At 42.6% G+C, this 72089-nt stretch overlaps 2 protein-coding genes across 2 annotated transcripts; both read left to right on the plus strand.

The window, feature by feature from the left end:
• The first annotated feature begins 14578 nt into the window (after nt 1-14578).
• LOC146867427 (uncharacterized) lies at nt 14579-16733 on the plus strand. Its single transcript, XM_085605735.1, has 2 exons — nt 14579-15324; nt 16152-16733. Exons 1-2 carry the CDS (start codon nt 14674-14676, stop codon nt 16614-16616), a joined length of 1116 nt encoding a protein of 371 aa, XP_085461861.1. The 5' UTR covers nt 14579-14673; the 3' UTR covers nt 16617-16733.
• A 2458-nt stretch (nt 16734-19191) lies between these two features.
• On the plus strand, nt 19192-24570 carry LOC146867428 (uncharacterized). Its single transcript, XM_085621584.1, has 3 exons — nt 19192-19996; nt 22687-22824; nt 23099-24570. Exons 1-3 carry the CDS (start codon nt 19192-19194, stop codon nt 24568-24570), a joined length of 2415 nt encoding a protein of 804 aa, XP_085477710.1.
• The last annotated feature ends 47519 nt before the right edge of the window (nt 24571-72089 follow it).

A 72089-nucleotide genomic window follows, 5' to 3' on the forward strand; every position in this document is an offset into this window, starting at 1 on the left:
GCATCAATCCTCAGCAACGCGTGAAGGTGGCCAAAAGAGTGGGGGGAGCCCTCCCTAAACTAACAGTTTTTATAGTGAAAAATACAATAGAAACACACATAAAGTTGGCTGAATAAACTGTATCACTGAACAGAACGAGAAGGAAGAAATGTAACATTGCTACATCTGTAAATCTCCGCTCAGGAAAAGTCACAAGACGTGAACTACGGAACAGGAACCAAGAAAATAAAACATGTAACACATTTAATCCGGTTTCTCCTCGGCCATCGAGCCACAATTCAGAGTTTCCCTCTAAGGCTCCTTTGTCTTTCGAGATGGTCAAGGATACTTTCACTTTTCTTGGAGAACACCCAAAGCTGCTGCCGTCCTCATGGAAAATTTCATAGAAGGACCATGGTCAGTTGTCTTCGACCTTTTTCCAGCAGGGGTCTCTCTCGTCACGTCTTTCACATATTCACTCGAGGCCAGGCTCTCAAAATTAGCCATCATGGATTAGGCCTCCATAGGCCACAATAGACCATCTCAATTAAAAGAAATAAAACAACGTTACTACAGCATAATGATTAAACAGTGTTAACCCCACTAATACCCTTATGTGTACGCATTTATCTAGCTTTGCGACATAAAAAGCATTAATTCAGACAGCGTTTTGTGCTCAAAATAAATAGCACACAGCAACGTTTAAACATGAAAACTTGCACGTTATTGTAAATACAAGAACAGCACAAATAAGCTAACCCTCATGTAACTTTCTCTTGTGTTAGGACAAACAGGTTGATCAGTAAAACACACTTGCACAAGACAAATAATTAATTGTTAAATATTAATAAATTAATAAAACGCATAGACATGCCAGAGCTTCAAAAGCCCCAGAATTTTCTAAAAGAAAACTCTGCTCCAGCAATCCCCCCTTTGGTGATTTTATCACCAAATAAACCCAAAAAAAAAATTAGTGAAAATTTAGTCCCATTTTAGGAAATCAGAAATGTCTCTTCCCTTTAGACAACATTAAACACCAGTCACTCTTTCATCATCTCTCTTTGTCTCTAAATAAACACTCTCCCTCAATTCTTCTAGTTCAATCTCTTCTGGTTCTCTTTTTGAAATTTTCGAATTCTTATTTTTCTTTTCATTTTTCAATTTCTCTTTCCCTCTCCTGTTTTTACAACACACACACACCAATCTTAGTATCAGTAAAGCAACAATTATACAAGACAAGGGAAACAATATTCTACCTATAATAGTACTACCTATTTTTGCAATAAAATCCTTAACAGCTATCATTTTATTAGCTAGTTTAGTCCATAAACTCCCAGTCTCAAGTGGTACTAATTCTTCATGCAAATCAGTAATATTTTTGATATAGACCTTCAGGTCTTTACTTTCGTCAGGAATGTAAGTGCAACAATGTTGAACTTTCAAAATTCCACAAACTCCACCCTCCTTAGCCAAAAGAATATCAAGGGCAAGTCGATTTTGCATAGACATGGCACGTACGGCACTTAATTCCGTATTCACCAAAAGAAACCCTCCTGCGGTATTTGTCGATAAGCGATCAACCACTGTGGACAGTTTCCGAATTCCATAAGCATTTAAAGAAATTCCCACTGCTGGAATCAAAACCCCAAAAATATCACCCACAATTTCAGACCAAGTTTCTCTCTTACAACGTGTTAATAAGTTAATGTCTTCTACATCTTTTACTTTATCTGTATGAAAAATCTTAGGGAAAACCAGGCCCACATAACATGTGCCATACCAATGGTCAGGCAACTTGTAATAAGCCTTGTTCCCACAAACATAGTACACTCCTGGAAAAATTGTATCTTCTCCACCTCTGAAACCCCAACCTGTCGCAATGAAGTATGTATCATGGCACTCACTAGTTCCCACAAAATATGTATCATATTGGGATTTCCTTCTGGTAATGCATAGTTTACCCTTCTGCGGTGCATCTAGAGCCAAAGTTGGACTAGCCCCATTCCTCAACTCTTTTCCCATCTCAATGTCCCAAATTGTCTCACTCACTTCATATTTTCCCCCTTTTTCATGCATGTTCACTCTCCTTTCCTCAACCATATCCAGGAAAGCTTTCTCCTCTCCTTTCAAACTGCAAGTTAAATTATTCTTAAAAATGTAATCTAATGTTAGTCCTTTTTCTTCAATAAAAATCTCACCAAAAGTGTTAGCTTCTTTAGCTGGATTCAGCTCTTTGTTCATTGGCAAGTGCCCAAAAATACTATCTCTGTTAGACATCTTATAATCTATTTTCCCTAACAAATAAAAAACACTACTTAAAATACTACAAGAAATACCATATGTAGCTGGCAAATGGTGATAAGTAACACCCTCTGAGACGGATGCAGGTAACTGCATGCAGACATAGCAATCCCTCACTTCCATCGTCTTCACATATTCATATAACAGTTTAGAAAAAACATTACTAGAAAAATTATTAATTGACCTATCTTTGTGTATGTAACTACTACTTCTAATTGGAACTACTTTTTGTGAATTCTTCTCTACATTAGTCACATTTTCTATATTCATTCCAAATTCTACTCTAAAAGTAACTAATAAAATTAAAACACCCCATAGAAGCATTAATAATCCAGTACAACAGCAGCACATTCTGCACCACCTCTTAAAAAAGGCACATCTATTTCTATTTTCCTCTATGTTAGCCATTTTAGTTTAGCTTCTACTACTCCACTACTGTTTGAACTTCTTCAATTCTTCAACAATTCTTCAGCTTTCAGTTTATCCAAATGATTTCCTCGTTCACTTGATCCAAGTGAATTCTTCTTTCACTCAGTTTGGATACTTGTCATTCTTCACTTCAATTTCTTCAACATCAAACTGTATCAGATCTCCAACGTCGGAATCCTCAGTACTCGACTCTTCTCCAATGTCAGTCAAAAGTACTTTCAGAATTTCACCAGTATCTTCCTCAACCACTTTTCTCAAGACCACTTCCGGATTATCTCGAGTCACTGTTTCTTCTTTTCCTTCTTCAGACAGTGTCACATAAGACCATTCCGGTGATCTGTACTTTTGGTTGGGTCTTTTAACTCTTCTTATTTCTACTGGTTCTTTTGATTTCTTTGATTCTTTTTCTTCAGCTCTCGAAGTTTGGCTTGATACTTCATTCACTTGTTCAGCTTTTGATGAATTTGCTCTTATTACTCTGTATCTCACCCTTTTCACTCGGTTGTTAGGCCAACGATCTCCTTTCACAACCTTTTTCGGCCTTAATTCTTTAACACTCTTCTCTCCAATCGAAGTTCTCTTTCTCAGAACTCGACCTTCTGTTTGTTCATCTTCATCATCTGTTTCAAGTGCCTCTTGTTTCCGTTTCCCAGTAGCTTTTCTTTTCTCCACAGATTTTTTCACCACTGTTTGAGACTTCCCTATTTCTGTCCCTCCTCGGGTCTCCGACACGCAATCTTCTTGCTGTCTACTTGTCCCTTCACCTAGCTCCTCATCAATGTTCCCTACACCTCCTCGGGGGTCTTCCGCAATCTGTCCCTCTCTATCTTCTTCTGACCCTGTTTCTTCAAGAATAATCTCAAGTGGTTCTTCAATCTCCTCCTCTTCTGATTCAGGAGTAATCTCTGTGTGATTTCTCTTTTCTTTTCTTTTTTCTCCACTGCTACTCGAAACTTCAGGCTCTGTAACAGAATTTGATTTTCCCTCTGATACTCGCAGTGAATCTCTTGAAGCTCTCTCTGCTTCTTTTCTCACTGATTCCGTATCTTCAGGATCTTCACCATCACTGGAATCTGACTCTTCATAATACTCTTCACCAGTTCCCTCTCTCGGGCTTGGAACTCTCAGAGTATGACTTGCATGTACCCAGTGCTTCACTCCAGCACACTTTACTGCAGTCGTTGTAGTCAGAATAACTTGTCTTGGCCTTCCCCACCTTGGAATCAAGCAATTTCTTCTTCTGTGCACCTTAATCCTCACCCAGTCACCTGGACTCAGATCATGGGCTTGCTTCTTCTCAAGTGTGGTAGCTTCTTCTCCAATCTGGTGAAACACAGAATGAACTGCGTCAGCCAGGCCTTTACAGTTATCCAAAATCATGTCATCAGTTATTGACACCAACTTATTCACAGGCACGAATGCATGGCGCATAGCACGTCCCATGATTATTTCATGCGGGCTCAAACCAGTAGTTCTATCTGGAGTAGATCTCATTGTCATCAGGACAAGAGGTAACACATCTGGCCATTTCATGCCAGTGGCTAAACACATCTTTCCAATCCTATTCTTGATTGTGCCATTGATCTGCTCAACCACACCAGAAGCCTCTGGTCGGTATGCACAATGTAACTTCTGCTGTATTTTCAATGCTTCACAAATTAAAACAATGAGTTCATTTTGAAAGTGTCTACCTCTGTCAGACTCAACTGTAACTGGAAACCCGTACCTAGGAATCAATTCCCTCAACAGTAATTTTGCCACTGTTAATCCATCATTTCTTCTAGTCGGGTAAGCTTCCACCCACCTTGAAAACAAACAGACTACCACTAGAACATATCTCAGTCTGTTCACTTGGGGCATTTCAATGAAATCAATCTGCATTCTTGTAAAAGGACCTCCTTCTCTGCCAATTGTCCCTAGACTCACCACTGTCTTTTTCCCTGTGTTAAATTGCTGACAAATTAAACACCTTTGACAGATGCTCTCCGCAATAGTCCTAAACTTTGCATTGTACCAGGTTTGTTTAAAGGACCTTACCATCGCGTCCCTCCCCAGATGTCCCTGGCCATGATACATCCTTGCCATTGACGACAAAATTGAATTTGGCATTACTGGTCTGCCATCTCTGTAGACCCAAACATGGTCTGTTTCCCTTGGAGCACAACCTGCTTTAACCCAATCTTGTTTCTCTTCCTCTCCTGCCTCATCTTGTAACTGCTTTACTTCATCCCACGTTTCTAGGACATTAGTAAACATCACAGAAAGGAAAGACATTTCTTCCATCCTATCCCTGTTAATTGATTGGTTTGTTTTGGCGCAATACTGCGCCACATCGTTGGCATACCTGTTACCAACAGTGATAAAATCGTCCCCTGAACCATGTGCGGCACATTTTACAACCGCTAACTCCTTAGGCAGCTGTATCGCCTCAAGCAATTTTCCAATCAACTCAGCATTCTTTATCGGAGTTCCACCCGATGTCAAGAAACCTCTTTGTAGCCACAGTTGGCCAAAGTCATGCACCACTCCAAATCCATACTGACTATCAGTCAACACGGTTGTTCTCAAGTCTTTCCCAATTTTACAAGCTTTTGTCAATGCCACTAATTCAGCAACTTGCGCAGATTTCACTCCTTTCAATGGTGATGCTTCCATAACCTCTGAAACTTTGCACACTGCATATGCTGCACATAGCACTCCATTATCATTTCTCAGGCATGATCCATCCACAAACAACACATGGTCATTCTCAGGTAAGGGAAGATCCCTTATGTCTGGTCTCGGTTTTGTACAGTACTCAAGCACATCCAAACAATCATGATCATCTTCCATCTTTATACCCACATTTTCAATATCCGGCAAGAGTGTCGCTGGATTCACATTCACACATCTCTCAAGAGTCACATTTGATGCTCCCAGAATCACTTTTTCATACTTAGTCAGCCGACTATGTGACATATGCTGAGTTCTGCTTCTTGTCAAAAGAATTGCCACATTGTGAGGTACGAATACCCTTACAGGATACCCCATTATGATCCCCTCACTCTGTTCTAGGCTTCTGCATGTCGCAGCTACAGCTTTCAGACAACCTGGTAACCCCACGGCTACAGTGTCAAGTGTCGATGAGAAGTATGCAATAGGCCTTCTCAATTGCCCATGTTTCTGGATTAACACTGAAAGTGCACATCCATTTCTCTCACTGCAGTACAATTCAAATTCTTTTTCATAGTCAGGCATACCCAAAGCTGGGGCCTCACACATTTTAGTTTTGAGCTCTTCAAATGCTGCCAATTGTTCTGCATCCAGATCTAACGGATCTGTCATTTCGCTTTTTGTCAATTTAATCAATGGCTTTGCTATCAGGGAAAAATTAATTATCCACTGACGACAATATCCCACCATACCCAGGAACATTCTCACTTCTCTCTGGGTTTTCGGAGCTTTCATTTCTCTGATTATTCTGATCCTGTCAGTAGTCACTTTTCTCAGACCTTTTTCAATATTATGTCCAAGATAATGCACCTCTTTCTTGCAAAATTGCAATTTGGCTGGAGATACCTTTAACCCTCCATCTGCCAGATGATTCAGTAAAGCTATGGTATCCACTTCACAAGCTTCACGTGTCTTTGATGCCACAAGTAGGTCATCAATATATTGTACTAGCACTGAGCTCTCAGGCATGATCAAACTTTCCAACGATTTCTTCAATAACTGATTGAATATCGAAGGACTCTCCGTATACCCCTGTGGGATACGACACCATGCTAAAATACGCTGGCCAAACCTAAATGCAAAAATCGGCTGACTGTCATGATGCAATGGAATTGAAAAGAACGCATGACACAAATCAATCACTGTATACCACTCAGCATCATGTGGAATTTGATACAGAATCACTGATGGATTTGGCACAATGGGACAACATGCCACTACAATTTGATTAACTTTTCTCAGATCCTGCACAATCCTGAATTTGCCATTGGGCTTTTTCAGTCCCATTATCGGTGAATTACACGGACTACTCAATAGTTCTCTTAGGACTCCTTGCTGAATCATTTTCTCAATTATAGGAGTTATCCCTTCAATTATTTCTGGTGTCATTTTGTACTGAGGAATGTTAGGATATGTAATTCCCTCTTTCACTGCAATTTTCACTGGATCTACATTATTCATCAATCCCACATCCTCTCCTGTAAAATCCCAAACTGCTCTTTTCACTGTGTCCCTCAGCACTTGAGGCAAATCCTCCGGATTGAACACTGGAAATGCACCAATTAACTCATTTTCTCTATTTTCTAGAGTCATTCGGTAGAAAACATCATCATCTGGTGTCTCAAAAGCTATTCCATCTGGTGTACAAAAAATTGTGCAATTCATTTTACACAATAAGTCCCTACCTAACAGGTTCACTGGACTCGTGTCACAGACAATAAATCCGTGCATGTCTGAAAATTTCCCTATCTGTACTCTTACTGGTTCAGTAAGACGTGTTCTGATCTGTGTATTGGCTACACCAACTACTTGGATTGCTTCATCCGAGAGAGGAAGATTTTTAACATCTGTTGACCTGACAGTTGATCTTGTCGCACCTGTGTCTACCAAAAAAGTAACACTCTCCTCATTTATTTTCCCATCCACAAATGGTCCTGCCTGGTCTATTTCTAGAGTTGCACCAAGTATGCACTCTTCTTCCTCTCCTCGGCACCGTCAATAATCACCCTCAGACTCACTCCCTTCACTCTTTAACAAGTACTGTTGTACTTTGTTAGTACGTCTCGGTTTGTTTACCTGCTCATCATTGAAGAATCCTGAGTCCTGATTGTACTTTTGTACCCCTCTATTCTGCGGTAAGGGCGGTTTTGGCTCTTGACTCTGCTGTCTCACAACTTTCTGCTGTTGTTGCTGCTGGTTATTCCCATCATTCTGCACCTGTTGATTTAAGGATTTACCCTCATTATTCACTAATGGTGGATTAGGACATTCAGATCTCCAATGTCCCAGCTGGCCACAGTTGTGACAAGGGAACTTCTTTTTGGCCTCTTCAAGACTTCCCCTTCCTTTTCCTGCAAATCTCGGTCTATTTCCTCCATTATTTCCTGCATTATTTGCCTGTTCCACCAACTGTGCTTCCTGTCTTTCTGCAACTTTCACTTGTGCCCACATTGCTTTCTCTTTCAGCTTTCTTTGTTTTGCTTCAATTTCATCACTGAAATATTTTGCATGTCTCAGAATCTCATCTACTTTTTTACTCTGCCAATCCACTGTGTGTTCACGAATTCTCTCACCAATTTCAGGTCTAAGACCATATACAAATCTGTATATAAAGTGACTCAAATCTTTGTCACCTAGGTGTTCATCTCCACTGAATTGTTTAAAAGCCAGTATCAGCCTTTCGTAAAAAGCATGAACTGATTCTTTTGCTTCCTGTTGTGTTCGATCTATCTTAACCCAGTCTGTCTCTTTTGGAGGAACTTTACTCTTCAGGTATACCATCACCTGATCATACTTCCTCATCACTTCTGGATCTGGTGCCCCTGTTCTTGAATCTCTTGGATATTCCTCAGTAAGCCAACTCACAACTATTTTACACTCAGTCCACAAGTCTGCTGGAACAATTATATCAAACAGACTATTCAGGTCAACCCACAGCACTTTTGACAATTTCACAAACCTATCTACCTGCCTATACCACTCGACGGGCTTTTCTCTCAATCGAGGGAAATCATTCGTAAATGATAAAATATCCTGTCTGGTCCATGGAACATGTACATATCCTCCTCCAGGTATTTCTCTCATGGGATAATTCTCCACTGGTTTCTCCTTTTCTCTCACTGGAAATGCTGAATAAGTTGTTCTATCCTCAGATTCCTCTCTTTTCTTATACCACCTATCCTTCCACTTTTCTACATCACCCCATCTTCGCAATAATGCCACCATTTCTTTAATCTGTCCTGTTCTACCAGAAGTATTCAAATTTTCTATGTCCTTTTCTGTGAAGTCCATCCTGTACGTTTTCTGCAAAGCCTTTACTCTATCAATGTCAATTCCTTGCTCATTTGCTATTGCTCTTAGTCTATCATGTGTATTTCTTGCTCTCCATGTTATGCTCTTGCACATGAACATTAGCTCACCATCATGATGACTCTTCAGGATTTCTGTTGGAACTGTTCCTGTCACAAGTTCTTCTAATTCTATACGTAACTTAACCACATCAATAACTTGTGAATCCTTGTCCTTTTTCTGAAGAACCTTCATCCAATCATTCAAATCATCAACTGTTATTTCAGCAGTTTTTCTCACTGGAACCACTTTTTTCTGCGGTTCTAAAATCGGCATCCCTGAACAACTAGGTTCACTAACATCCAACAGTTCACTACATGTGTCATGTCTGGTTTGTCTCAGGTCACTTCTCCCTGTTCTTTTATCTGAATCTCCTGAAGGACCAACTGAATTTGTCGATTCATTTGCAATATATGGAATTACCAGTCCTTTTTCACCTGCTCTCTGTTTATCAAACACAGGCATAACTGGACCTATTGTTACAGGCACCGTAACAGCTTCCAGATTCTTCGTTAACTCCCTAATTTTCTCAGTCAGTTCTGTTGTCGTCTTTGCTAATTTTTTAGCATTTTCCTCACTACCTCGATTCTCTCTCTCCCTGAAAGAACTACTACCTCTTGATTCAGGTGTCATTTTTTCTTTCTCAACTGTATCTCTTATCGGAGAAACAACTGGTGTACTCTCATCTGGTTCTGTTCTATATGGAGGTGGTCTCTTGTAAATCATGTCATTTAAGACCTCATCCTCATACTCTCCATATCTTCTCATATCTGACTCAGAAACTCTTTCTGTCGAAGGAGCAGAAGCTTCAACTGTTCTCATTGGATATAATCACTCTGTCATACTAGCATCTCGCCATCTTTTCATTCGATCATGATGTGTTTCACGATCATGTCTCCTCCCAAACATGTACCTGTAATACCCTCCAGATCTTTGCTTTTCTCGGTCATGAACTTCCTCTTCCCATTCCACTAAAGCCTCGAACTGCGTAGGTCTCGGCTTCGGGTCTAAGCATAACATCTTTTCCCGTAAATTTCTCAACACGGCCAAATTAAATGAACCATGTTCTGGAAATGCTAGAACACCATCTTCTTTAGTATACCTAACCCAATTCTGCAACCATATACAGGTATGTAATCCATATTTCGCAGCCATGAAGGATGCAGGTGTTTTCGCTGGAGGTAACAACTCACCCTCTCTTGTTTTAACCTCTTTATCCTTGCTAAACCACTTTTTAACTTTTCCAAAAAAGGTTTTCTTCTTTTTCTCTTCTTGGTAATACATTTTAGCGCCTACTAAAACTCTCTACTCTCTCCGTATTATAAATATACAATACGAGTTTCTCAACTAATAGCAGCGCGACTCACACTAACGCACCAATCCTGGAGCGTCTACGTCACTAATCAGCTCTTCCAATCCCTGCGCGACTCACACTAACGCACCAATCCTAGCGCGAACCCTATTCTGATTCACTATCCAATCAGTGCGCGGACCTTCTGACGTCAACAGTCGCTGCAGTCTCTGTCTCCTGTCTCTGTCACTCGTCTACCCCTCCTTTACAAAAACTCTCAGTAGACTTCGTGTGTCAAAATTTCTACAAAATCTATTAGTTACAACATAAAAACATCTCCATTGTCTGCTTCGCTAACCACAGAATAGTAAAAGAGAGTCTATTTCTCAAGAATCAACAACTTTATACATCGCATAACTGTTTCCTCTAGGACTTATCCAAAGAGTCTTACAGTCAATAAATGTATATGCATTCACGCACATTCACACGAGAAAAATATAGTACATGCACACAGAATCCTGCTTCTCGAGAACAGCACAATCTGTCCCTGTACAGAATTATAACTCAACAACTAAGCAGCTTACCTCTGCCCAGTTCCTCAAACAAGCTCAGAGAATACCTATTACTCCTCCCGCGATAAGCTTTAACGGCAATCCTTACGGATCCCTGGGACTTAAGACCAGAGTTTCATAGATAACCTTCACTATCATACACACTCCTTATATACCAGAAATATCTAATAGTAACATACGACGATGTCACTGATTCCGAACCCAGACAATGTGAACGCGCAACTTCAATTGTCACACGTAATTCCTTACAATCCCGTCTTTCCCGAGAGCAGCATATACACCTTCCTCTGCCCTACTACGGAACTGCTTCCAGCTTCCAAATTCCAGAAGCACTACATATAACTCAACATTACGACTCCAACATATAGTATTAGTACATATACCAACAACATCAAAATAAATCAATAATCAATAAGCCAATATACAAGCAATCTTATCTTATCAGATCAAGACAACCATCTACAACCATCCTCTGCTACCAGAGAAATTGATAGAGATCAGGGTACCTAAAATAAACCCACTACCACGGATAGAGTAATTTCACAGTTACACGCACATACATTCATCATACGCTAGGGCCCATTTCACTAACATACGCTCAAATACTCTACCAGCATAAGACCTGTGGGAAGAAAACCCTGCATCTATATCTAGGACGATAGGACCTAATTATAGTGGTTATCCATAATCATACTCTATACAATCTATACAACAATAATCAAAATGTACTCAATAATTGACAAGAAAGAATATTCAACACCATGTTTAAAAGTTATATTGCTTTATCTAAAATTAGTCAAATAAATCAGAATAAATCATTTCTCATAGTTACCTATTCTAACTAAGTGTCAGAACGGGTCAGGACCAGTCTCTCGGTAAAGTCTGTCAAGACAGAGTCCTCAGCATCAATCCTCAGCAACGCGTGAAGGTGGCCAAAAGAGTGGGGGGAGCCCTCCGTAAACTAACAGTTTTTATAGTGAAAAATACAATAGAAACACACATAAAGTTGGCTGAATAAACTGTATCACTGAACAGAACGAGAAGGAAGAAATGTAACATTGCTACATCTGTAAATCTCCGCTCAGGAAAAGTCACAAGACGTGAACTACGGAACAGGAACCAAGAAAATAAAACATGTAACACATTTAATCCGGTTTCTCCTCGGCCATCGAGCCACAATTCAGAGTTTCCCTCTAAGGCTCCTTTGTCTTTCGAGATGGTCAAGGACACTTTCACTTTTCTTGGAGAACACCCAAAGCTGCTGCCGTCCTCATGGAAAATTTCATAGAAGGACCATGGTCAGTTGTCTTCGACCTTTTTCCAGCAGGGGTCTCTCTCGTCACGTCTTTCACATATTCACTCGAGGCCAGGCTCTCAAAATTAGCCATCATGGATTAGGCCTCCATAGGCCACAATAGACCATCTCAATTAAAAGAAATAAAACAACGTTACTACAGCATAATGATTAAACAGTGTTAACCCCACTAATACCCTTATGTGTACGCATTTATCTAGCTTTGCGACATAAAAAGCATTAATTCAGACAGCGTTTTGTGCTCAAAATAAATAGCACACAGCAACGTTTAAACATGAAAACTTGCACGTTATTGTAAATACAAGAACAGCACAAATAAGCTAACCCTCATGTAACTTTCTCTTGTGTTAGGACAAACAGGTTGATCAGTAAAACACACTTGCACAAGACAAATAATTAATTGTTAAATATTAATAAATTAATAAAACGCATAGACATGCCAGAGCTTCAAAAGCCCCAGAATTTTCTAAAAGAAAACTCTGCTCCAGCACCACCATTCTGGAAGAGGTGAAGAGACGCATAAGCCAGCCCAAACAACAAAGCTGTGTTATAGGAAGAACACTGCCAGCTGCCTGGAGGCTGTGACCTGAACTGTAAGGCTCCTTGAACAAGGAGGCATGCGGGATTGGGTCAATGTTACCGGATATGTTTTTTTTATTGTACAACAGGGCTAATGTTTCTCATTTTTTCAAGAAATTCATGACGTGAGGGTGCACTAATACTTTGCTTAAAAATGATCTTACTTTGCGTGTATTGGCTATGACGTTCTGAGTTCCTTTGGGGGCTGGCTAACATTTGGTGGTTGATGGGTAGGCATCTGGCTGGGCTCGGCTGGGCAGTGGCAGTCAGTCTTAGTAGATGTAGCCAATGATGTAACTGTGCAAGTTGCAGCCTTTTCATCAGGATGCGTGTGGTTTGAATCCAGACTGAACCACTTGACCAAATTGTGTGATCCATTGCAAATAACACTGTCTTATGTGTTAGTTCACATGCCGTACTTTGCGTGTATTGGCTATGACGTTCTGAGTTCTTTTGGGGGCTGGCTAACATTTGGTGGTTGATGGGTAGGCATCTGGCTGGGCTCGGCTGGACAGTGGCAGTCAGTCTTAGTAGATGTAGCCAATGATGTAACTGTGCAAGTTGCAGCCTTTTCATCAGAATGCGTGTGGTTTGAATCCAGACTGAACCACTTGACCAAATTGTGTGATCCATTGCAAATAACACTGTCTTATGTGTTAGTTCACATGCCGTACTTTGCGTGTATTGGCTATGATGTTCTGAGTTCTTTTGGGGGCTGGCTAACATGTGGTGGTTGATGGGTAGGCATCTGGCTGGGCTCGGCTGGACAGTGGCAGTCAGTCTTAGTAGATGTAGCCAATGATGTAACTGTGCAAGTTGCAGCCTTTTCATCAGAATGCGTGTGGTTTGAATCCAGACTGAACCACTTGACCAAATTGTGTGATCCATTGCAAATAACAGTGTCTTATGTGTTAATTCACATGCCGTATTATGAGTGCCTTCTGGAAATTCAAAATGTTTGGAAGAACATTCCCTAGAGTGAGCACATTACAGTCAAGCAGCAAGCATGTGCCAGCGACACATGAACATGTCCAAGAGGAAAGTTGCCAGCACATATTGAATTGTTTTCAGAAGATAGTCCTTTCATTCTTGTGACTTCTAAACTTTCTTTAGCATTTCATATACCACTAGAGCTTTCACAGAAGTTCAAAATAGCAGAATCATTTGTTCATCTTTTCCCTTCACATGAGTGTTAACCTAAAAGCCGTGGCTGTTTTGCAGTTATGTAAGTGCTGCTAAAGACTTCCATGAGTGAGGTTTCAGTTTGTGTGAGTTTTCAATGAAACTCTTATTCTTTATGTTTGTTTTGGAGATGAAGCTCCACATGTTTTTGCAGATTTGCGGGTTTTCTTTCTACTAGATGAAGGGATGTGCTGGACTAATATATAATTGTCTTTATTGCTCATTATGCATGCTCTCTTTTTGTCAGTACATACCAGTCTTCAGCTGAAGTCACCAATCCTCCATACTAGGTTCTATTTGCTGTATATGCGCTGCTCCCATATATCAAGTTAAAGATATCAACTTCATTTTTGGCTTCCACTTTCAAATCCCTTCACATATGTAAAATATTTGGAGTTTCTAAACTTTACCTTTTTAATGTAGATGTACTATATTAATTTACTATTATTATTGAATTTTCTAAACAGTCACAGATTATCTGAGCCTGTGGACCCCACATTATGAACTGCTGAATTATAGAACTTCTAATGTACGCACAACCTAGTAGTTTCTTGATCAGCATAGTGCGTATGATTATGAAACAACATGAGTAGTATAGGTTGTATACTACTCGTCACCATGTATTTTTTGACAGGTGGCCACGCCCCTTTGACCACGCCCCTTTGGTCCGTGTGTCTATATTGGACGCGTTCCAAGTCTGATTTTAATCGGGGTTTTAATCGGTCCTTATAACGTATTGATAAGATTATAGCATTTTATTGTTTTATAGGTCGTTATTTTGTGAATCATGGCTTATAAAATGATACGGCGATGAAATAAAAAAAATAAATAAAAAAAAAAGCGTATAAAACGATAAGTTAGGATTTGTGAATCAAGGCTTATAAAATGATACGGCGATGAAATCATAAAGCGTATAAAACGATAAGTTAGGAATTGTGAATCAAGGCTTATAAAATGATACTGCGATGAAATCAAAAACGTATGAATCGACCACGCATGCAGGAGGGTTGCTAAGAAGTGGGGGTAGTGTGAAATACGAGTCTACAAACATACCGCGGGGCGTGTCTAGTATGTTCACAGAGGATATAAGCCAGCATTCCGAGGACCGTGTGTTAAGAAACCCCCGCTTTTTGCCGACAAAGAAAAGCTCGAGCTTTAAGACAACTTTGAGAATGTCTTGCTCTAGCGTGGAAGCGGGACCCCTTGGAGAAACTATAACAGCGATGCTGAAGGAAGCGGCAAATGCTGCAGACGACGCTGCAGAACTCGACGATAGTGATAAGGAAAATTGCGCGCCAACAACGCCTGCGGGTACTACGTCGGAGATGTCGTCGGCGATGCTGAATAAAAAGCCCGAGACAGACGTCGAGGCATCGGCTATGCCGAATATAAAGCCCGAGACCGGAGCCTGCGAAGAGGCGGTTGGTGGCGTTGCTAAAATGGCGAGCAATACCTCCGATGCTACAGACGGCGGTGGAAGAGCGGAACCAAGTGAAGATGACGAGGGTATTGACCTGCAAGAGCCTGAACCCGAGGACTCCAGCGACTGTACAGAGATGGATTCCGGAGAAGAATCTGTAAACGAAACAGAAAAGTGCGAAGTTGGAAAACGAAAAGTAAGTACGAACCGCAATTTTTCGGCAAATCCTCTGGGGTGTTTAAGAGTGTGATGATGAGGCGTGTAGTTGTGAGGAAGGCTGAGGTCGAAAAACCCCTTTTTTCTTTTTATCAGCAAAAGAGAGGAGGAGGAGCCCCAGGCGACAAAACCGCTAGCACGACTATGGAAGTCACACAGCCATCGCTACGTTTTTCATGTCTCTGCTGCTCAAGATAGAAAAAACTTGCCGTAACGCATAAAAACTGCAGCTGTAAGCGCTTAGACGCAATTGTACAATTTTGTCGTGGTGAAAGTTGGAGCACGGATCGATATCGCGGACTTTTGACAGCGATAGCCGCGATCATAAAATTGTGCTTAAAGGCGGGGTGGTACGACGAATGCGAAGGTTGTAAAATTGACGACCCGAGTCAGTTGCATCACGACTGTCTCACGACGGGTGATGAATATGAAGACAGTTTGATACGGAAACTATGTTACAAGCTGGACCCCTATAAGATTATGGCGACGTTGGGGGCGGTCTATGGCTTGAAAGAAATGTCAGTACCCGAAGATTGTAGTAAGATGATTGCGAATGTTTTAAAGTATATTAAGAGAGTACAGTCCCCATCAGAGCATGTGAAAAGTATGTATGAAGCGGGTGATGAAGACATACGCTTGATAATGAAACAGCATTTGAGAAGGAAGAATTACCGTAGATATTTTAAGATCAAGTATCTTTACAGGAGTTTAAAACCGAGGAACATGACATTTCTTAATGTAGAGTAAATGAAAACATGATGATCTTCGCGATTGCTACTATTATGTATGTGTGTTTTTCCGTTGCAGGAAAGTGTGTTTCGACACATGGTTGAGATCGGCGTGCGACCGAGCGTTAGATGCCTGGAAGACGCTTTTTATTTTCTGATCAGAGCAAAGATGGCGTACCCCAAACCAGTGTTTCGCCCGACCGCGCTATGTCGTAACAAGCGATGTGAAATCATCGAAGAGCTTGAAAAAGAACTGGGTCAGAAACCTAGAGGCTTTTACGACGTTGAAAAGAGCAAAATCTTCTTGGGCGCTGACGACGTGCTCGAAGATTGCATCGACAATTATATCAGGCGGACATTTTGCACCCTAGGAACTACTCTGAATAAGAAACAGTTTTTCAATTTCATGAATACAATATCTGATTTGTTTTGTCGAGCCTTCTTGAAGGGGCGTGGGGAGGATGTAAGAAGACTGGTACCGTTCATAGCTAGCAAAATCCAAATATTGATTCTACGTCACGAGTTTTTGAGAGCATTGTGTTAAATATCTATGTTTTTATCGTTATTATCGTTTATAGCGCTGTACATTCCTATATTACCAGTTTAAATCATACACTGTTTAATTCGTGTGTTATTAAATAATCTACTATTGTAAAATAAACCGGCTTCTAGTTCTGATTATTTGATAAAGAAAAATAATAAAACAAAAGTGAATTAATAGAATAGGGGGGCGGGAGTAGGGGTTGCGGTATTTTAGTTCAAGAAGCGCTACGATGCAGAAGCTTTTCAAAAGAGTTTATTACAACCCCTCGAAAGTTGGTAGTTTTGGCGGTGTAGAAGCCTTGTACAAGGAGAGCAAAATCCACAACGACGGTGTTAAAAGAACACAGGTACGCGACTGGTTATCGGGCGAAGATGCCTACACGCTACATAAGGGGTCGAGAAAGCGCTTTCAAAGACGGCGTGTGATAGTCAGCGGCTTAAATCATCAATGGCAAGCGGACCTTCTAGACGTCCGTGAACATGCCGCGGTTAATGATGGTGTAAAATTTATATTAACGGTGATAGACGTACTGTCAAAGTATGCATTCGCCGTTGGCCTGAAGGAAAAATCGGGGAGCTCGGTCACAAAAGCCTTTGATTACATTTTCAGCAGCGGGAGAATTCCTAAAAAGTTACAAACAGATAGAGGAAAAGAGTTTGAAAACAAGACGCTAAAAGCTCTGCTGAACAAGTATGGTGTAAAACATTTTGTTACAAACAACGAAGTGAAGGCGGCGATTGTAGAAAGATTCAACAGAACTCTCAAGGCACGAATTTGGCGGTATTTTACAGCGTACAACACATTTCGTTATATAGATCGTTTACAAGATTTTATTGAAAGTTACAATCATAGCTATCATAGAACCATTAAGACGTCCCCTGTAGAAGTATCCCCGCAAAATGAGTTGAAAATTTGGAGAACTGTGTACGGGTCCGTGTTCACCAACAACCCTGTTTCAAAAAACACTCTCAAAAAAGGTGATCATGTTAGGGTATCTAGATGCAAGGGGGTATTTCAAAAGGGGTATGAGCAGACTTTTACAGATGAGATCTTTGTGATAGACAAGATTTCCAAGCATTCAGGCGTTACAGTTTTTAACTTAAAAGACTATGCTGGGGAGGAGGTCGAAGGGTGTTTTTACAAAGAAGAGCTGCAAAAAATAAAACAGGATCAAGATCGTGTGTACCGTATTGAGAACGTTTTGGCAAAGAAGGGGCACGGGGCACAAAGACAGTGCCTAGTTAAATGGCGGGGATGGCCTGATAAATTTAATAGTTGGGTCTCTGAGAGTGAATTAAAGGATATACAAAGTCTACAACAGCGGATATAGGCATTTAGGTACCGCGGAAGCGCCATGGAGGTCGGACCTTTTTATCTGACGCTCCCGAGTAACGCGTCTTTGGACACTTTCCCTAATAACAAAATTTCAAATTTTACGGTGAAACTAGCAAAACCTATTCATCTACAAGGAGATTGGGAGGTGGCCCTAACAGAAATTCAGTACCCGCACACGTGGGACACTTTTGAAACAGAGGATGTTAGATTTACGGTGGTACGCAAGAAGGAAAGCGCCCACGAACTTTCTTTCCCGCCGGGGCACTATGACAACATACGAGACATTGTAGAAGTAATGAATAAATCCATTGGTAACATATCGGAACTTGTTGACCTTAGATTAACGTATGAACCACGACTTCGAAAAGTGCAGTTGAGGAATGCTCAAGACTATGGTATTTTGGTGCGTGAAAAACTGGGGAGAGTGTTGGGGCTGACGCCTAACGTTCACCACTCTTCATCAGCGGGGAAAGCCTACACGGATGTACACGGCGGATTTTATATGATGTTTGTATACTGCGACGTGATAGAGCATCAGAGAGTGGGGGATAGCTACGTGCCTCTCCTCCGGTGCGTGGAAATCACAGGCAAGAATAATAGCATGATAAACATCATTTACACCAAAAGAGATTATGTACCGATCAGCAAAAAACATTTTCACACAATAACTTTGGAACTGAAGGACGATTTGAACACTAATATAAGATTTAAAGTGGGTAAAGTCATAGCGAAGCTTCATTTCAGGCCGCGACGTGGTGAAGTGTACTAGAATAATGATTTTACCTGAAAATTACGGCGACGCGTCGCTCTATAGGGATTACTATAGAGCACAAGCCGGCTCAGGCCTCCCGGGGTTCCACGGGGCACCTATTATGTACGGGGCGGGTGTTGGCGGTATATTCAGAAGCCTTTTCAGAAAAGCAGTACCGCTTTTAAGAAGAGGGTTCCAGTTGGTAAAACCGCACGTGAAAACCGCTGCAGCAAATATTGCCCGAGACGTCGCAGGGCACGTTTCGGGGGCGGTGATGAAAAAGTTTACCAAAACGGGTCAAGAAGGCTCAGGTTTAATCTATCTCGAAAGAGGAAGGAAGAGAAAAAGGGGTGTATCACTAAGGGGGCCGCCCGCGTTCCTTCAAAGCGTTGTGAAGCGCCGGCGACCGGCTCAAAAGAGTTCGCTTAAGACCCGGAGAAGACACGGAAAAAAACGAGTCTCTAAGGGCAACATATTTTAAATCGGACCATGGCCTCCGTCCCTTGCGGTTCCCAGGAATGCACAAAGTCAGAGTTGGACCTATTCCAAGTACCACCAACGCAAACCAGCATTGAAAGTTCTCTATATGTCGAAGTACCGCCACTTTCAGCCCTGTCAGACACAGCCCCCTTAGAGTTCTTCATAGCTCGGTCGGATGACTACCTGGACCTTTCAGCTACCCTGATTTATCTGTCGTGCAAAATTACTAACGCAGACGGATCCGATTTGGACGCCGCAGCCCGAGTGGCGTTTTCTCCATACCCCATAGCCTCACTTTTTAACCAACTGGATGTGAGCCTCGGCGACCGGCTCATCAGCCAGTCAAACAACACGTATCCATACAGGGCTTATCTCGAAACGGTACTTAATTATGGGGACCCCACTTTAAAACGCCAACTTTCTGCAGGTCTCTTCTACAGAGACACCGCTGGAGAGCACGAGGACACGACTTTAAACGGTGCTAACGCGGGATTTAAGAGCAGAGCTAGCTTTACAGCCCGAAGTCGTAAAGTGGAACTGATTGGGCAATTACACTGCGATTTATTTTTCCAAGACAAATTAATGCTTAACGGTCTAGATGTGAAGATTAAACTGATTCGAAATAAAGACACTTTTTGCTTAATGAGCGGCGACGCAGAAAATTACAAAGTGCATATCTTAGCGGCGTCACTATTTGTGAAACGTGTCAAAGTGAGCCCGGTGGTGCGTTTAGCTCACGCCGAGACTCTGTTAACCAGTAATGCCAAGTACCCCATCGAAAGAGTGGAGCTCAAAGTGTTCAGCATCCCAGCCGGTGCGCTACTATCGAATACTGAGAATATTTTTTTCGGATTTTTGCCAAGAACTGTAATAGTAGCGCTGGTCGATAACGCAGCATTTAGCGGTGAATATGGCAGAAACCCCTTTAATTTCAAGCATTATAATATATCTCACAGCAGCCTCTCCGTAGACGGCCAAGCTATACCGGCAAAACCATACACGCCGTCATTTGGAACTGGGGGTGTGGCTAGAGAATATTTGGGTGTGCTGCAAGTTGCTGGGAAGTACGCATCAGACCGACCCTTCTTTGTGGATCGTGTAGAGTATTCGAAAGGCTATTCTATGCTGGCTTTCGATCTATGCCCTGACAACGACGTGGGTGGCGGCCATTTTTCGATACAAAAATCAGGCAATGTACGTCTGGAGCTCCGTTTTAGCGCCGCTCTACCGTCTACTATAAACCTTCTGATTTACGCTGTCTTTCAGAATGTTATACAGATTAACCATAGGCGAGAGGTGCTAATCGACTATATGTGATGAATACGTGGCAACTGGAACGTTTTCTCGCCAAAGACGAGACGGCAAAACATTCATTTTTAGGTGTATTCGCAGCTGACACTCTACCAATGTATCTGGGTAATCGCCAGCGACCGCTTCATTTAATAGTCAATACAGACGGTAAAGATCAAAGGGGTCGACACTGGTTAGCAATATTTCTAACAGAAAAGGACTCTGAGTTTTTTGACTCCTATGGCGTGCCACCAAACAGTTATCTGTACCCCAATACCATATGGCAATTTTTAAAAAGAAACACTTCAGGCCTAATAACATTTCATGAAAACCAGATTCAGGATGATGTATCATTTACCTGCGGGGCACATTGTTTGTTTTATTTATTTCATAGATGCCGTGGTGTAGACTTTGAAAGCATTTTAAAAATGTATTCAGCTGATTTGAAGGCAAATGATGCTCTAGTAACAAGGTTTGTGTTGAGGCAATTACGCAGATTGAAAAGAGGCCGTGTAAATAACAGACCGATGCAAAATTGTATTTCATTCACTGATAATATACATGTTTACAGTGTTTATGATAACTAGCAGACATCCACAAGGTCTATTTTACGCTCTCATTGGACTTTTAAAATCATATTTGTACCGAACATTTTTACTCTGTGATATAAAATGTATCTAAATAAATTGCATGAAAAAAGCCCTTAACTTTACGTGTCGGTCTGACTTTTTTCAGCACCTAGATGCCACGTTAATGCACCGTGGTTTATATTCATCCTGAAATGCTTAGACAGGCTATTGTCCACATATGGTGCCTGGTGTGCTGTCGAGGTTTGCAAAAAATATGAATAAAAAAAGGGGGGCCTAACTTTACGTGTCGGTCTGACTTTTTTCAGCACCTAGCTGCCACGTTAATGCACCGCTGTTTATATTCATCCTGAAATGCTTAGACAGGCTATTGTCCGCATATGGTGCCTAGTGTGCTGTCGAGGTTTGCAAAAAATATGGATAAAATAAGGGGGGCCTAACTTTACGTGGCGGTCTGACTTTTTTCAGCACCTTGCTGCCACGTTAATGCACAGCTGTTTATATTCAACCTGAAATGCTTAGTGGATTATACCGTTTAATTCTCGACACACGAAGACATACGTGGTATTGTGAGTTGTGGCGGGAAACTGTCGGGTTTTGGGTATAAAAACGTGAGGTCTGCAAGAACATTCAGGCTGGAGCTCTCAGGAAAGCTACGACGCTCCAACCAACGGCGCTGGTGACACCTTCATTCTCCCACCACATCGGGCGCTTGAAAAGCTGAAGCCCCTGAAAGATTTCACCACCTGATGACTGAGCACCGTTTCCATTTATGAACATGTCTGAGGACCAAGAATTGTTGGTAAGAAGATTGTTTTATGTTTTTTATATAATCCTCTAGCTCTTTTTGAAGTTGCGCTTCTATTAGCGTCATCTCTCAAAGGTTAAATGCTTTTTTATCAGGGATGTAAGCTTTTTTTCCGGCTCAGACTGTCACACTAAGACGAATTAGACCGAAGTCCCGGGCAATGTTCTAACATGTGGTTCTAATTAAGTCTTTCGCTCCTCTGTCAAAAGGTTTTAAGCAATAGATAAAATTAGGTGAAACTCGGGGTGTTTTGAATTAACTGTAACTGCTAGTCAGGAACCGTGAAAGATGCATAAAAAACAAAAAGTGTGTGTGTGTGTGTGTGTGTGTTTGCGTTTTTTTTTTTTTTTGTTTTGCCGGACCCCGTCTGAAATGCTCTAGCATGTGGTTCTAATTCAGTTTTTCACGTCGTCGTCAAAAGACTTTTAGTACTGTTACAGCAGCTGGCATTTTAAGCAATAGGAAATATGACATGACTCTCGGTGTGTTTAGATTTTGCACATGCTCTTACCTCAAAGACTATCTGCTCATTGATCCGTGTTTTTAAGTCAAGGACTAGTCCGCCTCCTTGCTTTACAGATCATGATTTAATAACGCCCGAGGTCTTAAATAATGTCACTATATAGCCTGGGGCCAGCGAGCCGGGGTTGAGCTGCGGCTTGAAAAGCAGCTAATTTGACAACTAAGGTCTGGGTCTATTTCTGCGGTCGTGTGTGTGTGTGTGTGTGTGTGTGTGTGTGTGTGTGTGTACTTTTGTTTGCATGAGCTTGTAAATACGTATAGCGGTGCTTTCAAGTAATTTAATTTAAACCGATATAGGAAATGTGTTACAGCTGTTTGCATTTTTGTCTTCGCAGGAAGTGGCCGAGGCGGCAGACGCACTTTTATTCGACACTGCGCTTGAAGGCCCTAATCCTATCGCAGCCAGTCAAATTTGCGGCTTCAGCGCGCATGCTGGTAAGAATTAATTCTCTTTTCTACTGGTAGTATGTTCTACCATAGACCATGCTGATGTGCGCGTGCTTGTGCGTGTGTGTGTGTGTGTGTGTGTGTGTGTGTGTGTGTGTGTGTGCTTGTGTGTGTGTGTGTGTGTGTGTGTGTGTGTGTGTGTGTGTGTGTGTGTGTGTGCTTGCGCTGCCACTCTCAGTCTAGTTGTAGCACTGATGACTATTGAGGACTCTTCCGACTGTTCATTGCTTGAATTAAAATTGTGTTTTTTGCTCTTACTTAGATAAAACTGATGATGCAATCTCCATCCAACACGTGCAGCAATCAAATACACAACAACCGGTTGTACAAAGGAGTTCAAGGTTGCCGCCTGACGATCTGAAAAGCAAAGGTCAGAAGCGTAAAGAAGCGAGGCGGCGAGGGCCACCACAAACATTGCAGGGTGGTTTTGGGGGGAGTACTGTTGGGGGGCCTGCATTGCATGAGTTTCCACCGGTGTCTGTAAATGGTGGCGGTTTGAGAAAGAGACACTCTGGCTGTAAAGAAAAGGGTGATCAAAAGCGCAATAGGAAAGCGAATGCTAATGATAACAATTCTGCTACTCTACAGACCTTCCAGGTTTCGAATTCAAACACGCCTACCCCTGGTTGCGTTCTCCCCAGCCGAAATTCAGAACAGATTCTAGGTGTCACAACGCACCCTTGCAGCGATACTCCGGTATTAGTGCACCCCCCACCTACTCCTACCCCCAAGTCTCACTCTCAACCATCAAAGAACTTGCATGCGCAACCAGCAAACGCCATTATTCCCCCCGATGAACAAGAAATAATTTCGCTGCTTGACGATGATGACTGTTGGGGGGAAAACGCGAATGTACCCGTTCAACAAAACAGATCAAAAGCAGGGCCAGCTGTACACAGCGAATGCTCCAAGAACCCACGCTCACAAGGGGGGTGTCACACAGATGTTACAATAGGAGGAGGACCCGCCATCACCAGTCCCCCAGTAAGGTTCGCACCAGGTGCTATTCACCATAATTTAAAGACTGAAATTGCCCACAGTGCTGCAGCAAACGGGGCGTCCGCAGCGGCGCTACAAGCTCCTAGACATAACCCCACACCACCCCTAAACATTACCGCAGTAACATCAGCATGCCACGATATTTTACCTTTAATAACAAACCTTAGGGGAAGCACTCTTAACACAGCATCTATCTGCGAAGCTATTATTTTTGCTTTAAGTAATCGTGATACAGTAGCTCAGATACAAGCCATTGAACGCATCAAAGCTGGCATCGTACGTATACAGCAAAATTTAGAGAAATCACTTTCAGCTGCTTTAGTAACTGCTCAAAATCAGCTCGAGACCTCTGTCTCCTCGCGCGCCATAGATGATGTCCTAAGTGTCAAAAAACCACTTAACGTTGAGATAAAGACACCACTTGACCCCCGCAGTGGGGCTGCTGCTGCTGCTGTTAAAGCTTCACTTCCCAGCGACGCGGCTGTACTTCAGGCAATTTACGCCATTTTTCCCCTAATAAATACCCTAGAAGGATTAGGCTTGAACTCTGCACCCGTCAGTTCATCCGTTTTTAATGTTCTACGTGTACAGGAAGCTTCCGGACATATCGGCGGCATAACAGATGTCAAACTAGCAGTAGAGGACGTGATCCAAAATACTCAGACTTCGCTCGCATCTATTTTAGCAGATGCCCAAGCCAACCTTGATTCCTTGAGTCTCGACTCGGGAAACTGATAATGACCCCCAAAGAGCATAGGTCGCCGAGAAGGTCTGAAACTACAGTCGCCAAACGTAAAGAGAAATGGTTAGCCGCTAAAGTAGTCAGAAATCGGTTAGCCAAAAACCTAAAAAGAGCCAAAAACCATTTGAGAAATATACGCCGTAATATTCAAAGCAACAATGGGTATTTACCACCGAGCCCCACGCAGTTAGAGCAAACACCTCAGAGAACAGCCGTCGCTTGCGATAATTCTAGCATCAGTAACAACCCTGCGCCGGTGTTTTTAGAAAGCGTGCGACAATATCAAAGAGTTATCAAAAAATTTAGAGCTATAGAATTTTATGAAGAATTTCGTTTTGTCAATCTTCATCTCATAGATTCTATTAGACTGGCCCTAGAAGCGGTTATTAACTCTATCCAACTGCTGCTGGACCAAATGGCCCCAGACATAGGCCCCAACGATTATGTACAAATTCGCCTGAGCGGCGGTGGTCTGGCTAACTCTTTTTACACTCGCAGGCTACCGCATCACGACCTAGATGCCTCAGATTTCTTAAACAAAATTGTTGACATGATGAATAGCAATGCAGAGATTCTGGGGTCACAAAGTTTAACACTTGTTGTGACTGTGATAAAAAGTAGGGGCGGCGGTGCCAGACGGGCTCTAAATTCTGTATTGTTTACTAAGATCATTCAAAAGAAACGTCGATGGTTGATTGATTTGAACAACACAGCTGGAAATTTGTGCCTGGCGGGGTGTTTGGCAGGGTTATTGGCTCACGGTCAATCTACGGATAGAACGTTGACAGAGCAGGCACAGTTAATGCACGATGCCCTAAACATCCCCCCAGATACGGATGTCTCTTTGCAAGACATAGAAGCATTTGAAAATTACTTGGGTGTGACGATTAAAGTATTATATCACGAAGGCGGCTGGCGTTATTTCACCAGCGGTACCGCCAACAAATCTAAAATTCTGTTTGTTCTTTTACATGAAAGCCATTTTTACGGTGTGAAAGATATAAAAAAATTCCTCGGCGCTAGGTATTACTGCGAATATTGCCATTCGGCCTATACCCACAAATACAATCACTCGTGCGCAGACTTCTGCAAAGCGTGCGTTACGAACGATTGCCATGACATTGCCAACGATCTCCAAAGGTGTCCGCGGTGTCGACTGTTTTGTCGTTCTTCGGAGTGTTTAGAGCGTCATCGTGCTTTAGCCGTGGCGGGGGAGGTGAGCTGTCTCAGCAAAAAGTTGTGTGATTCGTGCGGTCTCTACGGCCCCGAAAGTCATGAATGCGAAGGCCTTGAATGCGGTGTCTGTAAAGCCCGGGTGTTTTCATTTGATTCACATCTCTGCTTTATGAGCAGACTCAAACCGCCGACCAAAACAAATGATTATATATTCTACGATATGGAGTGCCGTCAGGAAAATATCATTCACGAGCCAAATTATATTTTTGCCAGACATATTAATGGTGAGCCTACTTGGGAGTTTTCAGGTCCTACATGCGTCAATGATTTTATCAACACATTCATTACACCCCGATTTCAAAACTATAGTTTTCTCGCACATTTCTCTAAAGGATATGACTGTTATTTTGTAGTGAAAGCTCTAGTGCTTGAAAAGGTGGCAATGTCACTGATCACTCAGGGAGGAAAGCTCATGTGCGTTACAACCAAAGTACTCAATATCAGGTTTATAGACTCTATAAACTTTTTGCCCATGAAACTCAGTAAACTTCCACAGGCAATGGGTTTCCAAGAGTCTAAAGGGTATTTCCTGCATTACTTTAACACTTTGCAGAACCAAAAATACGTTGGTGCTATGCCCTCAGCAGAATTTTACGGTGTAAACTATATGTCACCCTCTGAGAAAACAGAATTTGTGTCCTGGTATGAATCGAACAAAGATCGGGAGTTTGATTTCCAGAAGGAGCTGTCTCATTACTGCCAACAAGATGTGAACATTTTAAGAGAGGCGTGTATCCGCTTTAGAGAAGGCGTCATTGCCATGTCTAGCAAGCAAATCTTGGTGAACCCGGGTCAGGCCAATGAGTATGCCTATGTTGACTTCATCGACCCCTTTCAGTACATCACTTTAGCTTCAGTCTGCTTGGCGATGTTCAGATTTTGTTTTTTAAAACCTTACACATTAGCGTTGCTACCTCGTGATAATTATCACAGACAGCAAAAGAGATTCTCAACACCCGCTATTCAATGGTTGATGTATTTGGAATACAGTGAAAAAATCACCATCCGTCACGCTTTGAGGGGCGGGGAGCTTAAAATTGGGTCCTATTTTTTAGATGGTTATGCCAATATTGACGGGGTCCCTACTGCCTTTGAATTTAATGGTTGCTTTTTTCACGGCTGTCCAATTTGTTACGCCGGAAACGATTTTAACAAGATGACCGGTTGTACATATGGTCAGTTGCTTAACCGCACAACTATTAAACAGGAGTTTTTAAAAAGACGCGGCTTCAACGTCAGAAGTATTTGGGAACACGCGTGGCGTGAGCAGTTAACATGTAATCTAGATCTGCAGACTTTTATCAAGGATCGTGACTTACCCGAGCCCTTGAAACCGCGTGATTCTCTCTACGGAGGACGAACCAACGCCGTTACTCTTTATCGAAAGGCCTCTGGTGATGAAAAGATTTTTTACTATGATTTTACCAGCTTATACCCCTTTGTTAACAAGACAAAAGTCTACCCTGTGGGACATCCTAAGATCCTTTATAAAGATTTTGGAGCCCCTCAAATGTATTTCGGTCTAATCAGATGTAGAATTCGTCCGCCTAGAGGACTTTTTTTCCCGGTGCTTCCTTACAGATTCGAGGGAAAACTATTATTTACCCTGTGCCGCTCCTGCACAGAAGCCAGACAGACCTTCCGGTGTGATCACTCTGATGACGAACGTGCTCTGACCGGCACCTGGTGCACTGTAGAAGTGAATGTAGCTCTGAAAAAAGGCTATGTGATAGATCGCATTTATGAGATATGGCATTTTGAAAATGTTTCTAGTGATCTGTTTACCGACTACATCAACTTGCACCTTAGAGACAAGCAAGAAGCTTCGGGTTACCCCCAGTGGTGTAGTGATAATGCCGAGAAACAGAAGTACCGGAGGGAATATTTTCAGAAAGAGGGTATTCGATTGCGCTCTAATAAAATCCATGTGAACCCCACTAAAAGACAGATTGCTAAACTGTTTCTCAACTCTCTATGGGGAAAACTGGGGCAGAGAGAAGACCGCTCAGAAACTACTCTAGTGACAGAGCCGGATGAATTTGATCAGTACTTTTTTACTTCCTACTGCGAGGTGTCATCTTGCGAGTTCATAGATGATGATACCGCTTGTGTGTGTTGGCGGTATACCAAAGAACATTACCCGCCTTCATGCAACGCTAACATATTTATTGCCAGTTTCACCACCGCTTATGCTAGATTGGAGTTGTACAAGCTCCTGGAGTTGCTTCAAGACCGCTGTCTTTACCACGACACAGACTCTGTGATTTTTGTGAGCAAAAAGGGCGATGTTAACCCTCCGGTGGGTGACTATCTGGGGGAACTCACTAGCGAAACACCTCCCGATGAACACATCACAGAGTTTGTTTCAGCCGGCCCCAAAACCTACGGTTACCGCTTATCAGGCGGTAAAATCTGCTTGAAGGTGAAGGGGATCACCCTCAATGTTCAGAACCGCGAAAAAGTAAATTTTCAAAACTTAAAAGAGCTGGTCACTCAATATGCCAAGCACGCCGAAAGAGGTGAATGTGTTCCAGAAGATGAAAGCTTAGTAGTGCAGCACCCCTGCATTGTGAGAATTAAAAAACGTTGGGATATTGAGACACGCCCGCTTCGCAAAACGTTGAGGGTTGTATATGATAAGCGCGTTCTTAAAGAGGACTATAAAACCCTGCCCTACGGCTTTTAAGAGTTATGCAGCCTCTGTGTAAACACGGGGCTAGCGAGAAAAAGGACTTTCCGCTTTTGGTGTGTATAGTTTATTAGAGGTTGTTTAAAGTATGGATATTAGATTGCAACATCCGTTCTCATGCATCCTCGCAGGTCCTTCCAATTCTGGTAAAAGTTACTTTGTAAAAAAACTTTTGGAAAATGCGCATCAAATGCTGACCCAGCCACCCACCAACGTAGTGTGGGCCTATTCCTGTTGGCAGCGGCTCTATCAAGAACTCGCGCTAAAGCTTCCACACCTCAAATTTGTCGAGGGGCTCCCCGCCGCCTTAAATGATGACATTTTATTTCCACCCTCTAGTGTTAATATGTTAATTGTAGATGATCTAATGGCCTCTGCTTGTGACAGCGGTGAAATTGAAAAAGCTTTTACTCAGTATGTTCACCATCGTAATCTTAGCATTTTATACATTGTGCAAAACGTCTTCTGCCAAGGTAAGAGCTCACGAACCATCGCTCTGAACACCAAGTACATGGTGCTTTTCAAAAACCCCCGAGACAAGCTTCAAATAACGACTCTAGCCAGACAGATGTACCCGGGTCGCTCTAGTTTCTTTCTAGAAGCCTTTGAGGACGCCACTCAGAGCCCCTATGGGTATCTTTTTGTAGATTTAAACGCCGGCACGCCGGAGGATTACAGATTAAGGACCGGGCTTTTCCCACCGGATCTTCCTGTTGCTTATACTCTAAAAAAGTCCTACCCGGCTATAAAAAGAAGATAAATAAAAAGCAGCGCTCCAGTTTAGAGCTCCAACACACTCATGACCATGTCCAGCCGGATAGCGCGCAATCTAGCTCTTTTAAGACTGTTGGTTTCATCATCCCCACAACAAAGGAAAGCTCTTCTATGCTCCGCGTCTGACGATTTAGTAGCAGCGATATCGGAGATAGCCCTAAATACCTTGAAGGGCAATGTCCCTTTGAGTCCTCAACAGATCCGAGTGCTTAAAAAGAAAAGTAATCTTGTTAAAAAACTGAGCAATAAGAGGATCTCTATTAAAACAAAAAAAAGTCTTGTCAAGCAGTCTGGGGGCTTCATAGGATCGCTGCTAGGCATTGCTATCCCGCTTCTCTCGGGCCTGCTGCGCCGCCGGTGATGGCTCACATTGAAAAAATGTATCTCGTTCCTAAACATCAGCTAGACAGAATGCGGAGTCCCCCAAGCGCCGATACCGACATTAGAAAATCAGCCACGGATCTGTTGGACGCTGAGATGCGCGAAATTCTTCATCGTAGTGATTTACCGGTGCACGAGAAAGCTAAGCTTTATACCGCTATCCTTCAAAAGTATCTGAACTTTGTCCATCATGGTAAAATGGAAAAAGAGGGCCTGACTTTATTCATGCCTGAAAGTCAAGAGCCACCCGTTTCACCGGTCAGAGAGCCAGAATCACACGCCTTTAATCTAGTTAATGAAATCCTTGACAACGTTAACCCCCGGCACAAAAAGAAAGCAGAATTACTTCTTAATAAAATTCATCAAAATAAAGACATCGCTTTCTGGAATGATAAGGGGGAACTTCTTTATAAAGGTAATGTTATACGTGGTTCAAACCTGCATGATTTGATCAGAGGCGCCACCCAAACACACTCTTTTGCAAATAATAAAGCGCCTGTCGGTTGGGATGCCTTCATGCAGAGCCTAGCAGAACTGAACATTCCGACATCGGTGCTAGGAAATGGTGGTCATCGTATCCACTTAGAAGATTTAAAGAACAACGCCGTTGCACCATTTGTTATCCCTTCTCCCCCCGCATCACCATTTTCACTGACCCCTCGAAGAGCACCGACGCTTGCCCTCCGTGATACCGCTGACAATGCTCACGAACCCGTAACAACACACGGCCAAGCACTCCCGCCAAAAAAAAGAAAACACTTCGCGAGATTGCCATGGTTGTCTGTTTAGCACCCGTGACTTATAATAGAGACCTATGCTTTTTACTGGGTAACTAAATATTTTTTTATGTAAATACCTCATCTGTATCACAACATATAGTTTTTGTATAATTTTATGCCCGGTGGCCATACTGCGTATTACTGGTTGATGTTAATACGCTATGGTTTCTTGATTTTTATGTACATCATTTTGTTTTCAGTGTTGATACTGTGATTTATATGCCAAGGTGCATAATGTATTTGCTAACTACGGCTACCTCATTATTCAACTATAAGCTTAAATATGTGAATTCTATATTTATATATGTATTATCGCTATCCGTGATTATTATAAGTTAACAACGATAAGCTGTGATTCCTCTTTTAAAAAATTTATGTAACTTCCGCATATTTGATGTCTGCTGTTGATACTGTGATTCATATGTCTTGGTTTATAATGTATTTGAGAACTACCGCTACCTCACTATTCAACTATAAGCTTGACTATGTGTTTTCTATACTTTACAAATGTTTTATAGCTATCTGTGATTATTACCGGGTACCAAAAATATGCTGTGATTCCTTTTTTTAATGTAACTTCCGCAGATTTTATGTGTGCTGTTGATACTGTGATTTATATGCAATGGTGCATATTATATTTGATAACTACCTCTACCTCATTATTCAACTATAAGCTTGATTTTCTTTTTTTTTCTATTGTCACTAAATGCTGTCAGTATATGTAATTCCATATAATGAAACTGTAATTACATAAAATGTGATTTTCTGTTATGTAAAAAATGGTTTCAATTAAATTGTAAATATTGACCCAAAATAAAACTTCTCCGAGCTTTCATTTTACATTTAATAAAAGCAATTTGTTCTAAAACGCGTTATTATTCTTTTCAATAATGTGATGATGGGAAATGTATAAAATATCATTTTAATTCGTAGCTGCACCCCATATATCCGATTACTGAGCCCCCATAAACACGCCTAAAGCAAGACATGCCCGGGCATGCCTGGTCGATTTATACGTACTGAGTCCCCCATAAACATGCCTAAAGCAAGACATGCCCGGGCATGCCTGGTTGTTTTACACGCTTTATGATTTCATCGCCGTATCATTTTATAAGCCTTGATTCACAAATCCTAACTTATCGTTTTATACGCTTTTTGATTTCATCGCCGTATCATTTTATAAGCCATGATTCACAAAATAACGACCTATAAAACAATAAAATGCTATAATCTTATCAATACGTTATAAGGACCGATTAAAACCCCGATTAAAATCAGACTTGGAACGCGTCCAATATAGACACACGGACCAAAGGGGCGTGGTCAAAGGGGCGTGGCCACCTGTCAAAAAATACATGGTGACGAGTAGTATACAACCTATACTACTAACATGTGCAACAGTTATTAACAGTAGAAATAAAATTTGAAAAAAGCTTGGTATATATCCTTCACTAAAACAAGTTCCCAAAATGGGATAGAAAGACGTGTTTCATTGTAATGCAGTATAGACACATTGAAGCACATTTTAAAACAATGATTTTCTACCAAAAACGTTTAAAATGGATTGTACACAAAATATTAAGAAAAAATGAAAGAGAAACAAAATTGCAAGTGAAATAGCAGGCTGAGTGGATGGCTGTAGAATCATGGTGTTGCTCAGTAGGCTTAGTGGCAGCTGCTGAGATGTTTGCTTAACTTGCAAATGACAGAAGCAACTCAATATTTCATACTAGTGTATCTCATCAAGAATATCCGAAAACGCCAGCAGCATTGCATTTTGCCATGCAGTATTCGTTTTGCTGAAGTGAACAGTGTTACATATTTTATTATAAGACTGGAGGTCCATGATGCATAATATTTCACTGCTAGATTTACACAGCAGATTCAAAGAAACACTACTTTTCCCACAATCCTGTGTTCTCAATTAGGAAACATTAACATAAAAAATACAACCAACACTATAAATAACTTAGCTCCAAACACACATCCTTTTTTCTTGAGGCTTGTGAATTAGGCTACTATTGAATCCATGTGCTTTGCATTTCTATTATTACTACTCTGTGCTTCAATTGCATGATTATTGTGGAGTTTACCTGTGTTCTGTAGTGCTTGGCTTTCATTTGGGTTTGGATACTTTGAATTTCTTTAGCAGAACACTGCCTTTCTTCCCCGTTGGAGTTTATATGGTCTGGATACTTTGTATCTGTGCAGGCAGTGTAAGGTTAGAAGGTCGCGTCTGCCTCAGAGTTGCTTGTTTGTATCCATTTGTTTCAAAGACAGCTGTAACTCAACTGTTAATCTGGTTCTTTAAACAGGAGCTCAGCTTTGTTGCACCTCTTGTATTTAGGGCATGTATTCGTACATATAAAGCATTATTTTTCCTAACACAAATGTTTGTATTCTACTTCTTGTCATGTGACTAATTTGTTTGATGTATGGAATTGTTTAAGTGTTTGAGTAATTCAGCTGCTTTTTGTGTCTTTATTATAGTTGAGATTATCCTGGACAACAATTAAAAGTTGGTAAGGGTTCATCTCCTTGGTGGCTTACATTATTGACTTTTCTTCAGCATGGAAAAGGACCGCTGACTATTGGCAACTCTGATGCAACTGCTGTACTAAATTCTTTAACCCTCAAGAACATGGTTGCTGTTCTGCCACTGGCGTAACAAAACTTGAGGGTCCCCTCCCTTCAAGGTATGTGGAGGGGCCCCTCCAGACCCATTAAGGAGCTCTCTGAGCAGAGTACAGTGCTGAGGGGGCCACATGGAACTTGGGGGACATTGCACCGGGGGGGGGTCTGTGTTACGCCACTTTTTTCTGCTCAACAGGAGGATGGCTTATGGTCCAATCGGCAAGACCATTCATTGGTACACCTGGGGGTCCAGAAAAAAGAACATTTGAAATGCTGGATGGCCAAGCTATCAATAATGTATACTACAATCACTCCTACTACAATGATGATGAGGCAACTATGATTGCACAGAAGTTGAAGTCTGGAGATAAACCTATGTTTCTGATTACAAATACAGAGGGCTCTATTTTCTTTGATCCTGGGCTAACTCTCCACCTGAATTCTTCAGAATGGTTGCCTGTATGTTTAGATAAATATATTAAGAACACAATTTAGGGCTCTGTTGACAGGGCTCCAAGGATGAACATTAGGGCAGAATGTCCTAAGCCAGTAATCTCTGATAAGACAGCTATAGCACCAGTTGTAGCTCCTAAATTTGGTACTTTCCTTAGTAAGAGTGAGGATCCAAGAAAAAGAGTAAATAAGTATGGGTCTTGTGCCAGAAAAGGTATGTAATGCTTTGGATCCACTTGCCAAAATACTGTGCATGTGAAGCAAGCAAACATTTGGATGAGGTCCTGAATCCTGATGTGATGTCAGCTTTGGCACTATTGAAATTTGCTTTTTAAGTTATGCTAACACAGGATAGTTGTGTTTCCTAGGTTCATAGACATTTAGCAAAGCTCTAAATTGTCACTTTTCTATGGAGCTATGGCTTTCATCTCTTCCTGGGTTGTAGGTGGATTTTTCACTCTTAATCCCTGTATTTCCAGGGTTGCTGAGGGATCAAGGCATGGACTAACTCAGTCTAGTACGGAAGGGCAAGTTAGTGTTGGTGGAGAAGTGTGGCTCAATGATTAGAGCGGCAGACCCTGATGCAGAGGTCTAGCCTGGGACCAGGGTTCAATTTCCCGCCTTGGCGGGTCTTGGGCTCAAAAATTCCACGGACCTGATAATTCTCGCCTCGGTGCCTATTCCAATCATGGAGTCCAACTCTGGGCAATAGCTTGCTTAATCTCCACAACGGCCCCCACAATGCTAAGGATGCCTGGCCTCCACCTTGGGGCTGCCCAGGAGTGGACGCCTCACAGGGAAAGCCAGGATGGGTTCCACAGCGGTATTCGTACAAGCGCCTTGAGACCCTTGCGGGTGAGTAGTGCGCTATACAAGTATCAATTTACAATTTTGGTGTCCAGGAACATCTCAGGACATTTGCAGAAACACCAGACTTCCAAGTATAACAGTGCAGCTTTTCTGCAGTATAGGCCTGTTGGAAATCTTTATGCATTTTGACCTTTCCTCATGATTCCAAGTTGTGTTTCCTAGGTTCATAGACATTTAGCAAAGCTCTCAATTGTCACTTTTCTATGGAGCTATGGATTTTATCTCTGCCTGGGTTGTAGGTGGATTGTTCACTTTTAGTCCCTGTATTTCCAGGGTTGCTGGGGGATCCAGGCATGCACTACCTCACTCTAGTACTGAAGAGCAAGTTAGTGTTGGTGTACACACCAGACTTCCAAGTATAACAGCGCATCTTAGGCACAAGGAACAACTAGAGCCTATAGGTCAGCTTGGCATGTCTGGTGTAACTGGAGTGTGGAAAGGAACATTGATTTCATTGGTTCAGATGCCACAAGTGTTTCAAACCTCTTAACACCCTTGGCAGTAGAGTAAGAATCTTACAGGACAGTTAATAACTACAGATCTGCAATTTCAGCAGGCTCACAGAAAGTTGAGGGCACACCAGTGTGTGAGCATCCTATGGTAAGTAGATTATCAAAAGAGATTTGGTATGAGATTTAGGCCTGGGTGAAATTTAAATTACACTGGCATAATTTGTGTGATTTTGGGAAATTTGTGTTATGCTTGTTACACTATATTCCATAAATTATGCCCCTTCGTATAATTAATTACATGTCAATCGTGATAAGATTTACAGCGGATGATGCAATTCTGGGTAATTTGCAGTAAAGGGTTACTGCAAATGCACAGGAACAACACAACACAATTGGCTGTTGTTCACGGTGCTCTTGTTTAAATGCATTAGCATGCTGTAAAATAAGCATTAAATTACGGATTCGCTTTTTGTGTAATTACGCATTATTTTGCAGTAACTACGCAAAGGCAAATTAAGCAAATTCCACACACCCATAAAAAGAATCCCCCTAGACCTAGATATTTTAACTTATGTGATGTTAATTTGGTTTTGCACCTCTGCCAGTCTTGGTTGCCTCGAACTTGGGGGACACTCTGCACAGTAGGGGCCTGTGTTACGCCACTTTCCTCTGCTCAACAGGAGGATGGCTTATGGTCCAATCCACAAGAACTATTCATTGGTACACCTCGGGGTCCAGGAAAACGAGCATTTGAAATGCTGGATGGCCAAGCTATCAATATTTTATAATACAATCTCTCCTACTACAATGATGCTGAGGCAACTATGATTGCACAGACGTTGACGTCTGGAGATAAACCTATGTTTTTGATTACATTACAGAGGACTCTATTATCTTTGAATCTGGGCTAATTTAACATCTGTTTTCTTTAGAATGGTCACCTGCATGTTTACATAAATATACTAAGACCAACATTTAGGGCTCTGTTGACAGGGCTAAATTCAGGGCTCTGTTGACAGGGCTACAAGGATGAACATTAGGGCAGAGTGTCCTAAGCCAGTAATCTCGGATAAGACAGCTATAGCACCAGTTGTAGCTCCTAAATTTGGTACTTTCCTTAGTAAGAGTAAGGATCCAAGAAAAAGAGTAAATAAGTATGGGTCTTGTGCCAGAAAAGGTAGGTAATGCTTTGGGTCCAAATGTTGTGCATGTGTAGCAAGCAAACATTTTGGATGAGGCCCAGAATCCTGATGTGATGTCAGCTTTGGCACTATTGAAATTTGCTTTTTAAGTTATGCTAACACAGGATTAGCCTAGGAAGGGTGTACAGGACTGCTATTATGCATAAACCTTAATTGAGGGTTCTGAGAATTCTGATTTTACTAGTAATACTTGCTATTACTCTTTGGACAAGGCGTATTTTTCTTTGGGAAGTGAGTCATGATGGGAAAGGTAAATAGAGCTTATGTGCAACACTCAAGGGTCTTTTTCAGCAGTATTGTTTCTGGTGCAGACAAACAATTACAAATTCAAGCTGATAATAAATCTGGGTGATTTAAATCATTGTGCTCTTTACCAGCATTTCAAGATGGAGACAGTAATGTGTCTATGGGATATTCTTCTGCCAAGTGATTGGATGATGCATCTGGATTTAAAAGACTATTGATGGTGCCTATATTCCAGCACTGCAGGAAGTTGCTGCAGTCCTTGAGGAAAGGCATAAGCCTTCAGATTCAAGTCCCTTCCTTTCAGTCAGTTTTCTGCTCCTTAGTTATACATCAAGTTACTAAACCCGATCTCAGCTGATCTTGGAGCCAGATGGTTAAATATGAGCATTATCTAGAGAACATGAGTTTCCTGGGTCAGGAGGAATCCCTGTTACGGAAACAGATGCATGTAATGGTAAACCTAATTCAGAGTTTGAAATTTGTAGTCAACAAGGAAAAGTCAGACCTGGTCTCTTCAAGGCAGTTGAGATTCTTGGGTTTCTTAGCGGAGTCAGAGAAACAAGCCCTGTCTCTTCCAGACACAAAACTGAAATCAATCAATAAAGATTTGAGGATGATGCTGACTCTTAAGCAGATTTCTCTGCAGCATGACTACTCTCACCATTGACTCAGGCAATATTTCAGGTCCTTTTTGTTATTGGACACTTTAGAGACTAAAGATAAAACACCTGAGAAAACGTTTGCAATATTCACATGTGGTTCCTTTGGATCAAGACTCAAGACAGGAGTTAGATTGGTGGTTAGAACATGTAGAAATCTGGAATGAGGGACCATTTTTCCTATGTCCTCAGATCACTTATAAGAATCTGATGCAAGTCAGTGGGAATGGGACACAAGGTGTCACATGTACTTGACTGGAGAAAAAAGATCTGGGAGAGATTAATTAATGAGCATAAATAGTTTAGAGATTCTTACAGGCTCCTTTGCAATTCTCAGCCTGGTGAAGAACAGGGTAAGGTGTGCACTACTTTTGCAAATGGACAATCTGACAGCAGTCAGGAATATAAACAAGCTAGGAGAGACAAGGTCAAAGATTGTGGTGGAGTTGGCCGGTCGCTGTGGAGTTGTGGAGTGGTGTTCAAGTAATCTGCATGACACCAGCGACTGGCAATTGCACCTTTAGCTCTTCGATATAGATCTGTTTGCTTCCAGACTGACAAGCTAGTTGAGCAATACTACAGTTGGAGGCCAGATCTAGGAAGTGTTTGGTATGGATGCTTTTTTGCAGTATAGGCCTGTTGGAAATATGTATGCATTTTGACCTTTCCTCATGATTCCAAGGTGTGTTTCCTAGGTTCATAGACATTTAGCAAAGCTCTCAATTGTCACTTTTCTATGGAGCTATGGATTTTATCTCTGCCTGTGTTGTAGGTGGATTGTTCTAACCCTGGGCGTTACACTACGCTTCGCCCATGTAGTGTACGTAGCGCTGCCTGCTCCGCAGTTTTCGAAGTAGGCGAAGCAGGCAGCGCTACGCACACGCCAGGGCGAAGCGTAGCTGCCTGCCGCCCGCCACCCGCCTCCCGCCCGCCCTCCTTTTAAATCATATCTTGCATGTTAAATAATTAAAAGTAAAGAGACTTACCTGAAGCGCGGCGTCTCCGGGGCTCCCTCTTCCTCGTTTTCAACTTCTTGTGACAAATGCGCATGCGCGGACGCCCGCACATGCGTATTTCTCTTTACTTTTAATTATTTAACATGCAGGGTATTATTTAAAAGGAGGGTTGGCGGGAGGCGGGCGGCGCGTAGTGGGGCTACGCGGAGCGCGCGAGTGTGCGTAGATTTGGGCACACTACGCGCTGCTTCACGTAGCCCCACTACGCCCACCCTTGGATTGTTCACTTTTAGTCCCTGTATTTCCAGGGTTGCTGGGGGATCCAGGCATGCACTACCTCACTCTAGTACTGAAGAGCAAGTTAGTGTTGGTGTACACACCAGACTTCCAAGTATAACAGCCAATCTTAGGCACAAGGAACAACTAGAGCCTATAGGTCAACTTGGCATGTCTGATGTAGCTGGAGTGTGGAAAGGAACATTGATTCCATTGGTTCAGATGCCACAAGTGTTTCAAACTTTTTAACACCCTTGGCAGCAGGGCAAGAATCTTACAGGACAGTTAATAACTACAGATCTGCAATTTCAGCAGGGTCTCAGAAAGTTGAGGGCACGCCAGTGGGTGAGCATCCTATGGTGAGTAGATTGTCAAAAGAGATTTGGTATGAGATTTAGGCCTGGGTGAATTTTAAGTTACACTGGTATAGTTTGCATGATTTTGGGAAATTTGTGTTATGCTTGTTACACGATATTCCAGAAAGTATGCCCCTTCATATAATCAATTACATGTCAATTGTGGTAACATTTACAGCGGATGATGCAATTCTGGGTAATTTGCAGTAAAGGGTTACTGCAAATGCACAGGAACAACACAACACGATTGGCTGTTGTTCACGGTGCTCTTGTTTAAATGCATTAGCACGCTGTAAAATAAGCATTAAATTACGGATTCACTTTTTGTGTAATTACGCGTCATTTTGCAGTAACTATGCAAAAGCAAATTAAGTAATTTCCACACACGCATAAAAACAATCGACCTAGATATTTTAACATATTTGATGTTACTTTGGTTTTGCACTTCTACCAGTCTTTGTATGACAATGAGAAGTTGTCAGCTGGTGGCATTGTTATGTTTGGTTTCTTCCAGAAGTATATCCAATGTGAGGGTTTTTGGATGTATCTGTGATGCATTTCTCACCAGTTTGGGTGCACTTTGCAATTACCAGGTGTAAAAAGATTTCTTCTGCACCTACTGAGTCTCCTTCATTTCCCCTACACCATATACTGTGTGTGATAAGATATACTCACCTTTATGTACAGGTAACAGAGGTGTTAAGGTTGGTAGCCTCTCAGTTACTTATAGAGCTGTGAAAAACCTTTGTACAGTGTCCTAAACTACTTTTAGTAGATGGGTAAAGGGGGCAATAGCTTTGTCGATGGTAGTCACAGAACAGTTTGGTGCAAATTCAGTGCATGGGGCCATGGCTTACAAGGGCTTGTGAGCAGCGGCTTGGCTAGAAGATATTTTAAAATCAGCAGAGTGGTCAACAGTTTCTACATTGCATTTTTTTTTATAGGCCTATTCAAAATGCAGCAGTAAATGTGATGGTGATGCTCTATACTTGCATTATAGAGCTTTTAGACATGTAATAAAAGTGAAGATTCTCCAAGCTAATAGTGAAGATTGATCCTGGTTTTATTAAAGACAATGCATTTGAATATTACCCCACCACTGTATATGTGAAAATATATTTCCCGCTCTAGATGGCCTGATTTTTAATAGCTTCTTTAAATGTTTGTGGTACTGGTGTCAACCAATCAAAGGTTATCCTGAGGGGTCAAGCCTGACCAGAGTGATACAAAAAATTGACAATTTCAAAATGGACTGTGGTCAAGTGAAGAAGGAGTTACTTTTGCTTATATACAATGTTTGTTTGGGGCTATGATATTTATCGTGTTGGTTGTATTTGCTTTTAGGTTAACGTTTCCTGATTGACAAAGTAGGATTGTGGGAAATGTAGTGTTTCTGTAAATGTGCTGTGTAAACCAAGAACTAAAAGAGATAGGATAATATTAGCCTTTAATAAAACCAGGGCTCTCCTTCACTGTTCACTAGGAGAATCTGCAATTATTTATAATCAGAGGAACCCCTCACCCACAATACACTATTGGATTAATTATAGGCAAGGCACTCTCCCTGTGCGACTGTGTAGCCTTTGTAGCAGATCAGTCCCTGCCAAGTTATAAGGAGCTTGTGGTTAGATGGGACCTGGAAGTTCACATCCTTCTGCCAGTGGTTCGGGTTAGTCTGATCCGCAGCACATTCCAGTCACAGGGGACCATCAAGCGGGGACCATGCTATAATTGACAGATATCAGTCCATATTTATCCATATGTCAGATGCAGCTGATGAGCACAGCTGGAGTTAAGGTGAAGTGAACAATGCCAGTTCCATCATGTCTGTTGACATTGTATACACAGAGGGGCGTAACAAAGGCCCCTGCAGCCCCCGCAGGGCCGGGGGGGGGGCAGGCTTACCCATACTGGCAGGAGCCCACTCAGATCCTACTGATGTGAGAGCGAGAGGCCCCTTCAACATATCTTGCAGGGGGGCCCCCTCATGTTTTGTTACGCCACTATATACACAGCACACCTGCATAGCAACCCGTGAGGTATCTGTGCACCAGCACACAGGCCAGTGCTAATTCACTGCAGACTATTTCCGGCCAACCTCTGGCTTCAAATTACCAACAAACCAAGTTGGAGGTTTGGTATGGAATGTTTGTAAAGCAATTAACATGAACCCTGAACAATTACAGGTTACACTGAGTTAATCATCTATTTTCTACTGCTCCTCTAAATTATGATCTATGCTTCCAATTATGTTTGAACTGGCATGCGTTCAGATCAGTGGTTTTATACGTTACGTAAAACACTTACAAGGAAAAATTGAGTCAGGCTAGTTTCAAAGGCATCACCGCTCATCCTGATTAGGAGTGCTATTGTGTGGCTCAATGAGGCCACCCACTTCTTCACTGTGGCTATACGGCACAAATGTATGTTCACAAAGTGACGTTTTTTTGTGCATACATTAGCTCATATCATATACATTTGACACTCAATAGTACTACTGATAGAGGCAGGGCATTGAGGTTCAAACACTTAATTTACATCCCAGGGTTTAACCATTTGTTGCTGAGGCTTTTCCACTCCCAGTGCCTGAGCCTTCTTTGATGTTTGGTAAACTTTTTAATTCAAGCTTGCATACATTTTTCCACAAAAGGTATCCATGCCAAATGTGCATCTTTTTCTCTCACGTCATGGGTATTCTAAAAGTACCCAGGGTTTGTTGGTTCCCCTGGATTGAACTGAGAAAATTGCCAAATTATAGCAAACATTTGTGTTTTGATGGGAAAATAAGAACAATTTGCTGTGGATGAAAGCAATCGTTTTCCCTATACAAATAGCATCAATAAAAGGTTTTGTGTGCTAAGATTTCCATTTACCCAGTTTTCAGGAACATGTAGAGATGCAAAAAAAAGACATTTGTAGAAAAGTGTTTGTAGTTGTTTAACTAGTAGTCCATTTTTCATACAGTTTGCAGTTTCAACCTACTTGCAGTTTGTGGTGTAAACTGGTATGAAAACCCGGGGGAAACAAGGAAGGATGTGCATTTGTAAAATCTAGACAAAGGGGGTCATTACGATGGCAGTGAAACCGCCACCGGCAGGGTGCCGGTGGCAGTTTTACCACCACCATTGTAAAGCACTTCTCCACCCGCCAAATTACAATGGTGGGTGGTGTGCTGGTGGACGCAAAGTCTGTCCGCCACGGGTCTGCCACAGGCAATTGTTACGATTGCCTGGTGGACCTACCCTGCATCAACAATATGGTGGCCATGCCTAGCAGGCACTGTCCGCCATATTATGATGCTGCCTCACCACCAGCTGGTGTATGGCGGTGTAACCCCCATTCACAGGCTGGCGGAGATTGCATTTGGGGGTCCGTAGCACCCCCCCTTTGTGTTGGAGGATGTGGGCTTGCGCTGGGTACCCCCTACATTTCCCTGGACCAGGTGGCAGCCACGTAGTACAGGGAAATCTAAACAGTGCATTTCGGACATTGCAGCAGGTGCTGCAGCCAGCAGCACTGGCCGCAATGTCATAGATACACAATGCAACCACCGCGGTGGCGGTCGCATCATAATCTCAATGGCGGGAGCGCAGCATTACTGGCGGACGGTCCCAAGTGCCGGCACGATGCCGCCATTGTAATCAACCTCAAAGTTCTGAAAAAACAATGAAAATAAGTAGGAAAATAAGCAAGAAAAATACAATTGATGAAAAAAAAGTTTTCATTTGTGTAATATTTTGCTCTAGTGGCCAATTTAAAGAAGTTACTTTTCATTAAGTTTATATAACCCTTCTGGTCGCAGGGTTATAGTGCTTGTTGCTTGTCTGAATACATGCAATAACTGAAAGGCAGATTGGAAAGAGTTTTCATTTAGTGCCAACCATGCAACAACTAATTTGGTAAACCTATTACTTTTTTTTAATTTGCAACACAATACTGAATCTAGGAGTAATGGGTAGTTGTACACCTCTGAATTTGGAGTTACCGATACTATCATGTGATTCGGTGGGCAATTTTAAAAATGCGGGCTTTCTTGCAGACTGGCTTACATTTGGTTGCCAATAACGGAATGAAATTCAATTCATACTAACAAACATTATATTATTCTATATTCCTATGCCACTGGCCCCAAAATACAATGTAGACATCAGTATTTCCTGCCAAATGACCTGTTTTGGTGATGGTGTAGTATATGGGCCTGGGCTCAGCTGCCACCCAGTGATACCTAACAAACCAAGACATGTTTAAAACCTAAACACATTGAGTAGTCCAGGGTCATTGCCTTGCATAAAACCCATGACTTTTTGTGACACTCAATGTCCTTCAGACCTCAAATTTTACTTAAAACCATGCATGTCCCACACATTTCTCTGATGAAAACCTCCAGAATCTGCAGGGATCCACATAATTCCTGCATTGATCATCTACCTTCTACCTACATGAGATCCCTAAGATAACAACCTAGGCTAAGCTTTCACAACCTATTTGTGTCGGTTTCGCACAGAGCATCAATACTGGCAAAGTGTACATTTACTAATGCTTCTCTGTGGCAGCCTGGTTAGAATCAGGAAGACTTGTTTTTCCTACGCCTTCGGCGCACTCACTGTACTAAAACTAAATGCTACTCCTGAGTGTGCGGAAGTAAGTTGGAGGTGCTTGAAGATGACTTTGTATAGAAAACAAACGGTCCTTCAACCATAGATAAGTAAGAAAGCAATGAATATAGACCAGATTCAGTACTATATTAGGTAGAAATGTCCATCCGGACATTTAGATTTAATATTTTAACCGTGATTATTCAGAATCAAAACGAACGTAATAGAGTGGGACACAGTCCTGTATTCTTCAACATAGAACAATTAGCGACAATCACACATAAATAAACATTTTTCAGGCAAAACATAAGCTTAACGCCAATTTAAATGGTAGGGGCAAGCTTTTAGAAGGTAATCAGTAATGCACTAGCTTTTACAAATGAGTTGAACGTGCATGCTGTACAGCATGCATGTTAAACTCACTTGTTAAAGCTAGTGCATTACTGTCTACCTTCTAAAAGCTTGCCCCTACCATTTAAATTGGCGTTAAGCTTATGTTTTGCCTGAAAAATGTTTATTTATGTGTGATTGTCGCTAATTGTTCTATGTTGAAGAATACAGGACTGTGTCCCACTCTATTAAGTTCGTTTTGATTATGAATAATCACGGTTAAAATATTAAATCTACATGTCCGGATGGACATTTCTACCTAATATAGTACTGATTCTGGTCTATATTCATTGCTTTCTTACTTATCTATGGTTGAAGGACCGTTTGTTTTCTATAAAAAGTAACTACCCAAGGTCCACTTCACCCTATGGGTTCCCTTGTTTTGAATACACATGAAGATGATTTTGTGGCCCACACGTCGGACAGTGTGAGCAAATTAACTTTTAAAAATGGAGGAAAACATGCTGGAGAAGAATGTACTGAGTTCCCTAAATAGCAATTCTAGGAACACTAAGGGCCCTAAGGTTTGGTGGTTAGTGTACTCAGTTAAAACATGATGCATGTCCTGCCCACAGCTATATTCAGTGCATTGAATGTAATGCACCTGTAATACAATAGGTAGAATATCTGTCACATTCCGACAAAGGATGAAGGTGGCAGGAGCTAAAAGCAAGGCCATTTTGTACCTCTTTACTGGAATCAGTAAAGACAGGGTGGCTCAAATCTATTTTAGGGAGAAAACATCTTGGTTTGAGTCCTACTTATCAAATTGTATAGAAGATTTTAAAAAGCTACATACATAGCTACTCAGATAATGGACCATGGAAGGTATGTGTCCATGAATAGCCATTTGGGCCAAAAAGTAACTATTAATCTGTATTCTCCACTTCAGTCTGTTTCCCAGACGTTCAGTTTTGTGTGCTACACACTGAAGCAAGGCGAAAACACAGTCTAAGATGAGATGCGCACCGGGGACATTAATTTCTAATTTCCAATATTTTCCTTGCTGAGCACATACTCAGCATTGACAACATCGGTTACTCTTTTGATCTGAGAAGTGCCAACCATCAAGCCTTGCAACGGACACCACAACAGATGAAGTAGTGACTGCTGCTTCTACATCAGACAGGCTTTCAATAACAGCCAACTTAAAGTCAAAGAAGGACATGAGTCTTCCTATGGTAGTGTGCAAATAGACAACATGCGCATTGCAGGTTGCCAACTGAATCAGGTGGGTAGCCATATTTCTATAATATGTGCAAGCTTTACGACTCACATAATATGGACGAACAACCGGGTCACTTTCATCAAATCCACCCATGTACTTGTTGTAGTCAAAGTTATAGGTGGGCTTGTTACCAATTGCTACAGCAGAAGTAATCTCATCGTGAAATGTAGTGAGCACAAGTACTTCTCGCATAGCTGAGAATTTGAAAGCAAGCAATTTGCTGCAACGCAGCACACTTCTCTGGCCTTTTTGGAGCTTCTTATAAACAAGTTCCTGAGGGAACCCTTTATGGTGCTTTAGAATGATACCACAGGCCATGGTGCTCTCTTTTCACAGTTCACTAAAGAGCTGGACTCCTCTATAAAGAAATCTACATAAAGGTTAAATCCTTCATAAAAGAGAGATTGGGCAAGCTTCATTCATATTTTACTTCCACCCAGCCGAGCATATATCTTTGGGGAATGGGTGAACCTACTTTAGCTGTTGGGGAGTTATTGTGCCATTCACATTTTACTTCCATCGTCCACAGCATACATCATAGGGCAATGGGGGAGCCCTCTACGGCCACTGATTACGTATTCAGCTATTCTCATTTAGCTTCCATCCACCACAGCATAGGGCAATGTGTCAGCTCACTTTAAACATTGATCAGTTATTGTGCCATCCACATTTTACATCCATCATGAAGAGCATATATATTGTGGGGCAGTATGTCAGCCAATTCAGCCATTGCTCAGTTATCATGCAATTCACATTTTAATTCCACCTAGCTCGATATATAGGGTCAATGAAACCCCTCTTTTTTTTCACTGTGCTGCCCAGAGGGTCCCAGAAAGGTCCTGGGCAAAAGAAGTACAAACAAAGCATGGCTGCAAACTTTCTACTTCCCCGGTGGGGGGCAACGACTCAGGGACCCAACCATTTTCTCCCAGGGAAGAAAAAAAAATGTGTTTGACTTGCGGGGGGTCAACCCAAGATTGGAAGGTTGACCTTCCCACATAAAAAACAGATCCCTGAGGCCATATTATGTATGTTCAAAAGGTGAACTGGGCAGAAACCAGGCAGGAACACTGTTTTATTACCAAGAATGAGCTGCCCCCAGGGCAGCCACAAACTTACCTTGCTCTCAAGCCGAGCATTCAATTGAAATATTGAGCGGCTGCTTCAAATCTCATCTGTGTTTTACAAGGAGGGAGGAATGATGCCAGCACTTTAAAGAAGCGATAGAGATCCCTTTGCAGGCCGGTGCAGTGAGTGACTACACCGGCCTATAGCGGGATGTCTGGGGGCTCCAAGGAACCCCTTTTCACCCCTTCAGAGGGTTGCCTTTAAGAGGCACCTGAAAGTACTTCAGTTTTTCAGTGCACCTCCAAAAGGGCATGCTAGCCTCTGCACCTGTGTCCATAATATGGTGTGGGCACAGAGTCAAAGTGATTTACTCATTGGCATGGGGCCACGCCCCCATGCAAATGAGGGAACACCCTGTCATGATCGCACTGGTGCTACATGTGCCCTAGCACAATCAGTATTACAGAAGGGACTGGACAAGCATTTGCAGCCCCTTCTGTAATATAATTGTGCCCCAAGGCCGAAGGTGGGCACACACCCTTGTTGTGCCCCCAGGGCAAAATGTATAATACAGCCCCTGGTGTCTAGTTGGAGCCCTGTTTGTGGATTGCAGTACACTTGTGTGCGCTGGACCCTTCTTCCACTTCCCTGCAGGGGGTCATATGGTTATGTTGTTAGAATTTGTTGAAAACTGTTGCTGATGGAAGCTCCAAGGTGAGGCTTATTAGGAATAAAAGTGGGTTAGGGATTAGAGGTGATTATGGGGAGGCTTAGGTCAGAGTGTGAAGGCTGGTATAAGCAAATAGACTGAATACCAGAATCCTGACCAGCATGTTCCATTTTCTGCATTCCAAATCACCACTAAGTGCTGCTATAGCTCCTTAGAACTTCATATGTTACAGGCCCTCCAAACATTCGTCACCTTCACTGTTCTTAGTTGTATCAAATCTACATCCTCTCACTATAAATCCACATGTCAACCATGTCTTGAGATCTCATGGGTAGCTTGTATCAATGTTTCTCCAGCGCTGTCCTCTTCCACAGTGGGAGAACACATCTACAGTTATTATTGAGATAATGGTAATACTAGGACATATGGCAATATGATTAACAATTATTGAATGCCTGAATATGTATTTTCCATGGGTATATAGATACCAACATAATCTACATAATCTAGGCATGGACCAGCTAACATTTTTTGCTAAGGGTTCAGGACAAGGGGATAATATGCACAGGGGTGAGGCAATTAATAGCAGCTGAAAAAGGGGAGCAGATTGGATTGGAGGCTCCTGCCGAGTGCATTTGTTTTCTAACCCACCATTCTACCCATAGCCATAACTGTTAAGCTCCAACACCCAAAAATTGAGAAGAGATTTACATGAACATCATACCATACTTCCTTTCTCTCCACCAATGAAGACTTCCTAGTGCATCTCAAAACAGAAAACCACACTTATCTGCAGAAGACGCTAATTACACATGGTCCTTGCAGCCTGGCCCCAGAATCCCCTTCCTCCCATGTCATGACCACAGAGGGCAGAGGTAAAAAAAAGTTGTCATTCCATTAGTCCACTCACTCTTCTATCCTCAAGCCCTAAGTAGCTGGCTTTCTACAGCCAAAGATGAACTGGAATCTGACAGTCAACATGAGATAGGGTTGTTACACATGCCTCTGCCTTTTCTGTGGCAGTGTTCCTATCACCAGTAATTCAAAAGGGGGGGACAGGGGGGCTATATTTAGGGAGGTCCAATGTACGAGCCCCAACAGACTATATCCAAAAAGCGTACAGAGTTCCTCAATTGTTAGAGGAAAGAGATGCGAACAGTAAATGGCAAGCTCATTTACCAAAATAGTTGATAGAAGGTAGAGAATCAGGGCAATTCCTTAAGGTGGAACTAATGCTCTCACACACCCAGCAAGCTAGGTGTCATGCTTCATCATATGAGCATTGCCCCTCGTCAAGGCGGCGCTGCAATCCTTGACGGGCATCCGAAACCGGGGCTCTTTGTCGGGGATCTTTTGTTCCTGCCGATGTTTGCATGGGTGTGAGGGGCCTAATAAGGAAAATGTAGCAGAGGTGTGTAATAAAAAGGGTTGGTCAGTCCTAATAGTACTTTATTCATAAGGTAGACTACCCTATTAAAATGCGTAGAGAGGCTAGATGCTAGAAATAAGGTGTCTAGGCGTGAAGCTCTACTCTAAATTGATCGACATGTTTCTCGCCATGTTAGTCAGGAGGATCTAAGGCAATTCTTCAGGATCAATAGCTGTCTACATTTAAAAAATGGTGATGTGTACTCTACATACCATATCCGATGCTGCGACCTGTAAATATGAAGTGACAACATCAATGGTATAAACAATTGCATCTCTATCTTGAACACATAATGTCAGCACTGGTGTGCACAACGCACCGTGTAGAACGTGGTGATAGCAATCTGCTTCAAGGTGCACTATAAGGCAGAACAGTGCACTGTGAGTGAGAAGGGTGTTTGTTGTGCTCGATTTATTCACACGCTAAAACTGTGACAAGTAAAAATAATAGTCAAGGGGTCACTCACCTAATTTTCTAACTAAATGCGCTCGCAACGGAGCTGGCGGCTTTGAAGGACACCAATAGGGTCCTGTGGTAAAAGGAGGAGGGAGGAAGGGAAAGAAAGGACAACTCCTGACAATCAAGGTAGACAGGTCAAGGAAAATCGAGCACAACAAACACCCTTCTCACTCACAGTGCACTGTTCTGCCTTATAGTGCACCTTGAAGCAGATTGCTATCACCACGTTCTACACGGTGCGTTGTGCACACCAGTGCTGACATTATGTGTTCAAGATAGAGATGCAATTGTTTATACCATTGATGTTGTCACTTCATATTTACAGGTCGCAGCATCGGATATGGTATGTAGAGTACACATCACCATTTTTTAAATGTAGACAGCTATTGATCCTGAAGAATTGCCTTAGATCCTCCTGACTAACATGGCGAGAAACATGTCGATCAATTTAGAGTAGAGCTTCACGCCTAGACACCTTATTTCTAGCATCTAGCCTCTCTACGCATTTTAATAGGGTAGTCTACCTTATGAATAAAGTACTATTAGGACTGACCAACCCTTTTTATTACACACCTCTGCTACATTTTCCTTATTAGGCCCCTCACACCCATGCAAACATCGGCAGGAACAAAAGATCCCCGACAAAGAGCCCCGGTTTCGGGTGCCCGTCAAGGATTGCAGCGCCGCCTTGACGAGGGGCAATGCTCATATGATGAAGCATGACACCTAGCTTGCTGGGTGTGTGAGAGCATTAGTTCCACCTTAAGGAATTGCCCTGATTCTCTACCTTCTATCAACTATTTTGGTAAATGAGCTTGCCATTTACTGTTCGCATCTCTTTCCTCTAACAATTGAGGAACTCTGTATGCTTTTTGGATATAGTGTTCCTATTACCAACACAAATCCATATGTACTCTTCAATCATCCTCTACAGTCTTCCCTACAACAGCTCTCCTTACTTGGACATCTCATAGGGATAGATGTGAGAACAGAGACACAAGCCAGACTGTCTACTGCCTTTTTCATACCCTTGGATCAGCATCAGCCACATTTAAGGCAGGCGTGATAAATATGATTGATTTTACCCTGTTTCAAAAATCATGTTTGTTGGGAAACCTTGTGCTCTCTCTTCAGAATAATGCCCTACTTTCATACAAAACACATATGTTCATATGGTAGAATGTGAAGACACATACATATCATGACCTATCAGAATTCTGCAGCTAAGCACTTTGTGTTTGGCTTAAATACATTTCACTTTTTGTGCAATGAGTCTGTTTTATGGCAATGTGATACTCAGATTTGAGAGGAAATATTAACGAGTCCCAGATATCACTCTTAAACTGAATGTTTTTGCTCACAAAGGCCAAAGTATGGCTCACACAACATCCCACATGTTCTTCACATTGGCTCCTTAACTAAGTAGACATATCCTCTAAAGAACACTCAATAAAGTTGGTATGACAAATAAAACAGACATTTGAGGCACTTTGAAAGACATTGATTAGGGCTATGAATGCAAGTGGGCAGAGCTTGTCTGATTACTAACATGGTTGTCTACACGTGCCACTCTATTCTGAAGCCCAAAAATCCTCCATCATCCTCCTAACTTCTGCTGGCAGGATGGCTGCCTGGGGGCTGTCCTACTGCTGCCATCAAAAATTCAGGCTCATTTTCTGAAAACCTGCTCCTGCTAGCCAATCTTGTATGCAGGGTAGGCCTTGGAGCCATGGAGGCAGTTGAAACTGTGGATAGACTGGGGGCCTGTGGAGTGCCCATCTGACTGAATGAGTGGGCAGTATGATGTTCCTGCCAGAAGAGGTGTGGACCCTGGGGCACATAGAGAGCCCTAGGATGCATGGAGCACTAAGCACAAGCATTAACAGCATGTCCTTGGTGTTGTCTCACTCTCAGTTATTCTGACGGCAAGATCAGTGGGCTGGCAGTCTCCCCTGGAGACATCACGGATTTGCTTGATGCCTAGGACGTACCTGGGGAGCGCAATCTGAAGAAGAAGACAGAGACACTATTTCTGAATTGTTAGTGGTCTTTCCTTATGGATCGTGACTTTGGATGCCTGTCATGGCCTGTGACTAGGATGCACCCACTGAGATGGGTGCCCATTAGAACTGTAGTAAATGGAAACTGGGGGACAGACCCTGAAAATGAAAAGCACTACAGGTGGTCTGCACCCCTGCAAATTGGATCTCCCCATCACTGTAGAAATGGAGAGGGCCTTAAGCTTGAAGCCTGATTAAGTAATGCCACTGAGAGCAAGGAAGTGGTGAGCACGGTGCTACAGTGAGAGAGACTTCCGGAACGCTACATGAAGTAAGGATGAAAAGCAAACCACAAAGGCACTGGCAACTTAGATGAAATACTACAGATAACCTCTGCAGCTGAGGGTGTACATATTGGTACTTGTTGCACTTAGTGATATTTGTGTTGTGTTGTGTCTGTTGAGGGGTAGCAATTTTCTACTGGCTATCTTGAGGCATCACTGAGAGCTCGGGACTGGCTATGCCTGTTTTAAGCAATGTCAATTAATTAAAAATTCAGGTGGGGGACTTGGTGTCTGAGAGGGGGCCTATCCCCTGCGGTGTCCCGCAGGGATCGGCACTATCCCCCCTCCTGTTTAACATTTACCTCAGACCCCTGATCAAGAAGCTTGCCTCGATGAACTGCCAAGTCTTCAACTACGCGGACGACACACAAATCATTGTCCAAATAGACAGCAACCCTCAAGCCCACGCCCGGGTAAAAGACATCTTGAGATTTGTGGTCAGGTGGATGACCACTAATTCACTCAAGATCAATCCAGATAAAACGGAGGTGCTAGCTATCACCAATAGCAGCAATCCTTGGAACTCCCAGTTCTGTTCTGACGAGCTGGGGGCGATCCCCGCACCAGCCACGATGGTAAAAAGCCTGGGAATTAAAATTGACGCCAACCTCTCCTTGACAAACCAAATCACCTCCGTCTTCGGTACCTGCGTGAGCTTACTCAGGCGACTGAGGAGACTCTCCCCCATCCTCTCCTTCTCATCAATGAGGACTGTTGTGACCGCCCTGATCCTGTCCCGGCTCGACTACGGTAACTCACTTTATATTGGTCTGCCAAACTCACTGCTGCACAGACTCCAGGTGATTATGAATGATGCTGCCAGGCTGATCTTTAAACTTCCCAGACATACTCGGGCCTCCCCCCTACTACAACAACTGCACTGGCTACTCATCAAGCAGAGGGCCAAATTTAAAGGCCTCTGCATTACTCATAAGGCTTTGTTTGGGCAAGCCCCCAAATATATCAAGGAACGCCTGACGACATACATCCCCTGTCGCACTCTTAGGTCCTCCACGGAGGGTTTATTAAAATGCCTACGCTTCCACTATTCCTCGAAAGGGGGTCGAGCCTTTTCCACTCTCATGCCTCAAATCTGGAACAGACTGCCAGGCGAGCTGCGCTCCGAAAGTGGTCTCCTATCCTTCATGAGAAAACTAAAGACCCTCTTATTCATGGAAGCTTGGGCTTAATGCCCCTGCTTGCGATACATCCACATCCTGGCACTTCCGTAGTTCTGCTCTCAGCGCTTAGAGACCTGCAGGTATTAAGCGCTTTACAAACTACAATTAACATAACATAACATATGATTTACCCCCCTTCTTGCTGAGGCAGTGGTAAAATAAATACATAAAAAGTGTTCCCACTAATTCTCCAGAAATATCTATTGATGCCCAAACTCATCTAATTTCATGGGAATCAAGTCACTGTAGGGCTGGGCGGAACTCGAGCAGTTACGTAAAAACCCTGTGAGATTCCACAGAGTTATGCAAGAGGTAGAATTTCTGTATGTTGTGCTACCTGCACTGGGTTTTACTGCCAGAATATTGTCCCAAGCTGTATAATAAGAGCAAACTGCACCATGCAGTACGACAGAGGGCGGTGCTTCTCCCTGCCACTCGATAGATTGTCTACTCGAGTGCCAGCTTTCTCAACGCGAATGGCAGCCTTCACAACACGAACAGTAGTGACCTTCTGTGACCACCCGCACTGGGAAATGGCACCGAGCCTCGCCCTAGCGCACAATTTTCTCAATCACGCTCACCAACTTAATGATGGTAAGCCAAATGAGAGAAAAACTCTGCCACGCTGTGGTTGGCAGAGTTTTACCAGAACTCCATACTCCAGGAGGAGTGCAGAGTGAGCAGAACTCTGTGAACTTCGACGGCAGGGTGGAGTTTACGGCCCACCCCTAATAGTTAGCCAATAACATTAAGGAAAAGGCTTTGATAATTTAAACATTAGGTAAAAACAGAAAGATTAGTTAATTATCAAGGGAATTAGCATGATTAAATCATAATCAAAAGCACAGGCTCTCCACCTCTAAGTGTCAAGCAGACTGACATAAAGATTTGCTCAAAGTGTAAGCAATGTCCATTGAATCTAAGCTCAACCCTCACTACTCTGTAGCTAAAAGTAAAATGAATAAACGCTTCTCTGTTAATCAAATTATAGTATATAGGCCCTTGTTAGACCTGGCACCATTGGCGTGGGTCTCCCTTCCATCTTTCGCTTTTGTCTCCTCTGTGTTTGCTGGTGTTAGATGCTCTGGGCGCTGTGCCACTGCCATTCAGTGACACAGCGCGGATGATCCCTATTGTAAATCAACTGTATGAACTGGTATTCCCATAATTGGCTCATTTGATTTATCTGTTAGTCCCTAGTATAGTGTACCGTGCGTGCCCAGGGCTGGTAGACCGAATGCTGCTGGTGGGCCTGCAGTGCTGATTGCGCCACCCACAGAAGCAGCTTGTAAAATGTATCTTAGACCTGCCATTGCAGAGTCTGTGCACAGTCCAGAACTGCCATTTTGTCTGTAAAGTAAACCAACTACCCAGTCCCTAAACTTTCCCTTGGCATCATGTAAGTCACCCCTATGGCAAGGTGTATTGTATGGGAAAGGTAGGACCTGCCTTGGTCTGTGTGGCATGTCCTGATAGTGAATTACATTCCATTTCGTTTCTCACTATTGCAAGGCTATCTGTTCCATTAGGCCAGAATGGGCAGTTTGATTATTACATCCTATAATTCTAGCTGACCCAAGGAACATGTTTGAAAAGTCGAATTTAGTATGCCTGAGCTCAGAATATTAAAGTACATCTTTTAGTGAGGATTATTTTTATATTCTGTGTTTGAAAATACCACTTTTAGAAAATAGGTATTTTCTTGCCTAAATCTTCCAGTGTGCTCTGCTGTCATGTGTATTGGCTGTCTGGTTTTGGAGGGATAGAGCAGGATGAACCCGACCTGGATTGAATAGAGAGATCTGCAGTTGGAGTATGGTGAGGGGTGACCCTTTGATCTGAGCAGGGCTGTGCCTGGCAAGGTGAATGATGGCTCCACCTCCCACTGTGCGTCTGATGGCAGACCCCCTCTTCCTGAAAGGCAGGATGCAGCCTTGTAAACAAAGTGCTCCAGGACCACACCAAACTGGTTCTGGTTGGGTTCAGTGACTTGTGAATTTTGAGAACAAATACTTTTGGGGTATAAATATCTGTGCTAAAACCCCTACACGGTGTGTTACTTTTGGATGTCAAGACGAACCTCTGTCCGTGTAACTAGAGGGAAAGGACTTTGAAACTTTCAACCATCTTGCTGAAGCAACTACCCAAGGGCCTGATTTGACCTTGCCTCCTGCTGAACTCTCAGGGACATTAGACTTCACCCATCAGCCTTCTGAATTCCTATTGAGGGGGATTCTACTCGCAGGTGAGGCTTCTGTCAAGAATTCCAGAGCAAACACAATAAGGAGCTATAGGGGCAGAAAACAGGTCTTCCCCCACTCTGAGACTTATACACAGTAAATGACCTGTTCACACGGTGATATCACAGCTCGTACTCCTAACATAGTTGTCATATATTTAGACAATCTATTGAGCCAGTGGTTACACCATCTGTACTCCTATAGGAACGGATCACCAACAAAGGAAGAGAGAAAAATTTATGAGAATTAGAGGCTATCTATGTAACCAATGACCTGTGTCTCTAAAAACCCTAATGTGGTGAAAAAGATGTGAAGATGGAATGGTGGTGCCTCACGGTAGCAACACCAGGGAGGATAAAGCAGGAAGGTTCTCGCCTACTACCTCAAGGTCTCATCATCAGCTACCACCAGTCGGAAAGGAAAATGTGAAGAAGAATAGAGGTGGGTAGAAACCCAAAAAGACAAGGTGCTAGGGTGTGTGATGAGGAATAACTGTGCAATAATTCGTGCAGCAGATACAACCCCACAATTAGGACCTGGGGATCAGGAAGTCACTCACCATGTCCCTATATACAAACTGAGCTAGATCACACTTGCTATCAACTTTTATTCTGTGCTGTGTGTCTGCTCATTTAAAACGCCGACATGTTTCATTGCCACTGGATAAACTCACGGCAATTTCTTCAGGGCTTGGGTTTTATCGCTCCACCCTGCACCAACACTTGTCTATTAAAAATAATTCTAATAGAGACACAGGGAAACAAAAGATAGACAAACAACACATAACAAAGTTAGTTGGCATCTAATCACAGAGAACGTAATGCAGTATGTGAGACTTCCCTTACTGATTTTTATCTTAAAATTTACCGGGATGTAGCCCATCGTGGGCATACCTATACCCTCGAGCACTTATGTGTGAATGTTCAATCACTTCTTCAGAGGCTCTTCCAGTCACTTCCTATCATGAATCTGTAATGCATAACAGAATATCGTGAGACCATAGGTGATGCAAACTCCACAGTTTCCCAAACCTGTATTCTCCCATTGTGCCCTCAATCTTAAATGACAGTACTCGTGCTGACATTTATTAAGTGTATCTACCCCTCTATGGTACATACTCTCACTATGGCTTTTACAAGTGGTGAAATGGGGAATATCCCTATGCTGTATTGTGACTATTTATCTTAAAACCAGTCCCTGTCTAGTTTCTTGCCCTCTTGTGGCGTATACTCTCACTATAGCATTGACAAGTAAAAGATGGGAACTCTCCTGTTACTTAGCGGGTCTAATGATTGTCATTATTCATTAAAAAAGCCTAACGCTCATCGAGCCTGTTTTCGAAGCAAACTGCCCAGGTAGACTCACCATGACCGAGTCCGTGTCCGCTATTAACTCAGCACCGTGTCTACCCGGCTATTGCCTGTCGTGAGTATAAACGTGCTGACGCTCGGCACGTGACCGCGCCTGGTCGTCCCCGCCTTCACTGGGGGCGTCAATCGGCACGTCCTGTTACCATCGTCGCCATGATTAAATGGTGGGGTTGTTAGTAAAATATTCGTTTTTTTGGGTTAATTACACAGACAGAGGATGTTTTAATAGCGATATTGGCGTCAGTAGATGAATTATCTATCCGTGCCAATTGTGTAGGCTTTGTCATACGCTTCACGATATTTTAAAATATATTAAAGAGCCACATGGTCTATATGCAACAATGTGCAGCCCTATCTAAATTCGCTGTAGCTCGATGTATATGAACAGCATTCCATCTTCACATCTTTTTCACCACATTAGGGTTTTTAGAGACACAGGTCACTGGTTACATAGATAGCCTCTAATTCTCATAAATTTTTCTCTCTTCCTTTGTTGGTGATCCGTTCCTATAGGAGTACAGATGGTGTAACCACTGGCTCAATAGATTGTCTAAATATATGACAACTATGTTAGGAGTACGAGCTGTGATATCACTGTGTGAACAGGTCATTTACTGTGTATAAGAATTCCAGAGCCTCTGGGTCTACTGTGGGGAACGCGGGCCGAGAATATTCGCTATCGCTATTGTGGGCCGCTGCAGCAGAGGAGCTGTTGCCGCTGAGAGCCCGCATCTCTCTGTGCTACGAGAATCATCGCTATTGCTATTGTGGGCCGCTGCAGCTGAGGAGCTGTTGTCGCTGAGAGCCCGCATCTGTCTGTGCTACGAGAATCATTGCTATCACCTCTGTGGGTCGCTGCAGCTGAGGAGCTGTGCCGCTGAGTGCCCGCACTGGTCACAGCATCGAGGATCTTTGTTATCACCTGCATGGGTTGCCGCCACCGAGCACTGTTGCCGCTGGGTGCCCACCTTTAATCACCGTCCCAGGATCATCGTGAGTTCACGCCGCGGACCGCTGCAGCTGGGAGCTGTGGCCGCTGCGAGTTCGCCTGTCATCATCGCGGATTCCTCACGAAGCTGCGTGCCCCTTTAAACCTCAGGTACATTGTGCATCCCCGGGTCGCGCAGACACCGGCCTCAACTAAGTTTTTTTCACACGCTTTTGATTTACGTGCATTGTGGCTTCGTGATCCCTTTTGAGCCTTGTGTTAAGCCTATATAAAAATACTAATTTTTCTATAGCTACTTGTGTGGTGTCCCTTTGTAGTGTCTTCACTGTGTTATTGTGTATGGTCATAAATGCTTCACACACTGCCTCTGAGATAGGCCTGTCTGCTCGTGCTACGTTACCACATGGTTGAGCAGGGGTTATCAAAGGGTGTAGCCCCCTTACTCTGACTTAGGAAGAAGGATCCCTATTTGGACATTGGCGCCAGCCGCTGCCAACTCGAGATCCCCATTTCTAACAGCCCTAAATACAGAAAGAACCACAAACATCAAAGCCTCTCTAAGCAGAAACCAGAATGTCTCTTAAATCTGGCTGTTTCCCAAAATGCACGTCTTTTATAATGCAAAGAAAGCACATAGTTTTTGATGGCTTGACATTATTTAAATGTGCGGTACTAAATGTTACTTGCCATGCACCAATAAGACTACTATTTTAAAAAGAACACATACTTGCATGTGCTAACAGTGCACTTATTGTGTTATTAATACAGAGCGCAAAAGAAAAACACAATGACTATTTCTGCACATAATGTATATTGACAAGCTACCAGAGGTTCAGCTCAGTGGCCTCCCAAAGTTACAACATGAGAGCATCCTCTCTTGGTTAAGCTATTGAAACATTGTTTTGTTACAGGCAAATACACACCATGGTTTGAAGATGAATTAAAATTGATTTCTTAAACAGAATGAAGACATGGATGTGCAGGGCTCGTGCACACATGTAAACAAGCACTCTTATAAATGTTGCAACCTAAGTGGGCCAGGGTATGTCAAAAGCCAAACTAAAGTAAGCTCTATAATATAATAGGAAACTATTATTTTGCATGTACTTACCTTGATTATATAGATGTAGGTGATGTAGTGAATGGAATGTTTTTGCAGGTCAATGTGGATGATTTCGATATAGTGCAGAAAGGTATTTCAGATTGCCACCATTTTTGCATTGATTGACTTGGGTGGGCAGTACCATGAGTTTCTGAAACTGCAGTAGCAGTATTGCGCAAGTTGAACTCCTCCAGGCACATAGTTCCTGGTATAGTTCTAGGACTGCCATGTGGCTAAACATCTTCTACTACCCCCTGTGAGGATTTCTCCCCAAAAACATTTTCCCCTTGGAGAAATCCCTTGTTCTACACCCCCACATAATGTGGAGCTGATCCATTCTTTTTTATCACCTTGTTAGGGGCTGTACACCATCCTTGTTCTGGAGTATATCACCTACCTTTTCAAGGAGAGGGGAAGGAAAACTTACCTGTTTGTGGGCATGCCCAAACTTCCAATTTAAACCATGCATTGGAATGCTCACTTCCTACCCCTTGAGTGAGATTTACAAGTGAGGATTGCTCTGCACTTGTGATAGAGAAATGCACTCTCACTGGTAGGCATAAGAAAGGTGCATTGAACTGTAAAATTGCATTTACGACCACATGTATCATTTGAATAGCCTTATGCTTTGTTCAATGACTGTAAGGTAGAGCTACTGCTCAAAATGCAACATGTAGCGAGCAAGGCCTCACAGGCTGACAAGTGTCACTAAAAAGCATGTAATTATCTGCTATTGTGTACAATTTTAATACCTGATGATCTTGTTGTAGGTCCTTTTTGCCTGGAGGTGGAACAAGTTGCTTGCTGTTAAAATCACCCGTTTGAATTCCTACTGTGCTTTTGGATGCTGGAGCCATGGTGATCATGGAACCACAAGGGACCATAAGACAATCTTAGGTTTGTTTTGTTTGTGGTTAGGTAAGTGGAGGGTGGGCCAGTCCTACGAGAATCAGGTGATTCCACAGTTCACATAGTGACTCCAGGATGTTTCTGCAAGACAAGTTTAATGAGCAATGTACTGTTTCTGCACAACAGGTGGGACATTCTTGAAGTGGGCAAAGTGTTGCATGAAGTTTAACTCATTGAAAGTCCAGTAGATCTATGCCCCTTTGGTCATATTTATCATTGTGTTGTATACATGGGGCTGTGGAATCAGATGCCCTTTGTGTGGCTGGATACGCAACAATATGTCATAGCTGCTCTTTTAGAATTATCTGATACAAGACATCTGTTCTAAGAGCTACCAGAGGTGTGTTCACCTCCCTTCCACACACACTTTAGCAGCTACAGCAGGGGTGGAGTTCTTAATGGGCTTCTTCTGCCTGCAACTCGGTACACAAAGGGCCCGATTTCGATCTTGGTGGACGATTTACTCCATCACAACGGTGACGGATATCCTGTCCTTCGAAATATAAATCCCATTATATCCTATGAGAATGGATGGATGAGTAAAAGGGATGGTGAATGGATGAGAGTATGGATGATGAGTGAAATGGTAGATGAATGAGGAGAAAAAGGCTGGATGGATATATGAGTGTGTGAAAGGATGGATGGCTGGGTTCAAGGGAGGACAGATGAATGGATAGAGTGAAAGGATGGATCGATGGAGTGAAAGTGTGAATGGATTGATGAGCAAAAGGAAGGATGAGTGAAAAAACGGATGGATGCCTGAAAGAATGGATGGATGAGCGAAAGGATGGATGGATGAGTGTAAGGATGGATAAGTGAAAGAATGGATGGATGAGTTAAAGGTAGGGTGAATGGATATATGGAGGAAAGTGTGGATAGTTGATCGATGAGTGAAAGAATGGATGGATGAGTGAAAGAGAGGCTGACTGGATGTAAAGACTAGTGAAATAATGGGTGTATAAGTGAATGAATGGATGAATAAGTGTGTGGATGGGTGGATGTATGGATGAGTGAAAAGGAGAATGGATGCGTGGATGGAGTAAAAAGGTGGATGGATAGATGGATGGAGTGAAAGGATAGATAGATTAACTACTGAAAGAATGACTGCTCCCACCTACAGCCCTATTTAAAGACCACTACACAGCAGTGCATACTGCTCGGCACCATTACCTAAGTATGCAAGGCACCAAGAGGATAACCTTCTGTGCCTTTACATAAGTATGAAAGGGCACCGAGGGGTATGCACTAAGTGGATTCCCCTCAGTACCCTTACATACCCTTACATACTATCTTAAGGGCACTGAGGGGTTTTTACTGCACACTGCAATACCCACTCTTCCCCTTTGTGGAATTGCACGGAATTTCACTGAAGTTTAATGCAATTCTGCAGAATGCCGCAGAATGAAATTCGTCCAATTCTGCCCACCCCTCATCATATCTCCACTAGAGCTGGTACCTAAAAAGATGCAAGAAGAATTCAGAATGATTTTCACTTGAGGCGCTGTTGAATAATGACTACATTCATTGGCATAGGAAGTGTGGGGGACGCTGGGGATATATCCCCCCCCCAGATTTTGGAGTAGGGGGACACGGGGGACAAGAGTGGGGGGACATGAAACAGAATATTTTCCCCTCTCCCTTCCGAAATTAGCAGGGCCATTAACGCGCGAAAGCGCTTCCTATAATGGTCCTGCATTTGCCTGTGACCTTCCTCCAGTCACAGAGGCCACCTGCCCTTTGTTATGCTGCACCCTCCAAGGAAAAAGTCAATGCCTATGGATACGGCTCGGCTGCTCTGAGAAGGAAAAAATCATTTTCTGACCTTATTGGATTCCAAAGTGCAACCTCCAGACCAGGGGGAAAAAAAGGATCAAAAGACAAAAAATAAATAACTAAATAAAGCAATACAGAGTGCTTGCAGACAGGCCAGATTGGTGTTATTCACACCCACACACATTAGCGCCACTTTACACAGTTTGCCAGTGAAACGCTACATTCTTTTTATCTTCTGTCCTTGAATAGCATTGTTTTCCGAGGGTGGGGAAGTGCACCATTCCTAGAGGGACTGCACTACCTGGTTGATGGGTGAGTGGAAAATGTTGAATGTGATCCTTTTCAACTGTTTTAATTATTTTTGCTTATAAAATGTGCACCGTGGCTCTGTGTTCAGGGATGTGGTCTTTTTAAACCAAACTCCTTCCGTTTTGTAAGGATATATGCGATGGACATTGGAACAGGTCCCTTCCGGGCCCTGTAGTCTTGTCCTAAACTTTTGAGGCAAAAGCACTCACTGATTTCTGAATAATGAGTGTAAAAACGTTAAGGTAACCATGTTGTTCCTGCTCAGATTTCACATGCTTTTACTTATTCTTGCATTCCCTAAGAGTGTTTTCTTTTTCCAAGATGTTATTACTTTTTTTCTTCAGGCAGGATATTACTCTTGTCTTGTACATAATTTGAATTGAGTTGCGGCACAATTGGGTTGTAGCTCAAGGCAGTGCAAGTTTCTCTCAGTGGGGCAGTGTGATGTTCAGTGGGGGAGAGGATGTGGCACTCTGGCCAGAGTTGCCAAATTTGGAACTGGAGAACCAGGTTCAGCCTTCATGACCTAGCCACCAGAACACTCTCCTGATGGAACACATTTCCATGCTACACCTTAGAAGGCCCCGACAGACCTTAGAAGCCCTTGTGTCTTAGCACCAGTAGGTGGACCCTTGCGGTGGCAAATGTGGGTTAACCTTGAAGGCCTGTCAACCACAATCCATACTGAGGTTCACCTCCAGTCTTGCGGGCAGGCATTTGAAGCAGCACACTCTAGAGCGATAGTGACTCTGTCACTGAGGTCACAAGACACTTGAGGCCAGTCCACCTCACCCATTGGTATCTCCACTGGCCTTTTTCAGCAGTAGTAGAGCAATTCACTGGGGATCGGCAATCCAGGATTTGCACACACACCAAACTAAGTTTGCAAACTTCATGGTTTCTCTGCTTCATGCATAAGCACTTTAAACATCTGCTGCCTGCTCTCGGGCCACTGGAATTATGCAGCAATGGAGGACAAAATTATGTCACAGTGTTGACTAAAACATGCAGCAAAAAAGAGACTGCAGCGTAATGCGGTACATTTTATGATACTTTATTACTTTGACATTCTTATATATACTAACAGCCTCTGCAAAGATTTTGCCTCATTAGTACCTGTGTAATATACAAATGCAGCAGTGACAAAGGTGTCCAGTCAACCTTTGCAAAGGGCCCTCCACTTCGCAGCAACATAAGTCGCAATTATTTTTGTAATTTTTGACCCGTTTGAGCTACAAATAATTATTTTGTTGAAATCGTTATATTATGCAGCAGATTATGTATTTTGCGGCAAATATGGTACAGCCATAATTAAGTGGAAAACATTTGTAAACAAGGATATTTTGCCATTTATGCTTGAGCTGCTCTTGTGGAAAAAGTGAGAAGTGCAGATGACAAAAACTGCAAGGCTCGGAGACAGATGGCTTGTGATTCCACTTTTAAGCATATTTGTCATATTCTGTGATCGAAAGCATATCTCACTTTGGTAATGTATTTTAATGTCAATAACTCATATTAAACCTTGAATTAACATGTGTATTGGTTGAATTAAATAACGTAATACGCTGTATGTGGTCAGTGAAGTGGCAAACAAATACTAAAAATAGGAAATTTTTGCTCTTTCTGGCCACACCTCTGACTGCGCCCACTGACCCACATCTCAGGTTATTCTCACCCACTGTTTCTCCGCCCACAGTTTTCCTACTTTTTTTTCCCTTCTTCGACCACTGCTTCCTGTTTATTGTGTTTTGAATGTCAAGTCCTCATGAACTGGACTATTTTCGGAGCCTGACTGTGGGGTTAATCACAGCAGTTGCAGATCACAGTTGGCAGGAGGCATAGTAAGCCACTGTGGCTACCTTACTATGAGTCAAAACTCGCGCATACCTGAATTAGCATTCGCCGTGAGGGGAATGGCTGATATCTTCCCTCCTCTCCTCCTGCAGCCCTGTTGGTGTCTTCCCGCAATCTGCAACAGCGCCGTGAGGGGAACGGCCCGAACCAGGACTACCTTTCCCAGGGGGCCGTGTGAAGGACGCACAGAGCGTCACCATTGGGCGCCGAGGAGCATTTAATCGACGAGCGCCTCCCGCACCGCGGGACGCGCGCGGGCTCGCCCGGGCGAAGCCCGGACAAAGGGCGGACCGTTTGAGGCCGTCAGAGGTCGAAAGAGGTTGGGTTGGGACTATCCCTCTTACATCTGGCCTGATCCTTAATCCCCTATTGACTGCTGTTATGCTGTGGTGAGTCGCAAATCCGTTGCTACGTATTCTGTTACGACCGGTGTGAGCAATGCAACGAGGGAACGCAAAACTAAGCACGAGGGTGGCAGGCATGGGGACTCTGGACAATTATTTAAAACAAGCTGAAACTGCCGTAGTGAATGAAACTGCTTTGGTTGAACGGCGACTTTCTCTTGAGCCCATTTGCCACCTAAGTATCCCACAACCCACAGTTGATATTCTCTCCTCAAACGTCATACCGGCAGTTGTGTATCCCCGTGTTATCCCCAATGAGTTGATGGCGGACGACCCTAATCCCATCTCCACAAGTATCACTCCTTTAAGTACAGAGAGCAGCGTTCCCTCACCAGTGGCTATCCATACTAGACAGTCCAAGTCAAAAACTGGCACTAAGTGTAATGGGGGTAACTCTGTTAGTGGTAAACGGAAAGCCATAAATAACCCAGCGGGGAATCGTAAGCAGGCTAAGCAACCAAGGATTACTACTCCTCTTTCTAGGCAGGAGAAACTGAACTCTAGCTCACCTCACTTGGACAGGGCAGACTCTGGCGAGAATAGACGAACTGGTTTAAATGTAGAGTTGGACCAGAATAGGGAGACACTCATGTCTAGTATCATTACAACCATTGAAGCACATTTTACTTCATTAATACAGCCTATAATAGCTACCCTAAAAAGAATAGAGGATCGTATTTGTATCATGGAATCTCACCTCAGAAGCAAAGAACCCCAAACAGGTCTAAAAAACGTTGCAGGAGATACATTAAGCACACTTACGGCTTCGGTAGATAACTTGTTGAATTCCATGATCACCTCTACACACCAACCAGCATCCTCGGTAGCGCCTATCTGCCCAGGATCCACGATGTCGCAACCAGCCTCAGATAATTTGGGCAAGACCTTAGGAACGGCAGGGCGAACGCAGATCAAGGAGGGGGGCTCACATCTCCCTGTTCCTCAGCAAGAAGGGGATTTTTCCCTACATTTACCAGCTGAGGCATTCCCCTACACTATTATTTTAGCCAACGTACCTAAACTAGAGCAAAATAAAAAGGAACATTGGTCCTCCTTGAAAAATAAGGCCCTTCATTATCTTTCCAATAAAACAGTTCTGGGTCATCACCTCAACCAGCACTTTATGATGATTAGAAGGGTACCTTGGGTAGGTAAGACTGTCAAACATCTAGAGGGTGATTGTATAGTGATAAGTTTTAGATCCCCAGGGCTTGTAATTGACATCTTAAGACAGGCAGGGTCTGTGAGAATTCATAAAGATTATGTGAATATTCTCCCCTTGGGTTTCTTTTATCCACCATCTCACTTTGGCTCACCATTTTCCTCTCGACCACTTGGACTCGGTACTAGATTTAGTTCCACTAATAATTTCGCCGTCCCTGTCTCCAACAGATTTGAGGTCTTCTCTAATTTGGATGACATTGAGTGACTAAAGACTAGTGATCATGTCACCGCCCCTGATATACAAGTCCCTGTTTTTCCAATCGTGAATCCCTCAATTTGTGGTTCCATTTCATCAGGTTTAAATCGGGAACCATTGGGTTCTTCTTTTAAATTGATTTCTTGGAATGTAGCTGGTCTCAGAAACAAAGTAGATGATCCCACTTGGAGAGATCTAATCAGATCAGGTTACATTATTAGTTTACAAGAGACATGGGACACTGAGGACACGCTGCACATGGATGGGTATGAGTGTTTTTTTGTATCCGCCACTCCATCTAGCTCAGGGAGGGCGAAGGGAGGGCTGGCAATGTTAATATCAGCATCCATATCTGGCTCATCCTCTCAAATAGAAACAGGCTCGCCAAATTTTATGGCTATTTTTATCCTGATGAATGAGGGACCTGATTTTTTGGTTATGAATTTTTATAACTCTTATGATAGAGTTGCCACGACCGATCATCTGGCCGCGTTAAATAGTTTTTTAGCTGACTACATGGAGACTAATAAACTCAACAGTAAAAATTGCCTCACTATAGTGATGGGTGATTTTAACATCCATGGCTGTCCACACTTTTGTCTTTCCTCGGATCCTCTGGGACCGATTGATTCAAGTGCTGTACACTTTGAACATTCGGCGGCGGGACTTCTCCTTGAATCCATCTTGGCAGACTACGGTCTGTTTCTCCCGTCTATGGAGGGTGAAATTATTCCCACATTTAAAGGTACTGGTAAAGACTCGGTTATTGATTACATTTTTGTTAGTTCTATTTTGGGGGCTAACATTAAAAAATATGAGACTACCTGGTCCCATTTAAGTGATCATAACCCTGTAAACCTAATACTCTGTAACGTCTTCGAAAAACCGGCTAAACTCCCAATAAGAGTGGATAAATCCGATATTTCCCCATCAGATCAAGCACGTAGAATCAGATGGTGCAAAGTAATCCCTGGCGACTTTTATAACAACCTGAACAGCAAGGTTGGCTCTGAGTTAAAAATCTGCCAGGATCTGGAAGCAGGGGATAATGAGGTCCTTTTGGCTTACTCAGCCATCTGTAGTCAGATCCTTGCCGACTTGAGCCGTCCTGGGAAACACACAGATAAGGCAGAGCTAGGTTGGTTTGACAAAAGCTGTTCATCTGCCAACAGAAAGCTAACGGCCGCCCTGAAATCGAACCCAGTGAATAGGATTCTGGTTGCGGAGTTGAGAAAAGAATACAAGAAAACCTTGGACGCCAGGAAAAAGGTGATTAGGGAGGAAGCATGGGAAGAACTTTCCAGTGTGGACGTAATAAGTAACAGTGCAAAGTTTTGGTCTGTGGTGAATAAACCCTTCTTTTCCGATATAGGAAATGATCAACTAGACTGCGGTATCGGGAAACAATCGTGGCACTCACATTTTAAAACAGTCTATGAAATGGGATCTAGTGGTGAATCGAGCATATCTCCCACCACTGTGAACCCTTATACTTTATTAGTCTCTAAGCAAGAGGTGGTCGAGGCCATCAGTAAGATGACAAGCAATAAGGCCCCGGGCCCTGATGGCGTACCTGCGGACCTCTTTAAATCTGATCCTGAGACATGGTCCATAGTATTAACCAATGTTTTTAACCGGGTATGTGTTGCTGGGATTCCTGACACCTGGTCCAAATCAGTAATCATACCTATTTTTAAAAAAGGTAACAGGGGGGATCCTAGTTGCTACCGACCTATCTCCCTTATTGACACAGCTGTGAAGGTTCTGGGGCGTGTGGTCCTGGGCAGACTAACTGATTGGTTAGAAGACACAGCCTCCCTTTCGTGTCTACAATATGGGTTTCGAAAAGGCCGCGGGACCATAGACCAGAGCCTGAACCTCCAACTTTTAATAGGCAAGTATACCATTGCTAAAAAAGGGGCCTTGTATTTGGCCTTTATGGACTTGTCTTCGGCGTTTGACCGAGTGAATCGCTCAAAATTGTGGGGGTTATTATTAAACTGTGGAATAGATGCCAACATTGTTTATTTTCTTGCAGATTTGCATAGAGACCTCTCTGCCACGGTCAGATATGACCGGCAGGGCAATTCCACGGATAAAATTGGAATCACCAATGGCGTTAGGCAAGGATGCATTTTAGCCCCCCTGCTTTTTACTTTATATATTAATGAATTGGGCACTACATTAACTAAGTCATGTAAGGATATTCCTAGGGCAGGCAAATTTGACATCCCAGCATTATTGTATGCTGATGATGCCGCTCTCTTAGCACGTACGGCTGTAGGGCTCCAAAAGGTTTTAGATTCTTTTGCTAAATTTATGATTGCACTCGATCTTGGAGTGAACTTCTCCAAATCCCATGTGATGTTCGTGGGTTCTATCCCAAAGAGAGTTAAAACCATGTCTTGTGAAGGTCATGTTTTATCTCGGGTCTCAAGATTCCCTTATTTAGGTGTCATTTTTGATGACAAGTCTACTTGGGCCCCACAATTGGCTGCCAAACGCAATGTATTTGCTAGGGCCACACTCGCTGTCCTAGAATTTGGACGCAAATTGGGGGTGAAGCCCATGCAAGCCATGTTGAAGGTCTATGTAGCAAAATGCACCTCCATCGCATTATACGGGGCAGACTTGTGGGGTTTTAAAAACATTTCTGATCTACAAGTTGTAGAAAATAGATTCCTAAAATCACTATTATCCCTCCCATGTTCTACTTCTAGCTACATAGTGCATCAAGAGTGTGGGATTGACTATTTAACTGATCGTATAGTCATTGCCCCACTTTTGAAATGGCTCTCGATTTGGCTAAATCCTGAACTAGAATTGAACCATGCCATTTTAAAAGATTGCCTATCCTTAGAGTATGGCAAAACCATACCGTGGCTGAACCATATTAAAATTCTAGCAAGGTATTTGGGCCGACCCGAGTTATTTGAGAACCCAAGCACCATAGTAAGGGGGGATTTAAAATGGGCAAAAGACACACATAAACAGAGGGCCATGTTAACAAGGGAGGAAAGAGAATTACTTAAACCCACTGTAAAGGCACATCAGCTGATTACCACATCTAACGGTTTAGAGCCTTACTTGGGTATTGTCAATAAGATGGACCATCGTTTTTTATTAATTAAGTTCAGATTGAACAAATTCCATCTTTTATTGACTGACTCCCCGGGCTGGACTAAGGAGAAGGATTTGGGGATCTGTTCGTGTGACGGATTCTCAATAAAAGACACTATGCACTTTATCTTTTTCTGTGAACACCTGTCTTCAATCCGTAAAAAATATATCATTCCTCTTTTAAAAAATAAAGGCTTCAGACAGGCGAAACCAGCTCTCATGCATCTTCAGATGTTGGGTTCTCCTTGGGAAATATTTAATATTGCCACTTTTTTAGTAATTTCAATGAGATTGAGGAAAAAGATCACATGGTTATAGTGTATATCTTTTTATTGTCTGAATAATTATTTATTGTAATTTTATGTCAACTGTTTTTTAAATGGCTGTACTGTTTTATGTTCAATGTACTTTTATGGTTTTTGCTATGAAACGAATAAAGTAATTTTGACTGACTGACTGAGTCAAAACTTTCACTACACAAACCTCCGATCTCTCTTAATTAAGAACATTAACCACTGGAGTTATCTTGACAATTTTATTGTTGCCTGAAAATTGCTGGACAGCAGGAATGCAGAAGCAGGTACTTTTCAAACCATAATGCAGTTGCAAACACCACGCCCCCAACCAAAGTCTGCGACCCTTGTTTTCTTGGTACATCAAGAAGCAAGATTCATGTGCATTTTTTCACATTTTGTCTAATTACTATGAATGTAAATAACAATAAAACATACTTGCAAACTGTGACTACATGCCTACTTTTTTCAATATTTCGCTTCAAAACTGTGCAATTGTATTTGTTTAACAGGTTTATGGTCTCACACAACGGGCGATTTGTATGGGGCCACTGGAAAGTCCACAAGGTTGTCCCTGTCCCCCCCCAGAATGTTAGTGTCTCCTAAGCCCCTGACTACATTGACCAGAGCAAAATGCTCAGTGACATGCACTGGTAAAGATGAGGTAGTACAGATTGTGCAAAAATGCAGGGTTAGGGCAGAAATGGCGAATGCCAATATAAAATACGGATTGTGATTGCTCCTGGCTCATCAGCAGGACACATCATCACTGGGAATACAATTTCAAGGACACATTTGTTTCGATAGGGTGATGCCTATGACCTGTGTAATGGCATGCATGAGTTTTGACAGATTTAGCACATTTATAGAATGGGTGATGTGGGAGGTTGTAACCAAAAGTAAAAGGTCTCACACATGCTTGAATTTCTTGGGCATCGAGCTAGACCCCATGGCAAATGAGATGCACCTGCCACCAGAAGAATTGTGAATAATTTGGGAACTGTTGACACAGGTGCTAAATAGAAAGAAGTGCAAGAGGCGCTTTGTTCAACAACTACTGGGGCACCTCTCTTTGCATTCAGAGTACATGGATTCTGCCAACAGTTTGCTTTTGTCATGAAAGGCACATTGAATCACCATACTTGAACACGACGGACAAAATTTGGAAGGATTTACAGATGTAGCAAAGGTGTTTGTCCACTCACAATGGAGATGCTAGTGGAGGAACTGGAAAGACCCTCTAGACTAAGCAGTTGAAATATTTTCAGACACATGAGGTAAAGGGGGATTTGGAGTGTATTGGGAGGTGAAATTGTGTGCAGAAGTAGGGCCAGAAGCAGGAAGAAAGGAGAGACACAGTATTGCCTTCTTGGAATTTTTCCTCTCGTAGTGGCACTGTGACTGTAAAGTTAGACTTAAGTGACAGAAAGGTCACATGCAGGGTTGACAATTTGGCTATGGTGCTTGTAGTGCACCGTCAAACCACAAAAACCTAGAGAGTAGGGAGTATTTTGAGTGAAGCTGTGTTGTGTTTTCAGTGGAATAAACCTTTGCAGTGGAAGTTACCTTTCAGGGTTAGACAAATCCTGGGGTTGGAAAACCAGATGGCCGACACACCGTCTCATTCGCAATGGGAGAGGTTCCGTTGTTTGGTGCTGGAAGCGAACAAGACAGCGATGAAGATGAACAGGTTGAAGGAACGATAGATGAAAGAGTCCATAAGGCAGTCAGAGTGAAAACCTTGGAATAGGTTTGTCAGGTCAGAGGCTGAGGCAGGAGTCGAGAGAGCCTGCAGTGCAGGCAGGATGATGCAGTAAAATTTGTTATGGGACTAATTGGCAAACAGGAATCCCCTGTGACAATTGTGGGAAAATGGCAGGCACAGCATTTCAAGGAAAATGTTTTTGGGGATATGAGACAGTTCAAGGGGACTTGGTTAACCAGATTTTGAAATGTTGAGAAGAGAGCAAGGGAGAGCAGTAGACTGGAGGAGACTGATTACTGAATACCTTTTGGAGGAAATGATGGAACAAATGAGGCATGTGCCCACCTCCACCTGAGAATGCTGCTTGATTGGGGCAGTATTTATGCCCATGTTTTCTTTGGGGGTTCAAAATTCACAAAATTAGCTTTTGCGTAATTACATGAAATTACGACAAAAATACACAACATTGTGCATAACTGCATGAGATGCAAATCCGTCATTAACAATATATTTTAGCATGAAAAGTGTCCATGTGTCAATTTTTAGTGTGAGGATGCATTTAAACTAAAGTAATGTGAAGAACAGCTGCTCGCATTCTGTTGTTCCTGTGCATTCAGTGTAAATGTTTACCACAAATGATGCATTCACAGTACATTTTTACTGCAACTGGTATGTAATCATGCAAAGTGGCATAATGGTGCAATTTCGGGAATTTGGTATAACAAGTGTTACATGAAATTCATGAAAGTTTGCAAATTACACCATCATAATTTAAATTTCCCACAGGGCTGCTTTTTATAGAGGTCTTCAAAGGGAAGACATAATGGTACAAAGCAAGGAGGTTTGGGTGAACCTAAGAAGGAGCAAAACAGATAAGAAAGGGGAGGGCAGCTTTGTGTCTGTGCAGGCAAAACCAGGAAAAAAGACATAACCCATGTGGGTAATGAATAAGTGGATGAGAGTACAAGGAAGGGGATGGCCCCTTGTTCTTACATTGAATGGATGTTCATATCTTCACAGCAGGCTTTGGCAGCACAGAGGCTGTGCCTGTAAAGGTGGGGGATCCAACAGGAGAGATTTTGGCATGCACTACTTTAGCATAGGAGCAGCCACTGAAGGATTGAGGAGAAGTTTGGGGGAACAGGAGCTAAAGAATTTAGGGCAGTAGTACAGTTGGAGCAGTTGGAGATGTGTGAGACCATGAAAGAAGGGAATGAGGACTGAAAGTGGGTCTTTTGTTTGAAGAAGAATCTGAGGAATTAAATGTGGAGTTGTGGCCACTTCATTGTTAAGTGGGTGAGAATGAGAAAGACAAACAGAATAAAAGTGCTGAGTTTGGTATAAGTAGTGCAGGGACAGTGGTAGAATTCAGGGGAATAGTTCTTCTGGGGGTGGTTTGAAGAGCACTAAGGACAAAACTAGGGGTAACAGGAGATGGAATAATGGATAGCGAAGAGAGAAGGGGTTGGGGAGAATAGCAGGGTTGGTTCAAGGGCAGGCAAGCCGGTTAGGGGAAAAGTAGCACAGGCAGCATATGGGCAAAAGGGGCCTGAGCCAGACACAACATTTAAAGGGTTTCATTGAAGCTAAGATGTTAAAGTCGGGTAGGAAACTATTTGAAGGAGAGGGTGGGCCAGATGTTTCCTGGAAACATTACATCTGGTGCATTTCATCACTCACAGTTTAAGTGAAATATATACCTAGTCAAGTAAAATGCACCTGAAAGTGTTTTCAAAATGTGGGGCATTAGTCAGTGGCGGCTCATTAATAAGGACATCATGTCTCTGCACCCTATCTTCTGCCATTTATGTTGTTGTTTGGGACTTGCAGTACCAATAAAATAGATGCAGTGTGTCTGTCACTCTGACCCACAATAAGAGCTAAGCGTGGGACAGGCGGAACTCAAAAGTCAAGGTGAGGAAGACACATTTCATCTGCGGGTGCTTGTAACATTTGCCAGCTGACGGTTATCACAGTCCTGAAGACTTCGAGATCATTATATATATATATAATATACATATATATGTATATATATATATATATATATATAAATATATTTTAAAAATATATATATATAATTCTATTTCAAGGACATAAAACTTAATGCTATAGCCACGTCTATCCAGACTCTTCCCTTGAGTGGTCTATTGCCCTTGGTGACGAGTTGTGAACTTCTGTGTTGTTCTTGCTTTTACTCTTCCTGTTTCCAGCTCTCTGAAGACAAAATTAGGTTAGTAATTTCCATTAGAATACAGAAGTTTAGAGAAGGGAAGTCAGCGTGCCTAATATTTAGAAACGCTTTCTGCAAAGTTTATTGTAAATGAGAATTTCACATGCATAATGATTATGTCTAATGTACTTTAATACAGACTACACTTTGGTCTCTGAAGTAGGCACTGAACCCACTGAGCAGGCGCTTGATTGGGATGACATGGAGCGACCTACTGTAACAGTTTTAGGAGCAATGATCTGCCTCATGGTTTGAAAAGTCTCATGGAAACAAGACACCCTGAACTAAATTCCTACTGCCTTGCAGCTTGTTTAATTTGACCCAAGTTGAGCAGGCTGCTGTGCTGTTTTTAGTCTGTCCAGAGATGATTCACTTCAGGGCGAAGGCTGCTCCCACTCCTGCTTTCCCCTCTAGGGCACAGCAGCCACATAGCTCAGTGTTTACATGCACCTGCTGCTGGAAACATGGAATAGCCTGCAGGTCACCAGTGCACATTCTAACAGTGCC

Source organism: Triturus cristatus, chromosome 1_2, assembly GCF_964204655.1.
Source record: "Triturus cristatus chromosome 1_2, aTriCri1.1, whole genome shotgun sequence".
In the NCBI taxonomy this organism is placed as follows: Eukaryota; Metazoa; Chordata; class Amphibia; order Caudata; family Salamandridae; genus Triturus; species Triturus cristatus.

Excerpts from the sequence above, each read along its gene's own strand:
- LOC146867427 (XM_085605735.1), top strand. The coding sequence starts at position 14,674 with ATGAAATCAAAAACGTATGAATCGACCACGCATGCAGGAGGGTTGCTA. Across the intron at positions 15,325-16,151 it reads GCGAAGTTGGAAAACGAAAA|GAAAGTGTGTTTCGACACAT; the intron begins GTAAGTACGAAC and ends TTTCCGTTGCAG.
- LOC146867428 (XM_085621584.1), top strand. The coding sequence starts at position 19,192 with ATGGCCTCCGTCCCTTGCGGTTCCCAGGAATGCACAAAGTCAGAGTTG. Across the intron at positions 19,997-22,686 it reads AGTGTTCAGCATCCCAGCCG|GAAATGTGTTACAGCTGTTT; the intron begins GTGCGCTACTAT and ends AAACCGATATAG. Across the intron at positions 22,825-23,098 it reads CGGCTTCAGCGCGCATGCTG|ATAAAACTGATGATGCAATC; the intron begins GTAAGAATTAAT and ends GCTCTTACTTAG.